General features: G+C 44.2%; 1 protein-coding gene and 1 long non-coding RNA gene across 2 annotated transcripts; both read left to right on the forward strand.

Annotated features, from left to right (window-relative positions):
• The first annotated feature begins 11,207 nt into the window (after nucleotides 1–11,207).
• Nucleotides 11,208–44,842, forward strand: LOC113567075. Its single transcript, XR_003409337.1, has 3 exons — nucleotides 11,208–11,795; nucleotides 12,260–12,335; nucleotides 44,776–44,842. It is a non-coding gene; the product is annotated as an uncharacterized LOC113567075 (long non-coding RNA).
• Nucleotides 44,843–67,552: 22,710 nt separating this feature from the next.
• On the forward strand, nucleotides 67,553–69,885 carry LOC6604280. The gene is made up of 2 exons (XM_026994259.1): nucleotides 67,553–67,576; nucleotides 67,641–69,885. Exon 2 carries the CDS (start codon nucleotides 67,666–67,668, stop codon nucleotides 69,883–69,885), a length of 2,220 nt encoding a protein of 739 aa, XP_026850060.1. The 5' UTR covers nucleotides 67,553–67,576; nucleotides 67,641–67,665.
• The last annotated feature ends 2,204 nt before the right edge of the window (nucleotides 69,886–72,089 follow it).

Genomic DNA, 72,089 nt, shown 5'->3' on the forward strand with positions numbered 1-72,089 from the left:
TAAATACCTAAATAAAATAAGCATTAAAAAAAAAACTAAATATTGAAATTAATAAAAATTAATCAAATTAAAAATTGAAATCAATAAAAATTAATAAAATTAAAAATTGAAATCAATAAAAATTAAAATTAAATATTTAAATCAATAAAAATTAAAATTAAATATTAAAATCAATATAAATGATTAACAAATTTAATATATAAAAGTAATTCAAAATTATTAAAAATTAAGAAATATTAAATGAATGTATTGTTATATTGCTGTGTCAGTGAGGTCAAAGGTCGTGGTTATATACATAGTATTAAGACTTAAAATTGTAATTAAAATAATAATAATAGTATTAATAATAAAAATATTAGTCATAATACAAATATTAGTATGCTGTCGCAAAAAATACATGCGAAAATCATGGAGATCGACGCGGGATCATCGAGGGAAGGAAGTCGTGTCCGGAGATTTCCCATTCCCATAACATACTATAAAAATACCTACCCTAAAAGGTCATGGGGATTACCCCGCAGGAAATATGGTAAAAACTGGATTCCGAGCAGTCGCCCGACCCTGCGGACATTTTGTATTCCATCGGCGCCTTGTCGCGCCTTTGCTTTTGCCTGTTTGTTGTAGGAATTTTCCTAATTTACAACTCAGTGCAGCAGCAAAGACGGAGCGTGGAAACAGACCCGAGAATCAAAGCCTTGCCCCGCGCCCACCACAGCCCCCCCAACGCCCCACCGCCCACCGACCGACCCTCGACGAAGAGCATTCTGGGGGCGAACGGGCCCAAAAAACGTTGCTTCGCTTCGCTTTGTTCTAATTGAAAACGAAAATGTAATTAGTTCTCGCCTACAAACGACAATGTCGGAGGCGCCTCAGACGCGACGCTTCAAACGAAACGAAAAACGCACGCAAATGTCGCAAAGTTTGTTTAAAAATTACCAAGGCAGCGGAAAGAAGAAGGAAAAGGGGAGGGGCTTGTGGGGCTTGAGGGGGTCGTTGGGTCTGTGGCAACAATTAGCAGCAAACAGCTCAAGGAATCGGCGATGGGAGCTTATTAGAAAGACGACTCCACTAACACCACGCCACCACCGCCCTCCGACCACTCTCAGTGTCTCTCTGCTTGGGCCTCTCTCCTTTCGGCGGGCAAAAGTATACTTTATGCATATGCTGGCAAACATTTGCCAAGGCTTGAGCCGCGAAGCCAACAAAGCCCACAGTGGGGGGGCTGACATTTGCATGTGGCAGGGATCGGAGCGGATTTGGAGCGGAAAGACAGAAGAGAAGTCGGACGAGTGCCAGGCAAAAGACTCGGGGATCATGCTTAAAGCACTTCCCGTAGTACCCACCCATTGTTGGGTGGCAACCCCGTCAAAATGGTTTGTCAACTCTGTCGCTAATGAGAGGAGGAGAGGAGGAGCAGGAGCAGGAGCAGCGTGTAAAACTGCTAATGGAAATGGCGTGTTTTTTGGTTTTAATCAAAATTAAACAAAGAAAATCACCTGAATAAACGCCTAAAATCACTTAAAACCCAAACAAGGGGTGGCTAAAAGCTTTAAAACAATTGGAAATATATTTAATAATTAAATTCAATTGTTTTCTATTTTTTTGTTTGCACAAAAAACCAAAAACTCTGGCCTTCACAATTTTAAAGATACGAGAATCGTAGAGACTGAATCAACATTATTAAAGCCGGAAGGCTAATCGTTCTCCACACACTCTTCCTCGTGCAGTGGAGGAGAGCAGCCGACTGGCATCCAACATTTTAAAGATACGAGAAAATCAAAATAGCGACATGACCATCAAAACGGATCATTATTAAAGCTGGAATGAGCACATGAAATTGCAGGCACTCAATCGTTCTCCCTCTGTCGCTCTCTCACGCACACACTCTTCCTCGTGCAGTGTGCGGCTGAGGGTGGAGGAGAGCGGGACAACGGGACAACGGGACAGCCGCCGCTTCGGTAATTGCTTTGATCTGGCATCGTCGCTTATTGCCAGGGCCATGCTCATCTCTCGCCGCATTTCCTAGAACAATTAGTACCGCTGAAGAAGCCGAAGAAGTGGTAGAAAACTTCCACCAAGGCTCGATATATCTTCAAAGTACAGTCTTTAAAAAACCCTTGAAAGGTCATAGAATGTTCTTGTTCTGAGGATGAGGCTGGGATGCACATTCCGCATCCAAAAGTGTTGCTGTATTTGGAATAAGTACGTGCATATATCCATCATTAAGCAGTGCTTAAAGCCTGCTCGAAATCCTTAGTAATGTGCCATTAAATATGTGTGTGTGTGTGTGTGGAGGCAGCGTCATTAAATTTATGATCTAGAATGGGATGGCAGGGGGGCAATGCTGAGTGGCTGGGGAGGCGGAGGCCAAGCGGCCATAATTGGTCAGTAGGCGGCAGAATCAGCCTAGCGACTTGGCGGCTTTTGTGGGGCTTGTGTCCGTGCGCGTTGCGCGTTGCACATTGAACGGACGCGTTGGCAATTAGCAGAGAATATCAATTGGCGGACGGCGAAGTCCAATTTGGTGTCTGCCTGCCATGGTGCCACTGTGAGCCCAGTGCCCCATGCCTGCCCCATGCCTGCCCCATGCTGGTGGCATAATTATGCTATAGGAATCTGAAGAGTCCGTGGAAATACAATTGCAACAAGCCGGTGGGCCGGTGCCTCTTCCCTCTCGATGGGCTATCGTTTTGCTTGGCAAATGGCGAATGGCGAATGGCGAATGGGGCGTGGCATGTCCTGGTCAACGCCACTGACCGCAGGACGCGCCGCTGCGTAAATGTTACAGCAATGAGCGGTTTTACAGTTGAGTGAATTAATCTGCGCCCGCCCCACCGCCCCCCATCGCACACACACAGACACTTACATATGCAGTGGCATGTATGCCCCCCGTTGCACAGTGGAAAAAACAGGCAAAATTCCGATTGAATTTCTCGCATTTAAAGTGTGGTTTTTTAAGCCTTTTTTGTGTAATTAATTTTCAATAGAACTAATCCATTGTGCCACTTAGTGGCACGCCCAGGCAGGGAAGGCAAGGCCAAAAAGGACACCATCTGCAGCACCAGATTGCGATGCATCACAGCCAAGATCAAAGGTTTTAGCTGGCTGAAAAGAAAAGCTCAAATGCTCATTGAAAAGCAATGCTGCAACTGCAGCTCGAAGAAAAGCCAATGGGCTAAAAAAGGTGTTCTTCCCCTGCAGAAAAGGAAGTACAGCAAGTGCCTGAAGATCCCAAAACGAGATTAAAGTGCATCGAGGGGGCATGGCAACAGCCCACAGAGAGCAGCCAAGATCATGGCCTAGATTAATGTGGGGGCCGAAGCCAGCTAAAGGCCCGGAGAAAAAGCACTGCCACTGGCAGCTGTTTGTCGGAGATTGAGGCATTTTCCCCAAGGGTTCAACACTCGGTAGTTCTCCTGAATGAAAAGCCGTAATCTTTGGCTTGATCTAGTTAAATGTACGCAATTCGAAAGCATTTAATTTATTTTAAAAGGCATTTAATGTGGGTTTCTATGGATTAATGGTTGGTTTTCTCCCCCCACAAATCACTGCCACAACTTGTTTGTCTTTTAAGAGTGTCATTGAGGGTATACTTTCATCTAGAACCACAAAAATACCAAACAAAATACCGCAAAAATTATCTTTTGGTTTTTTGAATGGGTTTTCAGATCAAAGCTAATGAAATTAAATGCCAATTGGTTTCAATCAATTTAGGAAATAATATCGGGCATAAAAAGTATATTGTATATTTTGTTGACCCCAAATGGAGGGGAAAAAAGAACTGACTGACGCCTTCGTCTGAGAGACTTACCTTTCGGCCCTGGGGACGCGCAGCAGTCGGTCCCAAGAAGGAAAACAAAATAGAAGACCAACCATTCCATCGATCTTTCGGGTGTACTTTCTCCCATTCGCCTTTCTTCTTGTGCACACATTCGGCGGCGACCAATTATCATGTTTCAATTTGCATTTGTAAGCACTGCAGTTGGATGGAGGCTCAGCTCTGGCTGGCCATCGCCATCGCCATCGCCTGCTTTTGGGGTATTTGCCATTTATTGCAAATGGCCGACGCCACTTCTCTTCTCTCCCATTCTGCCTTCTGCCTTCTCCCATCCGCTCTTCTGGACATATACACCGAAAATGGCGTCATTTCCGCACCTGACGCGCTTTACAAATCAACGCAAATTTCTCAAAAACGTTTGTGGACTGCCACCCACACACAACAAAACAAAAAAAAACTCCACAAAAAAAAAAAGGGAAACCGATTTTCCAATATTTCGACTATGGGAATACCCGGTACTTGCGTTTTTTCTCTCTAGAATGCGAGCACAAGGTTTATAAGGCAGGGATTGGGCCTACATAGGTGTTCTTGGGGCACGTTTAAAAGACTGTTTTCTATATATTTTGCTGTGATATTTAAATACATTAAAAATTAAGAAAAAGAAACCTTTTATATTAAAACTCCAATTTTTATTTTTTTTGTATTCAAAAATTGAATCTTAAATATAATAATTTTTTATTTTTTTTTATTTGATTAACACAAAAAAAAATATAACAATTTTTTATTTTTAATAAAAAAAAAATTTCCTTTAGAAAATGCATTGCATTTGTTTTTTTTTTTAATTTTTAAAGTTTTTTGGGTTTTTTAAATTTATTTTTAATTTTTTTTTTCTTTTTTAGTTTTTTGTATATATTTTTTGTTTGTATTAATTTTTTTGCTATGAATTTTCTTTATATACAGATCTAGACGATAGACGAGTACACTTATAGACTGATGTCATGACGAGCCTAGGAGCCCCTTCTTCCCCCTTCTTCCTCCTCTTTCCGCCCGTTTCCGATGCATAAACGAATGGAATACGCGTATACCCTGTTGTTTGTCTTCCATAAACAGAAGCGCCGTTGGCCTAAATCCGAATATCCATACGAATATAATATACCCCTTGTGCTGGCACTCGGGCATTGTGTGTTTTCGCTGATTTGTTGTTGCCTTTGCAACATTATTATTGTTGCTGTTGCTGTTTCGTTTAGCATTTTGGCCACGTTGTTTGCTGCCCCAGCCCCAGCCCCAGCCCCTGGCCCTGCCGTTGCTGCCGCTGCTCCTCCATGCTATTGTGGTTTGTTATTGGCCGTTGATAAAATCATCAATAAATTAAAAATGAAACTAGGCTCTCGGCAATCGGCAATCGGCGGGAGAGCCGCCCACTCCCCGTGGGCCACGCCCCCTGTCACTCACTCGGCCATAACATCCGCTGGCAGTTAAATGCCAGGACGTTGGCGGCGTCTGTGGCCGGCGCCTGTGTGTATGCAATGGCATTTTTATTTCTATTTGCCAGCAGCCAGGCATCCTTTTTGGACACGGAGTCCTGCCACTAAACGGTAGGCCTTGGCCACCAGCAGGCCTCGGCTCTGGGTGGACTCTGCTTGCGGGTTAGTCTGGCCGTTGAGGGTACTCCAATGGTCGGTTCGGCATCGAGCGGCTCGCACCGAAAATTTTCTTTGTTTGCTCACAAATTCCCCACATGCGTGCGCGTGTACCTGATGTCCCTGCTTTGTGGCAGCAGCATCGGGGGCAACAATGCACGGACGGACGGGAACAGAACACGGAAACACCACAATGGACAGTTTTGCATAACGCATTAGAGATGCATTCAAACACTGGAGAGGGACACACAGGAGCCGCATCGTGGCTGCCACTCGCCGGCTTCTGCCTTTGGCACAACATAAAAATCAAAATAGTAATGACAGCCAGACGAATTTTTTTGAATTTTGATTATTTTATAATCACCCAAAGGGGGTGGGGCGGGGCGGTGGAGGGGAAATAGTTTGGGCCCTCTTTTGGCCCTCTACGGAAAAGCTGATTTTTGTGGCAAGATGTGCATTTTTCAGGGGCTTTCTTTTGTTAAAAGGGGGAAGCCCATAATTGAATGTGCTCTGGGGTCCGGGGGGGGGGGGGGGAAATTAAAATTCGTTTCGATTCGGGCCGTCATCTGATTGATTCCACAATGAAAATGCCATACAATACGCATTCACTCGCTCTCACAAAATGGCAAACAGCTATTTTGCATCTTTTGTGTGTTCGATTGGCCGATTGGCAGGTTGTGTAATTGTAGCTAATGCCCAACAATGTCCGAATAATGCATACTGCAGACCAGTCCCCCCCCCCCCCCCCCCCCCTGCCCAGAGGAGACGATTTAATCCGACTAGAAATCGAAACAGAACAAAAGATGCCCATCCCCAAGACCCAGAAAAACAATCTCCAATGTGCCACAAAATGGGGAAACAGAAACGTTATGCCTATTAAATATGTATCCATCATTTGTGGCGATAATTTGTGCGCCTTAAAAGGAAATTAATTAGTTTTTAATTAAAGAATGGAAGGTTTATTCAATTAAATTTGTGCCATTTGACTAAGTAAATCTTTAAGTAATCGCCGGCAATTGGTGGCATTTTTCACCCTCCCCCTGTTTTGAGTGCTGGAGCTGTTGCGATAATTATGGAGACCAGCCCCTTATTTGGGCGGTGTTGGACAATGCAGGAATTGTTGGCCTAGTTTCGAGCAAGTGCCTGCTGCCATTGCGTTTCTGTTTAATCAAAACCCGAACGAAACGCAATTAAATGTGCGCATCGTCACGTCACGTCGCCTCGTCCAGTTGCCACTTGGGGAGAGGCAATCCAAGACAATGGCCAGAACCCCCCCAGAGCCCCTCCAGAGCCCCTCCTCGAAATGTAGCACTAATGAGGCACACGCCACACACACTCGTACAGCTGCAGCTGCAGCTACTGCTTACACGCCCGCTGCCTGCACAATTGTCAACAGCAAAACAATATACAAATAAATTGTATTTTATTTCACTTAAGTTGGAAAAGCAGCCACGTCGAGCCACGTCTTTTGGCAGCTACAGCAGCCAGACAGACAGACAGCCAGACAGCCAGACTGAAAGGATATATCCGATAACACAGATACCCCCTAGACAGACACTCCCTCAACCGATTCATCAGAGTGTTCATCAAGAGTTCTTGAGAGGCCAAGAAAAAATCAAAATAATTTAAAAAAAAAATATTGAGAGCACAACAAAATATTGATAAAAACATTCTAATAATAATAAATATAAACCACTAAAAATTTCAAAATTTAACATATATTACAATCAAACATGAACGTGAAAATACTAATTACAAAAATAATAAAAAAAATTATTAATAATAAAAAACAACAAAAACTAGATATATTACAATAAAACGTAAAAATAATAATAATAAATATAATAAAAAAATAAATTACAATCGATATAATACAAAAAGAAATCATAGTAAATATAATAAAAAAAAAAAAAATAACAAAAAAATATAATAAAAATACCATAAAATTAATAACAAAGAAAAAAAACTATATTACAATAAAACGTAAAAATAATAATAATATATGTATATAAAAAAAAAAATATAAAAAAATGGCAATACAATTTTTTTTGTTTTTTAAATAAATATGCCAAATTATTAAAAATTTAATTAAAATATATGAAATTATATTAAATGAATAATATTATTATTATATTTATTAATTGTAACCTTATTTTTTTTTTACAAAATTTAATAAAAATTGTAGTGAAAAATATTTTACAACAGAAGTGGAAAAACAAAAGAATGAAAAACTTTCAAACATCCAAAAATTCGTAAACGTCTTACCAAAAATACAATCAGCTCTGATTTATTGCCAGAGAGTGTGTATTTTGCTATGGGATTCTGGATAGCCGCTGAGAAGCCACGAGGCAGACGAAGTATGGATGAAAAGGGGATGCCATAGAACAGATTTTTGGTTACATCTACTTCTGCAAGTCGCATAGACTCCTGTTGGCTCGTATGAAAGCGAAACCCAAAAAAACGAAACGAAGACATTGCCAGACGCAGCGCGAGGGGGCGCCCAGGCCCAGGCCCAGGCGTCCAGGTAACCATCGCCACTGACAATGCCACGTCGTCGTCGCCCCATCGTTGTCGTTGTCGTAGTTGCATTTCGTGGCTGTTGCATTAAAACAATGGAGGCGGCCAGAACAATGCCAGAAAGACGGTGCAGCGGTGCCAGCAGCATTCACAAAAGCCAAAGAAGAACAACGACAGCACCAATGTAGCCAGTCGCTGCTCGCATCGGGCACGCACTCGAAGGTATGGATGGTGGAGAACACATTTAACAGATTTCTCTTGAAGTGTACGAGTATGCGGGACTTTAATGCTTCGCTTCGGCTCGGAGATTTGCCCCAGGCGAGTGCAAAGAACAACTGACGAATATCATCCACAGCATCCACAGTTCAAGCAATCATATCGTATTTTCATATGGGACTGTCCAGAGCATCCAATCATCCTTCAGAATAGCAAGGATTTCTCATAAAAAACAGCGATCCTCCATATCTCTTGGGGATTTTAGGAAGCTGTTAAAAATCGTTCGGTTCTCCTCCTTCCTGTGATAAAAAAAAATTTGTATAACTTTTTAAACTTTTAATTTGTATAATAACAATTTAAAAAAAAAATCATTGCTCAATTTTTAAGTTAAAAATCACAAATAAATTTTAAAAATAAAAATCAGAAATTAATTTTTAAAATAATATTCTGAAATTTATTTTTCTTTTCAATAAAAATAATAAAAAATGACTTTTTTTAATTTTAATCAAAAATAAATGTTAAAATTATTGTTTTGACATTTAATTTGTATAATAAAAATTTCAAATTAAAATCATAGTTAAATTTTTCAAATAAAATTCAGAATTTTTTTTTCTTTTCAATATTTATTAAAAAAAAAGACTTTATTTTTAATTTTAATAAAAAATAAATATTAATATTATTATATTGACGTTTAATTTTTATAATAAAAATTTTTAAAAGAAACATCATCGCTCAATTTTTAAAAGAAAATTATGAAATTTATTTTTCTTAATAAATACAACCAAAAAAAATTTTGATGTTTTTTTAAATTTTCATAAAAAATGAAAAATAAATGTAATTATTATTATTAATCATTAATCAAATTATAATCCCTAAGATCAGTGGCTTCATTCTCGTTTTCCCCCGCAAAATATCGCGCATCATGCGGCAGCGCCCATCGGTCGGCTTGCGATCCAAGCTTTAGCCAATTTTCAAGAGCTGATTTCCATGGTGCTGCAGAGCAGGAGAGCGCAGGTCTTCATTCAATGTGTTAGCTCGTCTTAATCTCACCTCAGAAATTCGTAGACAAGACCCTCCTTGCGGCCCCAGGCGATGGTGTGGCATCCACGGCCGCTGCCTGCCTCCATTTGTGATATTGTTGCACTTTTGTGTCCGCAATGCAACAGAGTTGCCACAGCTCTCTCTATATATTTTTGAGTGCAATTTTTTAATGACAACTTTGGGGGGGGGGGGGGGGGGGGGGGGGGGGGGGGGGCGGCGGTGCGGGTGTGCAGGATGGCCGAAAATCAACTTGATGCTGCTCGACGATGCGCGAAGCGAGCAGAGCGATGTGAGTGCCAAGGGCTTAGGACGAAGGAAAAGCGTTCAGGTGGAGCAGCCATAAGAGATTTTTCCAGCACCACCAAAGGAATTCGAATCATGGGCAAAAGCGCCAAAGGCAAAAGTCAGCAAAGTGCAATGCGCAGCGAAAGCAGAGAAAGTGGGAAAGAGTGGGCAACAGAGTGAGAGGGGGTGGGTAGGGGGGGTGGCGGGGTGCTGCTGCTGACACACTGGCCGAGTTCGAAGGAATGCCGAGCAGCAGCAGCACTGCGGCTGCCATCTTAATTTGCATGCATTTGCTGTCTCCGCGAGTGCGTGTCGCCTCCCCCCTTCCCCCTCCCCCTCCCCTCCCCTCCACCCCCCACTCCTCTGCCGTGTGTGAGTACGTGTCCGTGTGTAATTTATTTGTTGGCGACGCCGTCGCCGTTGCCGCGAGTCGCACCAAATTCCCTTGAACTTGTCCGGCGGCAGAGCAACGAAGACGCCACGCAGCAGCAGCATCGTGGCAGCATCGTGGCAGCATCGTCGTGCCACACGGTCGTCTGCTGCAGTTGCAACGCAGCGAGCCTGTCGGCCACGACTGTCGCTCGGAGGCGCCACTCGCGCTGCCCGAAACGAATGCGATCCACAGGCCGCAACGCCAGAGATGAGCGGATTTACGAATGAATGAAAACCGTGCAGATTATCGAATACTTGTTTTTCAGAATTAAAATTGAGGAATTCAGAAATTTTTAGTTTATTTTTTCTTTTTTTATACGATTGGATTAAATAGCCATAAACTTTGGTCTGGAATTTAAACAAAATTTTGTTTTTATTTATTTTATTTGAATAACTTATTTATTCGAATTTTTTATGAGGTATTTATTCGCTTATTATTATAATTATTAATTTAATTCTTATTAATTATTAAACATTATTATTCTTATTAGTTTTCAAAATAAAAATGTATAAATTATTAATTTAGTTCTCATTAATTATTAAATATGATTTTTTTTATTAGTTTACAGAATTTTGTCCTCTTTAAATTTTGTATTAATTTTATTTGTTTTGTTTTTCCATATTTTTTAAATAATTTTTAATGGTTTTTTTGTTTTTAGTTAATAAGTTTATTAATTTAACAATTATTATTATTAAATTTATTACAAATTTATTTTTGTATTATTTGAAAATTAACCATTAAACCATAATCTTTCCATAATACAAAAAATTAATTAATTGTAATTTAAAAAAAAAAAAAATCACTGAGTCATGAGTTACTCCATGAATACATTAACAAATAATTAGGGAATATAAAAGACCAGACCATCGAACAGTGGCTTTCCCTTGATATCCTTGCCACAGGAATGCTGTGGAAAGCTTTAGACACAAACACATCCGTGGCTGCAACCGTAATGATTTGTATTTCGCGGGCACTCATTTGCACTCATCATTCGTTCAGAAAACACTCACAAAATGAATCAGTTGCTGTCCAAACGGCCTGCTCATCTCTGGGGCAAACGGCATCCACAGATGGGATCCACAGCGGAGCCAGGTCCACGCCTGCGCAGTGTCCGGGACACCCACGATGCTTGGGGCTCGGCCAGAGCCGACGACGGCAGGGACGAGGACGAGGACCTGTGTGTGTGCTGCATGTGGAACGAAACAGCCGACACAGACAGCAGACAGCAGACGAGTCATTGGCCGAGTTTTGTGTGTGGCACGAGTCGCTTCAGTTTCGTTTAGGATATCGAACACAACGGTTTGGCCCACGGACCAGAGACCCCTCCACTTGACTCCACCCCGACACTCGTTTCGACTGGACTCGACTCTCGATTCGACTCTCGACTCGACTTCCGACTCCGACTCCGGCACGATTCGATTCGATTGGACCCTCGACCAGAGCCAACATCAGAGTGTGCCACTTATTCGGTCTTTGGCCAGCCAGCGCATCGAACACGCGTTGCATTTGGCATTTCGCATTTCGCATTCATTCGGTGTCTCCGTGCCTCACGTGCTTGCCACACGGTGCTTGCTCGGTGTCTCGGTGTCGCTGTCGTCGCGTTCCCGCGTTTGTTGCCCCTCCCCCCCCATCCCCCCCCCCCGCGTGTGTTGGGGCACCACCACCGATTGTTGCTCCGTTTTTTGTTAAGTGCCAAAACAATCAAAATACAAATATCGAAAAGTGCAAAGAAAGTGACTGCAACGACTGCAAGGACTGTGCAAAAGTGTGGCATACTATGATGGGCCTGCCCCAATAAGTGGCATAAGCGTGCGCCAGAGTGCCAGAGTGCCAGAGTGCGAGAGTGTGGCAGTGTGGCAGTGGGAGTCTCTCCATTAAAACTCTAGTAAGCAAATCATTCACACCTGCTGGGGCAGGGGCTGAGGCCAGGCGAACTTTCACTCAATTTATTCGAACTTTTGGCTCTACGGATTTAGCAAAAATCGAATCAGAAGCAGCACAAAATACACAAAAAATTGCTGGCCCAGAGAGGGGGCCGCAGGGACTACGTCTAAGCAAATTAAAAACTTTCTTCGACTGCTTTCTCCCTCTGTCTTTTCTCGTTTGCCATCTGGCGAGACCAGGGCCGTCTCCAAAGAGTTTTGTCACGTCCTTTGGGCATTTCTTTCATACATTTTTTGTCGGTCGTTGTATATTGTATATGCATAAATTCGGTTGATGCCAAAAATCCAGTCGGTCCGCAATAAAAAGTCAAGCAAGGAGGCCATAGACACTCCGCGGGGCCGGGAGCCTATCGGAGCCTCCCACTGCCACTGCCACTGCCACTACATATATTTCTCACTCTCGCAGTCGCAGGCGAAAAATTCAAAAACTCAAACCACGCCCACACGCCGCACCGAAAAAAAAAAACGGCGCTAAGTAGCAGGTAAGTGCGGCAATAAAAATAAATGGCAATCGCGGATCTGCCGCGAAACCGAAGCCAGAACCACCATTGAGACAGGCCCCCATGAAACGCTGAAGAGAACTTGTGGGGGATACCTTTTTTGCGGGTAATCCAAAGGGAACTTGTTGAACATCCCAAGGAATACAAGACCAACCTTCAGGGAACTTTTGGTAGAACCTTTGAAGACCTCAATCGAAGGCCCACAGGCACCCCCGTTCGGTGCCCCTTCCCATGGGTATCCCAAGTCAAGTCCAAGGCTCTGTGGTGCCACATGCCCCGTTACCCTGGCCATTACGCGGCCCAAATGGGTTTCGTTTCGAGTGGGTTACGGGTTACGGGTTACGGCAACACTCAAATGGCCGAATGGGTAATAACTGGGCCTATTCTCTCCTGCCGAGTCCTTGCTGGCCCCCAATGGGTAGGGTTACACGTCTGTCCCACCACCCGCCGGAGCTAAAACGGAAGGATATTCCTTGATTAATAATTTCTATTCGAAACTGATTTTCATTGCGGCCAATGGCAGATATCGCTTTCCTTTTGGCCAACAATTTCCCCACAATAATGAGCAGCAAAATAGATGCAAAACGTCAGTCGAAGAGGCCACGCCATCAAAGGAAATGGCTAAGGACCACGAAAATCCCTCAGCATCGAGGATTTGTTGGGACTTTATTTTTATTTATTTTATTTGGAGTTTGTGGCATATTTCGATTAAATTTATTTCCCACTATTTGTATATATTTTATGAATATTAAAAATGAAAAAAATCGTCATATATTTATAAAATCAAATTTCCCGAAGCTTGGTTTTTTTTTTGGTATTTCTTTAATTGGAATATATTTTATATATTTTTGAGTGCTTTTTACTTCGATGACAAATTCTTTTTCAAATACAGGCAAAATATTTTCTTGTTGGTTTAATTTTTGTTTTGTTTTGGTATTTATTTAATTGAAATATATATTTTATTTATTTTTAAGTGTTTTATATATATTTATATATATTAAAAAATCTCTTTCAAATACAGGCGAAACATTGAATAAAGAAATGAATAAATGTAAAAATGTTTTTTTTTTGTCTTAATTTAATTTTAAAATTTTTTATTTATTTTTAAGTGTTTTATATTTCCGTTTCAAATGCAGGCCAAAATTTTCAAATTACCAAAATTTAATAAATTTCTAAAACAAATTTGCTGGACATTTTTTTTCGGTTTTTTTTTTGTATTTATTTAATTGGAATATATGTAGGTTTTTTTTTTGTATTTGTTTAAAATAAATATACGTTATTTAATTTTAAGTTTTTTATATATTGATTAAAAATTCTCCTTCAAATAAAGGCGAAATATTTTCAAATGAATAAATATCATAAATGTTTTTTTTTTTGTCTTAAATTAATTTTTAAATATTTTATTTATTTGTAAGTGTTTTATATTTCGACTAAAAATTCTTTTTCAAATATTTTCGAGGGAAAAAAATAATTCGGTATTTTAGGCATTTTTGTTGGTATTTCTTAAAACAAATTTTCCACAAATTTTGGTTGTTTTTTGGTATTTATGTGATTAAATTGTATTTTCTATTGGCTTTTCGCTGAGTGTATGAGTGCATGAATATCTTGGCTGAAAAGTTGACCCACATTTTGGCCCCCCCTGGCATGTTTACTCCCCGGCTATTTATGCATCAATCTATGCTCTAAACTGGATATCAATGCGGATCCCGCGTCCTGTTTGCCCGCTCAAATTAGAAATCAGTGCTTTTTGCCCGTCTAATAGCGTCTAATAAGCGGCCATATATCACGGCATTGCCAGTAAATATTATGCTGCTTTGGACACTTTGGCTTCCCCCCCCATGGCCCCCATGCCCCCATTTAAGCATCTCATTTTGTTATGCAATGCCAGAGACCTTCTGCAGCATTTTGCTGACCGGAAACACGGTGAGAGGGGCGGAGGGGGGGGCAAAGGAATGCAGGAAAACGCAATAAACTTGTTTGTATTTGTATTGCACTTATGCGCTGATTGCTTTTCAGCGCAATTTGCTTTTAAGCGACAGGACCTTCGCCAGGACCCTACCACCACAGGCCACATTCGATGGCATTCTGTTCATGGATTTTGGTTAGTTAAGAAGGAGCTGATGGGAGCTGGTGCTCCTCCCGCTCCTCCTTCTGCTCCTCCCGCTCCTCCTGGTGCTCCTCCTTGCCTCATTACAAGACGCTGAACGCAGAGAGCGCAGAATGCAGAGTTTCGTCGAGAAGAAAAACAAACCCTAGAGTCACCTTCCACACGCCCATCCACGTGCGGATAGATCCCATATATCCTGGCCCTCGCTGGCCCTCCCAGCCCCTCCCCATCCCATGTACCAGCTCTCAAATGTCTCTGTCCATGTCCTCCATCCCCCTCTCTCTCTCTCTCTATCTCTCTGGAAACCCCACTTGGGCGCCTGCTACATGTCCTGCCCCATGTCCGTGTTCGCTTCGCTTGTTCATTTTCAATTTCGTTTACAGCATAGAAAATTTCGTAGTTTTTCTTGTGATTTTTTTTTTTGTCTTTCTGTTTCTGTTTCTGTGCTTTCCATTTTATTTCATCTTCATTTTCATTTCAACGACTCCCAACGACTCCCATCCGGCTGGCTGGCTGGCTGGCTGGCTGGCTGGCTAGTTACTTTAAAACGAATCTATCTTTCGGATACGATTTGCCCCCTGCCATTGTAATGGTTTCTGCTGCAAAACGTCACACGCGACTGTCTCTTCATTACGAAACAATTAAAAAGATTAAAAAGCGAAAGGGGGAAAGAGTGGGGCTGGGAGGGGGGGCTGGGGGGCACTTTCATTACAGGCTTTTCACATTCGAGAGCACAGCACAGCAGAGCCCCCAATTGACACACATCTTAATCGAGTGCAAAGCGACACATGGCCACAGATTTGTGTGGCAGCCCCGAGGCACACTGCCACGGTAATGCACAGGGCATGCAATTGGTTGTCTAGCTAAAGCTTTAAGAGGGAGGGCTAGAGAGCCTTCTCATTACTCCCAGAACCCCCAGAACTATCCATAAACATTAAATCCTTGAAGCTATGGAAAAAAGGAAAGATTTAAATGGTTTGGCGGTCCCAGAAACTTTTTTTTTAGTCATATAATAAATTTTGTGTTGATCTAATTTAATTTAAAACATAATAATTGATATATATACCTTCCTGAAAAGGTAATACTGCAGGCTTTATTCCAAAATTGCAATTTTCTTTTGTATTTTTTCGCGTTTGAAGTTGAGAAAAATCCATGCCATGGCTATCAAAGATGCAATCCACATGAAAAGAAATATATACCATGAGTATCTGTATCTGTATTATCTGTATCTTTTAATGAAAGGAGCCCACAGATGGCCTTTAATGCCGGGCTACGCGTCATGCGGCAGCGCCCCTCGGTCGGCCAGCCTCCTGCTGGTGTCACACGTGCCACTTGATGGTGCACTCAGTCTGCGGCTGGTAGTCCTTGTGGTCCTTGTGTATGGCAATACTGCGGCTTCGACTTCACGCTCTAGAATCGCACATTTTCTTTGGTAAATCTTTGCCACGACTCCTCCTTTGTCAATGATACTGCTATTACCCGTCCACCCGTCCACCAGGACATCAGGACATCAGGACATCAGTACATCCTACTCGTGTGTGTGTGTGCAACAATATTTGCCGTGTCTGTGGCAGAGTTTGCTCGTATAAATGTTATTTTCTTGGGCTAATCTGTTGCCCTGTCGCTCTGTCGCTCTGTTTTTCCTGTTCTTTTTTGCCGACATTGTTGCCATAATTTGAAGGGAGACGACTGCTCGAGTTTATATGGGTGGCATGCAACAGAAATTGTTGCGAATTCAATAAGGGAAAAAGCGCAAACGAAACTGGAGAATGGAGAATGTAGCCAGAAGATGAGCATTTCAGTCATTCCAAATTGACATTCTCTTCTGCCCATTTCCGCCGCCATTTCTCTGTCATTCTCATTGCCTCCGCCACCGCCACCGCCTCCGCCCCTGCCCCTGAGGCCGCCCCTGCATCTGAGGCCGCCCCTGTCCTGGTTCTCTTATCCTTTGGCCTCCTTTTCTGGCGTTTCGGTTGCATTTCAGGGTCTCTCTTCCTGTTGGGTTCCCTGGACCCTGTTTAGTACGGGGCATGCCTGCCGCCGGCTTATCCCGGCATTAACGTTGCCGCTTGTGGATGCCACACATGGCTCTGCCTCTCTGCCTCTCTGCCTGTATGAAATATGCAGGGAATGTCGATGCTGGGATTCGGTCTGGAGGATAAGCCTTGCGATCCTCATTTGGTTATTTCTTAACTGATTTTTTTGGAAAGGGAATTTCCACAATTGCCCACGGAGTAGCCTACTTTTTGGTGCCAAGAGGAACGGCCCAGAGAGAGAAACAGAGAGACGGAGAGACACTTATTCATATCCCCCCCCCCCCCACCAGCCGTGGAGCCATGCAAGGACAATTGTCCTTTTTGGCCCAGCTGGGAGTCTGGGTTAAGTGCGGCATTAACAATCAATTACAAGCATTACGAGCCGTAAAACTGACGCATTGACCAAATACCCCCCCCCAAGCCCCCCTCCCCCCCCAGCCCGCGGTGAAGAACAATTGCACGGACTGGACTGGACAGCAGGACAAAAGGGAAGGGAGACAAGGCACGGCATCACTCACACGCACACAGCCACCGGGCAGGCAGGCAGTGAAAAATGTTGCGTGCAAAGTAAAGCCCCCCCCCACCCCCCCCACGGCAAGGGAAAGGAGTGGCGGGCAACCTCAGAGTCTCAGAGCGGTGTCTGAGTTACGGTTTGTTGGCTCGCCATATAATAAGCCCGGGGATATGGCCAACAGAGAGAAAGGAATGAGGCATAAAGGAGGCCCCAGAGGGGTGGCTGAAATATGGCCAGAAGAGAGACAGAGAGAGAGAGCCACAGTGCACGGATCTTTTTCGCTTTTGGGCAGAGGAATATCGCAATGGAACGCCTTATACAGTGCCAGACATAAGTGTTGGCAAAGCTTTGCCATTCAGATTTTTAAAGCAGGAATAAACGTAAGCCATAAATGAATCAATATTAATTTTGTGGGCATTGATCTCGCTTTCTTTCTCGCTCACTCCGCCAGAGGGCGCCACGCCAATGAGGAGGATCCTTGGAATCGTGTGCTTCCATGGGGTCCGCGATTTCATTGACGGGCCAAAGGAATGCCCAGTGTCCTCTTGGTTCTCATACACTCTTTGTCCTTTGTCTCTGGCCCTCTCCCTCTCTCTAATTCGCAGCTTATTGTATATTACGGGACTTCTGCCGTTTGAAGTGCATTTGGAATTCGTTTTTGTGAGGCTCTCCCAAAAAGGACTCACTCTCTCGCTGTCTCTCTGTCTGTCTCCTGTCTCCTGTGCTTGTTTTATCATTACTTTTATTCCTCTCTTACTTTCTCGTTTCTTCGCGCTTGAGCGATGGCCGACGCGCCGGCAAGCAAAAAAAAATACAAATAAATTTTATTGTGGTCAAAGTTGTGCACGCACCAGCGACACCAACACATCACACAGAATGATACAAGGATACAGCTACAGGATGCTGTCACACACACACACAGACACACACACACACAGCTACAGTGGCAAAAAGGAGCCATCAAGCAAATGCCAGACGCATTGTGCACAGATTTATGCCGCCGCCGAAAAAAAAAAACCTGCCTCGTGCCCCCTTGTAGGCCCCCTTGTAGGCCCCCTTGTCTTGCTTACAGACTGCTGCCTGCTGCCTACTGCCTACTGCCCTTCTGTTGTCTACTCCTGTGGGCTCTCTGGCTCTCTCCTACTCCTCTCCGGCTTTCTCCTACTCCTCTTAGGCTTCTCCTGCTCCATCTCTGGCTCTTCCTGCCACATCTCTGGCTCTTCCTGCCACATCTTTGGCTCCTTCCTTCTGCGTCATCTCCGACCTCCTTGCCACATCTCTGGCTCTTCCTACTCCTCTCTGGCTCCTCCTGCCACATCTCTGGCTCCTCCTGCTCCATCTCTGGCTCTTCCTACTCCTCTCTGGCTCCTCCTGCTCCTTCTCTGGCTCTTCCTTTCACATCTCTGGCTCCTCCTGCTCCATCACTGAGCTTCTGCCGAATCTCCTGCTCCATCTCCTGCCCTATCCCCTTCTCTTCTGCCATCTTTAGGCCCTGTTGAAGCCCTCTCGAGACACTTGCCGAAATAAGTCGCGGCACACGTTTATCGACACTAAGATATGCCCCACTCAAGGCTTGCATTTCAGGACAATTATTCTTAAATTGTACAACAAAGTGTGGAATTTTTAAGGCAAAAAGTCCTGCCACATCTTGGGCCATCTCTGCCGCACAGCTGCTCCTGTTTCTACTCCTGTTTCTGCTCCTGTTTCTACTCCTGTTTCTGTTTCTGCTTCAACTGTTGGCCATAAAAAATGAGTTGATGTTGGCCGTCAGCTGTTTGTCTCCCCAGCACACACACACACACACACACACACTTTAATGGCCATTGTTATGCCCGTTATGTTGATTATAAGCTGCTTCTCATACAAGCACTCCTGCCCCTCGTGCCCCTCGTGCCACCGCCGAAAAGCTAACTGCATGGAAGCGTGTAAGCCTCTGACATTTTTTGGGTCCCCAACCATTTCTAGAAATAGAAAAACAACAACAACAACAAGTGTGGGGCTGAGGAGGAATAAAACAAATTTTTCGTGTGTGTTTTTTATTGTTTTTTGTAGTAAATTTGAATTTTCCAACTACGCCGAAAGGTGTAAAGCCTGATGAGGGTTAAGCGTTGTCCAAGCCCAACCCCCACCCCCACCCCCCACACCCCCCACCCCCCTCTCTCTCTGTGTGCGCTGTGCCAGCGGAAATGCTTTTTGCCTCCACGTTTTCGTACGCTGACAGAGCAAAAGCTAATGGAAAGCGTCCTCGTGGGTGTGTGAAGATTAAAAAAAATATATGTATGCCGTTTTTGGGGTTAAGCCTGCCCCCCATACGTCCCACCCCCCCCTTTACCGTTGTGCAATTTTATATTGAAATATTTCTGGGGCCATGCAAATTTAATTCGCGCTCGCCGAAAAGCGAAAAGCCTCTTGGCTGTCCCCCCCCCCCCCCCCCCCCCCCCCCCCCCCCCGCCCCCCCACATGTGCTAATTGGGAATGGGGCTCAGAAGTCGGTTAATTTTTTGTGGCAAAAAATGATTGACTTATGAATGGATCGAAACACTCGCCGGAGTATTTTCCAAGGAGGGAAAACTAGTTGCAGAGATTTTTGGCTAACTTTTTGTGTGTTTTTGTCCTGGGGCTAGGTCCTGCCTGTTTATTTAAGCCAGCCACGCCTCTTTGCTGCGGTCAAAGCTCCCTCTCGGCCCACAGGGCTGCCAAAAGCTTTGCGGTTTTCTTGTGGATTTTTTTTTTTTGTTGTTGGTGTGGCGGCAGGGGGACTGTCATTCGCAGGACAGGAGAAAGGCAGCTGGCCACAATAGAAGGGAATGAAGGGCAGTAGCCACAGGAGCAGAAGCAGAAGCAGAAGCAGAAGCAGACCAAAACCGGAAGTCAACGCAATGCAGCACTTCCGGCTTTGTTTGAGGTGGAACTTCTCCATTTCCATTTCCATTTCCATGGCCATGGCCAGTTCCATCTTCTTCTTTTCAATTTCCCCTTCTTCTGGCGTCTTCTGGCATCTTCTGCCTGTGAAATGTCCTTCCAACTTCATCTACACCTCTTCCTGCCAGTCTCTCCAGCTTCTACCATCTAGCATCCCTCTTGTTTTCAGTTCATTTAACATGCCATTTGTTGGGCAATGCCTAAATGGATTTATTATTGTAGTTGTTGCATAAATCATGACGCTTTTCACGCACTTTTCCAACAGCCAGTGAGAGAGAGAGAAAGCCGAAAATCCAAATCCATAAGCCGACAAAACTCTCTTTTAGATCCTTCCTTTCATTTGTGCCCCCAGAAGGGGGGCTTTGGGGCTTGGCAATGCAAGTGCCGATCGCCAAAAGGATATATGTACGACTTGCAGCCCTCATTTTGTGGCTTGTTTGGGCCTTGGCTCTGGATTTTAGTCAACTTTCAGTTGCCCTTTGGGCCTGCCATTGAGCTCTCAACTTGATTTCCTTTTTTGGGTGTTTTATGCTGAAAAATAGTGTAAGAAAATGAAATTAAAATAAAAGAAACACTTTAAAGTAAATAATAGTTTTTAAATATAAAAGTATTTCAATTCAAAATGAAATAAATTTATTTATTTTATATTTAATTTTAATTTATTTTAATTTAATTGTTATCTAAAAATATTCCAATGTAATTATGAAAAATATTTATTTGAATTCTATTTACTTAAATATTTTATTTCATTTATAATTTCATTTAATTTGTATTTATTTTTATTTAATCTCAAAATATGTTTATTAAATATGAACTAGATTTTTTTATATAGTTTATAAAATATATATTTGAAATCTATTTACTTAACATTTTATTTAATTTTTATTTAATCTAAAAATAAGGAAATGAAATATGAAATATTAGTATTTAAAATTTATTTATGTTACTATTTAATTTATTTTTTTTTTTTTTTAAACCCAAAATATTTCAATTCAATATAAAATCGATGAATTTAATTAGTTTTTATAATCTAAAAATTTGGAAATCTTTTTTAAGTTTATTTATTTAATTTTTATTTAATTTTTATTTGATCTAAAAATATATCAAATAAATATGTTACATATTTACTTGAAATGTATTTATTTAACTTTTTTTAATATTTTTTTTAATCTAAAAATACATACATTTAATATGAAATATGTATTTTTCTTTCGAATTAATCTATTTTATTTAATTGTTATTCTATTTCGTTTTGTTTTATTTAATCTAAAATTGTTTCACTTAAATATGAATTATATTTATTTAATTTGTATATATATTTTTTTAAATTTAAAATTATTTTAATTTATTTATTTAAATATCTTTTTTTAAAATTTGTATTTATTCATTTTTAGCGAATATACAAAATGAAAATTAAATATGAAATATATGTATATACTTGAGATTTATTTATTTAATATGAATGAATTTCTTTTGGTAAATAAATTTCCATGTAAATAAATCAATTTGAAGGGGCCCTTTTTCTCCGTGTGTATCTTTTATATATCCTGCGTATCGTATCGTTTTCCCTTTATCAATTTTAGTATTTCTTTAACAGGAAATCCCATTGCGCTCTCCCTCTCTCTGGCCCTCTCTCTCCCTCTGTTAGATTTCATTAGCCAGTGGCTTTCCACTTTCTCTGAGTTGAAGGGTAAACAGAAAAAGCTTTAGCATTCAATTCGCATCCGTTGAACTTTTCCGGCTACGGCTTTTAGCTCCGTCTCCGGCTCTCCGTGCCGTTCCGTTCCTTCCTTCCGACTGCAGCTTCTTCTTGGAGTGTAGCTCCTGCTGCTGGATCCTTGGATCAAAAGAGAATGCAAATTGCTTTCGAAATAATTGCAATGCCAGAATGCGGCGGCGGCGGCGAGGAGCCAGAGGATGAGGCTAGTCACCTGCCGAAGCGTTCAAATATTTGCCAGCTCTCTCGCTCTCTCTCTCTCTCTAATGTGTGTGGGGGGGGGGGGGAGAGGGGAAAGAAAAAGTTTCGTAGGAAAACCCGAAATAAAATAAAACACTAAACAAATGCGAAAGAGCGCTGCGATGAGGAGCTTAAAATTCGAAACAGATTCCAAATCTATTTAAAAGTTATGGCCGCAACTATTTGAGGCAAGCAGGCGGCGGCCAGCAGGCGGGATGCTGCCTCATCGAGTCCTGCAAGCAGGTGTGTGTGTGTGTGTGTGTGTGTGACCAGGGGCCAGGGCCCAGGGCCCAGGGCAATGCAAAGTGCGACATGCAGGACATCCACTCCATGCTCCACTCCTCCTAATGTATCTGCTGGTATGGCTATGGCTCTCCACCACCGAAAAGTGGCGCTGTTGATGATGCCGGGTGACGTTGCCAAAACTTTTTGACACTTTAAAAACTTTCTCCACACACACTCACACACGACAGAGAGAGAGAGAGGGAGAGAGAAAGACCTGGTTTTGAAAGTTACGTTAAATGGTTTTAAAGGTTTCGGTTTTAGGGTTGTGTTCTGTGTCCTGCCAGGGTTGCCGTTGCCGTTGCCTCCATGCAAAAGTTCAGCTCGGCGCACAGGAGTTCTCTCCATTGAAATTTTTCCTACTTTGCATTTTCCTAATTTGCTTATTTTTTTATTTTTTTTATTTTTTTTTGTGGGTGTGCGGGGGGGGGGGGGGGGGGCAGTGCATTTGTCAATAACTTTCGCATTGCGACAAATTTTTCTATTAGCCAAACAAATTCCTTCGCTTCATTGTTCCATCCTCTGGAATATCGGGCCATCGGTGGCTGGAATTTCCGGTCACATTTTCGGCTTACTTAATGAGTGTCCTGCAGTTGATGAATGACATTTTTCCCAGAGGGTGGCGGCTGATAAATATTTGAATATAACTTTGCTAGCAACGGAGTTGGGTTTTTTTTTGTTGTTGTTTACCTTTCGTCACATTTTCGATTGGGTTCTGAGAGGAGCAGACTATATTATCGTTTGAATATCGAATATGGAACCCCAGCAAGGATTCCGCCCTCTCAATATTATAATTAATATTATTTAATTAATTTATTAGATTAATATGAAGAATAGGTACATATTCGTATGTAAATGTTCGAAAAAGTCGATAAAAGTGATCCATGTAATTTTTGAATAAGTATTCTAGAACAGGATAAACCTTTGTTAAAACATTTAATTGAAGTACATTTTTTCGTAAATATTTTCACGAATTCTTAACATAAAAAAAAAATTACAATAAAATTGATTTTTATTTATTGCATTAAAAATTGGAAAATTATTTGTATCTTCAATTTTTTATACACAAATCGGAAATACATTTTTTAATCAAAATTTTATTAACAATTTATTTTAACTATTTCATAACTTTCAAAGCTATTATTTGAAATTTTCAACATTTTCGAATACATTTTTTTTTTTATTTTTAAATATAAAATTATTTTTTATTTATTATATAATTTTTTATCATTTTTTAATGATATTGATTGTCATTTAAAAATTAAAAATTCATTTTTGTTCGATATTTTCATTATCCCTACGATTCCTGCACTTCACGCATCATGCAGCAGTGCCTTTCGGTTCGTGTCCGTAGCCGCCTGGTACTAGTGTCTTTCTATAGTAAATTTTAACAATTAATAAACACAAAAAAAGTGTAAGTGCCAAAAAAAAAGAATAAAGAAATTTAAAAAAATTAAATCCAAAAAAGAATTTCATGGTTTTATTTTTTCTTTATTTTTTTGTGTTAAATTTAAAATATTTTTACTTTAGTTTTGTATTTATTTTTTTTTTTAAGTTAATTTTCTATGTAATATTTTATTTAATTTTGTATATAATGTTTTATTTAATATTTTTTCCTTAATTTTTTATTTAATTTTTTGATTATTTGAGCACATAAATTATTCGTTAAAGACAAATCACATTTAAATATTTTCTTTTCTCCCCTTAAAGGTGCCGCCTATTTTCCGCTTTGATTATGACTCTCCTTGAAAAAGAATACTATTTTCTGTGAAATATTCGCAGGCGCAACCCATTTCCCTGGTGTTTTTTGATATTTTAGTAACAGTTTCGTTCAAGAATCAATCCTCCCCGTTTTGTAGCTTTAAGAGCGTGCATGGAATATGCATAAATTTACGAGTATAGAGCTTATTTCCTTGTGGCTTAGCCTCTGGACTCGAGACAGCTGTTGGACCCGCCCCAGTGGACCTCCGTGGCCTCCTTGGCTTCCTCTGCAAGTCTGAAAGTCTTCTCCACCGGCTTTCCCTCGAGGACTAGGCACAGCTTATTTCAGTTGGTTTCCCTTCCGTTCGTTCTTTTGATTAATGAATCTTTTTCGCTCTTCGGTCTGGCCTTCAGCACGGGGGGAAGTCTATGGACCAGGGAGGGGCAGCGGCAGCGGCAGAGGCAGCGGCAAGCCCAGCTGCATTTTGCCTCAATTTGTCAGCGACGGGGCAGCCGATTATGGGGTCTACTCTCGTTTATGCACAAAGACTTGCCGCTCAGCACTTGGCCAGAAAAGTCTCATTAGGATTCGCACATTTTCCCGCTACCGCTACCGCCCTCTTCCCCCTCTACCCACTTCCACTCAATTTCCCCTACCACTTCGCACTGCCCCATTCCTTCCACTCGATTTTCCTTGCTTGTTTTTTTTTTTTTTGCGAACATTTTCCATTTGGTGTTGGTTTTTTTTCGCGCTCTGCCTCGCACTTTATTTTTTGGTGCCTGACAAAATTTTGTACACTTTTGACATTTTTCAGCTTAATGAAAAGCAATAACATTTTTATAATATCCTGCCACTCTGCATCCCAGTCTCACCTCCCCCCCCCCCCATTCGAGGCAGTCATTCAAATATTTTTCTCCAACGATTCGATTCGATATTCATTTTGTATTGTTTTTCTTTCGAATAAACGAATACTCGCGTGAATACTTGCTCATGAGCGGGAGGGCGAGAGCGAGTGGGAGAAGCGGGAGGGCGAGAGCGAGTGGGAGAAGCGGGAGGGCGAGAGCGAGTGGGAGAAGCGGGAGGGCGAGAGCGAGTGGGAAAAAGCGAGTGTGGGAAAAAGCGAGTGCGGGAGAGAGCGAGTGGGCGAGTGGGCGAGTGGGCGACAGCGAGTGGGAGGGTAGAAATCTGCAAATGAATCGCTCTATTATGGGGTTGTCCCCTGATGTTCTGTTCTTTTCAACTACAAACGATGCGATTTTTTATCGACTGTCATTTATTTATTATTTATTTGATATATTCGAGCTGGCAATTTTGTGTGCGTGTGTGTGTTTCTCTTCTTTTTTTTTTTTTTTTTGCACTCCCTGATTCGCTCTGCCATCGTTCATCCTTTGCTGTTTTTTGTCTGCTTCTGCTGGTGGTTTCGAATTTATGCTCAATAATTTAATAGGACATCAGTTTTATGGCTTTGACTGCGGGTTACGATACGCAACGGAATGGGTAGAGGGTAGCAGGGTAGCAGGGTAGCAGGGGAGAGAACGGGGTCACACATCAGAGGCTCCTACGCACTAGCATCAAATTTTACGAGGCTGGCGCTGGAGCTGGCGCTGGAGCTGGAGGCTGGAGTCCAATGCCAATTTGCGAGACGCAATCAAACAAATAAACAAAACAGAAAACACCAAAAAAAAAAATACACAGAGATACAGAAGAAGAAGTGCGAGATGAGAGAGATGAGAGAGATGTGACCCCTACGCAAGTTGTAAATTTGCGTAATTTACTTGATTGCCCTGGCAACTCTGGCCACCTGTCGTCCACGTCTTCCTCGTCTTCCTTCAGGCTTCAGCCTACAGCCTACAGCCACCATCATCATCGGCCTTGTTTCGACAATGGCACATAATCAACGAAATCGCGCATATTAAAATTGTGAATGAACGAGTATTACGACCCGACCCGACCCGACACACACACACACAGCCGTCTCGAATCTCTCGAGGAGGGTCAGGGACCTCCAGGTAGTGCAGCGGAGACTGCCAGGGCTTTAAATCTGCCTTGCGTTTGGGGTTACCTTTCGCTTTCGGGCCATGCATTTCGTTAAGGAAACATATTTTAAATATAAGAAGAAAAATAAGTGATTTTCAATATTTAGTCCATGGGTTTTACAAATTTTATACGATTATAGGCGCAGCGAGAGAGGGGAAATTTAAAAAAAGAAGAAATTAATAGCAAGATATAATTATTATATAAATATATAATATTTAAATATATAAATACATATATGTATACAAATAAATATTAAATATTTTAATAATTATATAAAAATATTGTATAATTAAAATACATTTGTTTCATATTTAAATTCAATATTTATATTTTCTTAATTTATTATATTAGATATAAAAATAGGAGAAGTTAATGGCTAGATCTAATTATTATATAAATATATTTCAATTTATATTTATATTTACATATTTTCTTAATTTATTAAATTATATATGTATATTATGTGATATTAAAATTAAAAGGAGCAATACAGATTTGAACAAAATTTTTTTTTGTATAAATAAAAGAAATAAAATAAAAATAAATAAATAAATACAACCCAAATTTAACTTCAATAAAAAATAAAAAAAAATTGTATTTAAATTACAAAAAAATAAAATAGCTAAAAAAAAAACAGAGTTGACGTCTGTCTATATTAGAGTTTTTATTTTTTTTAAATTTAAATTACATTTTTTTTTCTTATTTTTGATTTAAATTAAATTTGGGTTGTATTTATTTTTTAATAGGCTTTGTATTTGAATATAACAAAATAATACAATTTGTTGTTTGCTGTTACTTTTAAAGAAACTTATACAACAGTCTCAGAAAAAATTATGATGATAAAAAAAAATTCGTGCCATCAAGGTCGAAGAATTTAGAGGGGGATATTATTTGGTTAAATTGGACACACAAGTTTTCTAAGGTAAAAGTCCTCTTGGATCATCCTGTTGGGCAGGTCGTGGGTTGTATTAAAAATACTTTTTTAAATACAATAATATTTGTGATATATTGAACTCTGTCTAGTTTTATTATACTATATTTTTTATTAAAAAATTGTATTTTTGTATATAATTTTTTAAAATAAATTTCTCTGCTAATTCGAGAACTGCGTTATGCAGCAGCTCTCCTCTAATCAGAACTCGCATGGGCATGGGCGTGGGAAATTCTGTACAAGGACGAAGAGGAGGCCTGCCAGGCTCCATCGAGATCGTGCTAAAGATAAAGTAGCCCTTGGAATCGTTCCCAAAAAGTAGATCCCACACTCCGCACTCCACATTCATGGTTTTGGCAATAAACTCGCGTAAATTGGAAATGTAACACCCAAGACTCAGGCCCCCGCATGGATGGGCTTTTGTCATTGAGGCTAATATTTCGCTGGGGGTCGTTTGGCTCGCGAACCAGCGGCGGAGCAGCTCCAGTTCTCTCTCTGATTACAAACACATAAACATTTAACTCAATTTGCATTTTCATAGGTTCTAAAAGGAAACAGCAGCCCCCCCCCCACCCCACCCACGTTCGAAATGAGAGCCAAAAGTGAAACAAAAAACTCGAAAAGGAAAGAGCCGCCCCCCGAATATGAGTGTGGAAACGAAACAAACGGAAACGGAAGCGGGCGCTTGCATTAGCGGAAGTTGTCTTACAAGGCGACAGAAGGGGCGCTGGGTGGCGGGTGGTCTCACGCCCCTTTCCTCATGCGGTTGATTTGGCATCCACCGCCCCCACACGGCTGTCATATTCATAAAAACATTTAAACATGCGCGCAATTCGAAACGAAACCTTGGCCCTCAGGGGGGGGATTCGAGAGGGTTTTGCCAGGGAAAGGACCTGCAAACCTAGAAGAGAATCGTTGGGGAATCCTTCGGTTCAGAGCACTTCCTGTAAGGCATACATTTACCTCAAGAATACCCTCTATGACTCTGCGGAAAAAGCCCAGACCAGCCTCCCATTGAAGCCCAGATTTACTATATATTTACAAGATGTTTCGAGAGGCTTTCGACTCTCTATGGCTGGGCCTGGCTTCCCAAACGATCTCCACTCTATGGGCAATCCGTAAGCTTTCCTTCTTCAATATTTCTGAGCGCTTTCCCTTCCATTGCAGGGTATCCCCTGCTTGGGGCACTTGGAATCCTCTGACATGTTTTCTGAGTAAAAGTTTACTTACTTTTTGGGTGTTGCTCGACATTGTCTTCGGGGGCTCCCTTTGACACGTGCCTCCGTCTCTCGCGCCTTTATTTATGGTGTTCATTTGCAGAGCTTAGCATAACTGCCACATGGAACAGGAGAGTGCGAGTGCGAGTGAGAGAGGAGGACGGAGAGGGGGAGGGTAGCCCTGCCCATAACTCTGAGAAAAACCAAAAGGGGGGAGGCTCCCCCCGCTCTTTGTGGCATCTATGTTTGGGCGTCAGGGCAGGGCTGTCGACGTTCTGTCATCGCCTTCTAAATTATGTCACGTAATTAAGCTGCATCTCCCCCCCCCCCACACACACACACATTTTTATGGCCAGGCATTTAATTAAAATATCCTCATGTCTAATAGCCTTAGCCGCCCCCCGTGCCCCCCACCGGCCGCTCCCCCCTGGGCTTTATACCCCACTTATGTTTCCAATTCATTGGCTGTCCAAAAACATTGATCTCCAGCCAATTAAGCTGCCAATTGGGGCGCCAAAAAAGCAGCCGCGGGGCCCAAAAGAGTATCAAAGGCCAAAGCCAATTTTCTAATTCGAATTGCATTTCAGGCATGGCACCCGCTAACCCCCTCCATCCCCCCCCCCCCCCACACAGCAAACAAATAAATAAATAAACAGAGCACGGAGCGCGAAACAAAAGGCCTCTAATTCAAAATTTAAAACAATCAAAGGACACACGAAAATCCCCTCTCTCTCTCTCTCTCTCTCTCTCTCTCTCTCTCTCTCTCTCTCTCTCTCTCCCTCTCTCTCTCTGAGGCGCCAGCGTCATGCTGTTATTGTTTCCAGTGGTTGCTGCTGCTGTTGCATGTTGTTTGTAGCATATGCCAACAAAAGTGTCCACAAGTCACAAAACTGTCAGCCGCATTCTGCAGACCAGCAGACCAGCAGACCAGCAGCCGAGAGAGAGAGGCATTTGTGCGTATGTGTGATTTGGCATTGCGTATACGCCGCGTTTGCCAGAGAGAGAGAGGGATACCCTGGACTTTTAGCCATGACTAAACTATGGCCATATCCGTTTGAGTTTTTTAGGAATTATAAATTACAATTTGAGTTTTTCTTTTATTATTTACAGAAAAATATGATTTTTTTAAGGTTTTTTTTTTTATTTTAAATTTGAAAATACAAAAGTATTGCTATTTTGAATAGTAAGAAACAGAAATTTAAATTTGCGTTTTTTATTTTATATTTTATATTATTTAACAAAAATTTGGATTTATTTTTTTTGGGATTTTAATAATATAAAATAAGAACAAAAATTACAATTTTCTGTTTTTTATTATTAAACGAAAAATAGGTTTTTTTTTTTAGTTTGAAAATAAAAATTATTAAAAATACAAAATGAGAATACAATTACACTTCAATTTTATTTTAATTATTTAAAGCAGAATACGATATTTTTTAGTTCTTTTTGTTATTTTTAATTTGAAAGTAAAAATTATTTCTGTTTTTAATAATACAAAATTAAGAATGCAAACTAAAATTTTCGTTTATTTGAATTATTAAAGAAGAACAAGATTTATGTTGGCTTGTTTTTATTTTTAATATTAAAAATATAAATTATTTCACATTTTAAAAATTTAAATATACTATACAAATTGCAAATTCCTTTTTTTTATTATTTAAAGAAAAAAAATTTTGTTATTTTTTTTTTTTCGTTTTTAATTTGGAATTAAAATTTGTTAGTGATTTTAATAATAAGAATAGAAGTTAAAATTTCGGTTGTTTTTTATTATAGAAAAAAAACAAGATATTTTTTCGTTTGCTTTTAGTTTTAATTTTATAATTTTCAATCAAAATTTTTTTAGTTTATTTTATTATTTAAAGAAAAACAAGATTTATTTTAGTTTTTTTTTTATTAATAAAAAAGTCAGAAAATAATTTTTAAATTTAAATTCAAATTTATAAATTAATAAATGAATAATCTAAAATGAAACTTTCAAACTTTTCGACTAAAAAGGGTCTGCTTTCCATGGAAACATGCAGCGAATCCCTTGAGATATGTCGGATTCCCCAACAGCCTTCGAGTCATCATACCCGCCAAATACCCTCGGATGGAAGGGGGGGGTCAGTGCTGGAGTAGAGTCCATTATATAATTAGACACGTGATGGGCAGCGGCCGCAGCAACAGCAGCCGTCCGGGGCCTGCCTTCAACACTTTCGCTATTCCGACAGACAGAATTTGTTAATTTTTCCAGGAGACAGGCTGTATTTATAGGTTTCAACCCGTAAGCCGTCACCCGTAGCCCGTAACCCGGTAACACTCCCACGTAGTGCCGACAACCGCAAGCGGCAATCGACTTCTTCCGGCTGTTTTTATTCCCATTAATTATGTTCTATTTTCGCTTGACGTTTTGGTTATTTATAATGCTCGGTAAATCCTCGCATACACGCATTCAGAGAGAGACAGAGACGGAGACAGAGAGGATATTGATTTTCATAGACAGAGACGGAGACGGAGACCCCGGGGAAAAGGGATAGCCGTAAAGGAGGAATAATCTACTGTACTAGGCAGATCGACAGGCTTCCGAGGGGCCCGAAGGCCCCGAATCGAAGACAAAGGGCCGGCACAATAGATGCTTCATTAGCCACTTAGCCAACTGCCCCTCGTGCTCCTCCTGCCGCCAAACCGCCTGCCCCTCGTGCTCCTCCTGCCGCCTCACCGCCTGCCCCTCGTGCTCCTCCTGCCGCCTCACCGCCTGCCCCTACTAATTTGTGTGGCACATACAGAGTGCAGGGTACTTGTGGGCGAGTTTCAAATTAGGTTTTGGAAAACGAAAACGCAACGAGCGACACGCACATCTCCTACGCTCCTTCGGAGTGCGTTGTCCTGCTCGCTTTTTTTTTTTTTTTTTTTTTTTTCGAGATTTTCGTGAGAATTCCCCTTGAAGTACAGCTGTGTCAACAGCAGCGAAATCCCACACCTCGAAGACTGCCCGGAGACTGCTGTCATTGCGTTCGCGCTCTCTCTCTCTCTAGCCCTCTCTCTTTTTCACACGTCTCTATGCCTTATTTTCCCCTCCTTTCCCCATGTCTCTGGCCCTTTTTCGCCTCTCTTTTCTCCTCTTTTCATGTGTCTCCTGCCCTTCTTCTCTCCCCTCCTTTCCCATGTCTCTAGCCCTTCTTCTCCCCTCCTTTCACCCGTCTCTGGCCCTCCTCTATCGATGCCACTTCTGCCCCCTTTCCAGCCCGTTTCATGCAATGTCCCTTGTATTTTTTATATTTTTATATATTTTAAATTTAATATTTAAGTTTTTGCCAAGTAAAAAAAATATTTTTAATTCTATTTCTGTATTTTCTTTGTTGATTCGAAGGGAAAATTAAATGCGGTTCGGGGGGGGTGAGGGGGGGCCCAGGGCAAACATTGGACCAAAGCTCCAGCGGCAGTGGGTGGGGTGGGGGGTGGGGGTGGTGCGGGGGGGGGGGGGCAGGACGCCCTGCAGCTGTTTATTTGTCAGACTCTAAATGATTTTTAATAGCGCAATTGAAAGAGTCGCCAAGTCGAGACTCAAGACTCGAGGAGTCACTGGCCCCCGCAGGGGCTTTGGTGGGTGGGCGGTAGTGGGCGGGGGGGGGAGGATGGACGGTCTCTGTTTGCCCTTGAATATGAAATGGAAAACTCAATGGGCGCTGGCAAACAAACAGAGAAACAGAGAAGCAGAGAGCCAGAAACAGCAACAAAAACCAGTCCGTGGCAAGCAAGAGGGGGGGGGGGGGAGGGGCATGTAGCAAGCACACCTCGGGGTTGCCGTCAGGTAGCATTGTTTTGCAGAGCTCTCTCGAGCTCTCTCTCTCTCTCTCTCTCTCTCGAGTGGTTCCACAGTCCTCTATCTCGCTAACCCCCTCCTCACCCCCCTTGGCGGAGGGGGGCAGGTGGCGAGGAGACATCGTTTACCGATAAACGATGTCACGTTTAAAGCTAAACAAATGTTATTTTTTAATGCGGTAGTAGTAGATACATCATAAAAATTGAATTAAATTCATGCCAGAATAATTATGAAAAATACACATTATTTTTGTATATTTTCTTTTGTGTGTGGCATGAGGGGCATGTTTGCACATAATATAATCCGTAATGATGTGCTTTTGATTATGTTGTGAATTAAAGAGTTAAAATAAAGGCCAGGTGTTCAAAGAGCCACGTAAAGCCCTTGGCGACCGAGTGGCCTTGAGTCGATGATAGCTACTCCTATTAGGCCTCCGCCCGGGGCACTCTCTAATGAGCGATGGGAGGATGAGCATTGTGATTGCGACAGAATGAATGATGAATGAATTTCAATTGATTTTGGCCTGCATTTTGGACGGGGAACGCATCAAAGAATTAAATCTACAAAAGGTGGAGGGACGGAGGGGCTGAGGATTAAGACGCATTGCGACAATCGGCAACAGAAAATGAAAGACGCAGCTGCTTTGATGGATTGATTGATGATTGGCAGGCCTGATTGATGCCCCGCCCACAGTTGATGGGGTGTGGGGGCGTGGAATGACAAAGTCCTACACCGTCTAGACGCCCAAAAGCGAGAGAGAAGGGAGGGCAATGGCTTGTTTGAACGCCGCTAAGTGCTCCAAAGGCCCACAAATAAGTCCCAGCTAAGCAGACAACAAATAGACTTGGCCAACACTAGACAAACACACCGCACACACACACAGAGAGAGAGAGAGGGAAAGAGAGGCGGCAGGCAGGAAGGCGGGTGTCATATGTCAGTCAGTGACATGACACCCGGCGAATGTGGGGGGCGGGCGGCCTCAAGTAATGCCACTGGCAATCAGCATGCAACCGCTGTGCCGTGTGGCAGCCAGACTTGTGGCAGCCACTTAAAACTGAAATGGATATCGTGATTAAACAGATCTTGGCACGGGCCGATCGAAGACGATTAAAGTACACAAACGAGTGCCCGTTAAAGACCATTCCAGTAGTAATTGTCATTTTCCTCCAGAAGGGCCTTAAATCTATCGATTACCAGCGATGTATCGATTATTATCGATAGGTTATTCCAGTTTTTGGTTTACTACCTGGTTTTAGCAGTGGGACCTCCTCCTTTGCTGCCACTGCTAAATCAGTGTTGGTAAACGTCGTGCATATGACGGGAAGCCATGAAAATGTTGCGGACTGAAGGGCAAGACAAGACAGCCCTTCAAAGAGGTTACGGATAACCGCCAAGGGTTCGGTTTCACGTCTGCGAAAGCAGGTGCCGACACAGGGTTGCTTTGACTGTTGCAACAGCTGTTTATCAGCCTGGCTTGCTTTCCAATGAAGCGGGCCACATGCCCGACTAAATACCGCTCAAATTCAAGATCAAAGAGTGCCTTAAAACAGATCTAAACCTAAGAGATGCCTAGATTGTGGGACTGTGACAACCCTCTGCTCATGGGGTCTCCAAGGACTCTCCAGCACGTGTGATAGACAGCCAGTGAAATGCTTGTTAAAACCGAGATAATCCCCCGGTAATTGCTTGGCTTATTGTTTCTTCTGACGAGCGAGTAGCTGCGAAGAATATGGCTTGGAAATTGGAAACGAAATCCGAATCGGAATCCGGAGGCAGAGTATTTTTCGATGATGGCATGCGAGAGAGGACCTCCCTCCTCCACCCCCAAAAATAATCGTATTATACGACCATCCTTTGGATCCTGTGGCGCGGCGGATGGACTCGTTTCGGGCTGCGCCGTCGGTTGTTTGTGGCAAAGACAAACACAATCTTACATCAAATAGCGGGCAAGCCAAAAACGAGAATAAAAATGATATAAAAAAAGGGGGAAAATGGTGCGGGGGGGGGAGGGGGGGGAGGTAGAATGCAGGGAATTCAGCGAAAGGCAGCTGAGCAAACAGGAAAATGAGCGAATGCCAACGAAAGGGAATATGAGGGAAAAGCCCTTGCGGCAATTACCACATGGTCGAAAAATACCCCACCCCCCCCGCTAACCGCCGCCCTTCCCCGCACACAAAGTGGGGGCCACAAAAAAAGGAGCCGGCGAAAGGAGCGCAACAAAGCCAATCCGAAGGAATGCCAGAAAGGAAAGCAGAGCAGATGACAGGCCCTAAAGGACATGGGAGGGAGTATTAGTGGCGGAGGCCTTTCGTGAACACTTGTTAAGTCTGACGCTCGATTCGGTAGCTGCGCCTCATCACCGCCCCATTGCGTTTCAAGTGTTAATTTGACAACCCTGCGGCATAGCCCATCTCCCCGCTCCCCCCCCCTCCCAGGCCGTTGAGGGGGCTCTTAGGTGTGATATGTGCACTTCCATTGTCCATTGGCAGCCAACAACAATAGGAGAGGCACAAGTTGAGTACAAAACTCGAGAGAGCGAGTCCCTGTCCTTTTTTCGAGTGTCTCCTCGTCCTGTTTTGTGTGTGAAGTAGTTCAAAAAGCCTCAAATTCTACCCATTCGACACCCGACATCCAGTCGCTGACAAGTGCTTTGGGGGTTCTAATTAGGTAACATAATATATTGAAGATTATTGCCATAACTTCTTCTGGATTGGTCATCACATTGAGGAGACACCCTCGATGGGCAACGATGGAAGAATCTGATACCTATGACACCTTTTTGTTGAACTTCTACTCTACATATACTGGCATATTAAACGATAGTCAATATCGACCATTATCGAAACTTGGTTTACCTATTTTCCAGATAATTTACGCGGATTTTTACTCGTTTTTTTTATCGATAATTACATGAACTTATTCGTTATTCTTCATAGTTTTTATTGTTTTACATTTATTTTGAAATCTATAGATTTTATTGAATTTTATCGATAATTATAGTCATCGGCAATAGATTATATCGATTTATTAACAATATTTACATTCATTCCTTTTTCTGTATTTTTTTACCCGACAATTATTATCGGTAAAGCTATTTGCATGATAATTTTCCGTGAAAATTATCGGCAAAAATATCGATTTATCAGCGTTCAAAATGCGAATTTATTCGACTTTTTTAATGTATTTTGTTTTTTAATATTTATTTCTGAAGTCTGCAAATTTGATTGAAATTATCGATAATCTTAGTTTGTCAGATATAAAACATATCGATTTATTTTCGATACTTACATGCATTTATTCGATTCTATTTATATTTTTTGTTGTTTAATATTTATTTTGGAACTCTGTAGATTTGTATTGCATTTATTAGCTTGTCATCAATAAAAATATCGATTTCTATCGATAAATGAATACCGTTTATCGATATTTATTCAATTCTCTTTATTTATTCTTTCTTTAAATATTTATTTAGAAAATCTGTAGATTTTTATTGAATTTACCAATTAATATCGATACTCTAAGTTAATAATCAATAAAATATACCGATTTGTTATCGATAATTATATGAGTTTATCCGATTTTCTTGAAATATTTTTGTTAGATATTTATTTTATAAATCTGTGAATTTTATCGATAATTATCGATAGTCTAAGTGTATCAGCAATACGAATATCGATTTATTATTGATAATGAAACGAATTTATTCCTTATTATTATTTTCTGTATTTATTTTTGTATTCAATATTTATTTTGGATATCTGTATATTTTTTATTTAAATTTATCGATAATTATCGATACGTTTTGTTACCTTTTTTGAAATTCAATTACTTTTAAAATGTGTCGTGTTCCAGTATTTGCCTTCAGCTTCGATTACCGATTATTATCGATAAATTGCTGAAATTGTAATAAAAGGAAACTCCTTTAAACTCGGATTTATTCTCAATGGATATTCATTAGTAAATGGACTTCTTCCACGACTATCCACGCAGCTAAATGACAGTGATTGATGGCCGCGGATAGCTAATCGATTCGGCACACACACACACACACACACGAACACTAATTTATCCAATATATATTTAGCCCACATGAATGCCAGAGCGTATATTGTGTGACAGCAGCCGAACCCCCAAAAAAATCACCGAAAACCAAAAGCAAAACCAAAATAAAGGCTCAGAGCGAAATCCCCGGCAAGGCATTTCCAGGGGTTTGTGTCGGCTTTAAGTCTTCAATGACAATGCATTACCTGTTCTCATATTCCCTGTCTCTCAATGTCTCTGAGAGAGATGACTCTTTAAGCTGTCGTCGCCATGGGCATCGACATCGGGGTATCGGGGCATCGGGGCATCGGGGCATCGGTCTCATGACAAACGTTTGTCAACATTCTTTAAATTGAATTTCAATGGATTTTTCTTTCGCCTGTCAACGGGAGGCACACACAATGCCACGCACATGTCGAGAGAGGAAAAAGGTCAGAGGTTACAAGGGTTAGGCAGCTGCTACACAGTAAACACACCCTCCCCCTCCCCCTCCACCACCCCCTGAGCCGACTCTCACTCTCTCACGCACAGGAGGACCCCAAAAAACGGGTTGAACCACACCTCACAGAGGTGTACACTGCGAGAAAATCGATTATTTAATATTTTTTAACGTTACTCGCTACTCGCTACTCGCTACTCCTTGAGCGGTTCTTAGACGAGCCAGAGAATCGGGGAGATCCGCAAAGGCAAAGGGGATTCCAGCAGAGACGATTCTGTGCCTTTTTCAGCCTTTGTTAGATCTCTGGGCCGCAAGGGGGACCTTCCTTGAGAAGGTCTTAACCATTTTGTCTGCCCTCCGACGAGCCAGAGTGCCCCAAAGAGATGCTAAGCCAGTCTCCAGTTTCCGTTCTTTGGCAGATCTCTGGGCATTGTTGATTCTTTTCAGTGTGCGGCGCCTGGACACTGAGGCTCTGCTTTTGGGCCTCTCTCTCGTTGATGGTTCGGCGTTTATTGTTTTGCTTAAATGGAATACACTTTGTAGTGCATTAGCGCGTAATTGATTGAATTGAGGCTTCTGTTTTCAGTTCACACACACACACACACACGGGGCAGCCATTTTTCGGCATTATGGCTAGCGACCAAGCGACCAACGTGGAATTTAAATTATGTGAACAACACCAAAGAGGGAGAGGTTGGGAGCGAGAAGGAGGGCTAAGGGGAGGACTAGAGAGAGGGCTAGGGGGAGAGCTAGGGGGAGAGCTAGGGGGAGGACTAGAGGGAGGACTAGAGGGAGGACTAGAGGGAGGACTAGAGGGAGGACTAGAGAGAGAGCTAGAGGGAGGACTAGAGGGAGGACTAGAGAGAGGGCTAGGGGGAGTACTAGAGGGAGGACTAGAGGGAGGACTAGAGAGAGGGCTAGGGGGAGGACTAGAGGGAGGACTAGAGGGAGGACTAGAGGGAGGGCTAGAGGGAGGACTAGAGGGAGAGCTAGGGGGAGAAATGGAGGGAGATCTAGGGGGAGGGCTAAAAGGAGGGCTAGGGGGAGTACTAGAGGCAGAGGGAGAGCCGGACTCCGAGAGAGTGGTCTAAAAAGTAGACCAGTGGGGGCGTGGCAGTGGCTGGGCAGGAGAGGGCTTGCCATCGGCAACAAAGCGTTAACATTAAACGCCACTGCCACTCGCTTTCTCCCTCCCTCTTGTGGCTCTTGACGGCTTTAGTGGTCGGCTAAAATGTAAAAGGCAAAAGCCGGCAACTAAGTGAAAAAAAAGCCGCCCCCCCCCCCAACCAACGCCCAACCTGGCACAACGGCCTACTCTTTCGCCATCGGCCGCCCAGAGAAGTCTGTGATTCAGCCCAGGAGATCCTCTATTTGAGGAACTAAAAGAACTATCTTTGGCTCGATGTATCTTTAGGGCAATGCCCGTTTCGAGCCACGTTCTAGAAGCGCTTTCGAATGGGTTCCTTGGGCTGCCCGTCAAAGCCTCCACCCCGTTTACCTCCACCCACCTCCACCCCTCCCTACCGTTTATGCCACAAATTGTAGAACTTTAAAAGCTTTGCCTGACCTGGAAATTGTTTTTGGCTTTGATTTGATTTGATTTGATTTGGGTTTTTTCTCATATTTTTTGCACGGTTTGGATTTTGTATTCCCCAACAAATTGCCGCAAATTAACCGCACAAACAGACAGGGGGGGTGGACAGGGGGGGCGGACAGGTGAAATGGTGAATTGCTTAAGTAATTAAATGCTTCAGTTATGAGGCTCATACATCTCTCAGTTGCAGCAGACGCCAGAGACAGAGAGAGAGAGAGAGAGACAGAGAGAGAGAAAGAGAGAGAGCGACGGATGAAAATGAATAAATAAAATAAAGTTTCACAGAAATTTCCACTTGGCCAGAGATTGAAAATCGATCCACCGAGAGGGTGGCGAGGGGGGTGGGGGGAGGGGGGAAGGGGGAAGGGGAGCTGTCATCAAATCTGAATATTTAAAACCAGTTCATCATTTCCGCTTTAGTCGAGGGGCGGCAGGGGTGTGGCTGGGTTAGACAAAAGCTAAAAATAAATAATTAAGCTAATTTCTTGTCGCATGCATGCATCGTGCCACATGCCACATGCCACATGCCTCGTGTGCGTCTTTTAAAATTCCATCAAGCTGATTCAAGCATATCCCATAACGCAATCGAGAGATCCGCTCCACAAACAAAACTCAATTAAAAATCCATTGATAAAGATACCCCCTCCCCCCCCCCCCCCCAAGCACCACACGAAAGGATACGACAGCAAATATATTTTATAATACGAGTAAATATAACAGAGCTTATGCTGGCTTAAAGCCAGGGACTGCAGGGACTGCAGGGACTCCTCCCAGCTCCTTGGCTCATCTGGAACATATGCTGCGGGATCGGCCCCGCCATATGGCCACCAGAGCTGGGGGATAACCAACTAGAGGATAACCCTCGAACGCTCTCGATCTGCCGAATAAAGAGGCAATTCCTGGGGTCTTCTGCCCATCGAGTGCCCCTTAAAAATGATTGAATCCTCTGGCTCTGGTATCTTTGTATCTTATTTTGCAGTGAAATGTTCGCCCTTTAAGTAATGCGCCTTTGGCGACCCTTCAAATGACCTCCACCGGACAAATTGCAGTGGCATTCGAAGTGTCGCCAGATGACGGAGAGTCGGGAACAGGCGCTGGCTGCTGGCTGCTGGCGGTGGCAAGTGATGCGTGCGGTGAATGTTGCCACGTTGCCACATTGCCACGGAAGCGAAGCTTCGACTGGCTCCCTCTCTCCCTCTCTCTCTCTTGGCCACTTTTGCCGTTGCAATGTCCGTTATGCCGAGAGCCGCTGCCTCCCCCGCAGCTGCAAATCATTTTAATGCGGTTACAAGCAAGGCCTTGCCCCGTGCAACACCCCCACCCCCACCACCGCCGCCGCATCATGTAAATAAAAATTATGAAAAGTTGTCGCGGGGCAGCGCGTGGCAAAAATCCACATAAGTATGCATTTAAAAATAATTTATGGCAAATGGCAAAAAAAAGGAATAAGCGGTAGAGGGGGGCACGTCCTTGTCCTTGTCCGTGTCCGTGTCCGCCTTTAAGCGAACTGAGATCCGGCTGGAGCCCTGAATGGATGGATGGATGGATGGATGGCAGGACAAAAGTGCGCTTAATGAGGCTCAACGCAACAACATGCCGCAAAACGGTGGGCGGCAGGCCAGACCCGTCGTTGGCCCCGTCGATGTATCTCCCTTTCTCGCTCTTAAAGATCCACAAAGAGCCTTTAACATTTCCATGCGATTCGAAGTACAATTTTCTGTGCATTTTTCTACCATTTTCATGGGGTTTTTTTTTTTGGGATTAATTAATGATGGCCGCCCCCCGCCTCTGTGTCCTCTCAAGCTGTTTCGTTGCGCTATGAAAAATGCGCATAAAATATGAGCATAAAATATTTATAAATAAAAATTCCACTACTACACATGTGCAACGCCCCCGCCCACCACCCGCGCCCCCTGCCGCAAATCGGAAGCAACATTAACTGTCATTGCAGTTTGTGGGCTCTCTTTAAAGAGAGCGCGAAAAGGAGCAGGAGGAGGAGGCCAGGCTTGGCTCAAACCAGGGCATTATTAACAGGCAACTCTGCCAGAACGTCTCTCTGTGTGTGTGTGTGTGTGTGTGTGCGTTATGGCCTGGCCAACGTCCATGGCCTAAAGCTGGCGGCGTAGAAATTACATTACATTTTACAAGCGGCCAGGGCGGACAGGACCCACAGCCAGGACCATTTGGGGGGAGGCGGGGGCGGACCACGGCTGGCATATTGTTACGGCTCTCTGCCCCCTCCATACCCTCCCCTCCCCGGCATACAAAATGTAAAATATGAACATACATTTTCACAATGAGGCAGGAGAGGAGTCGAGTCGAGTCGAGTCGAATCGAATCCTGAACGTGGGCGTGCCGGCAGCGCCGCCATGTACTTTGATGCCCGTGTCCTGGCTGGTCGGCGTTAAATATTTTGTAATAAGCACAATAAACCACAGGCGAAACAAGTTTCTGCGAATTTCCCACAAACAAGGAACCGAAGCATGGCATACACTCCTCGACGATGGGGGGTCATAGGAGGGGAAATATAAAGGAAAATCGAGGAGAAGAAGAAGGAGAGAAATTGAAATAATGAGCAGAAAGAAACCCATTTTATTGGAATTTAAAATCATTTAACTAGGTCTGTGTTTCTTTTTTCCGAAACGTAAACCGTTTTCATAGACTTTTATATATTTTATTTGTATATAAAGTAAATATAATTTATTAGATAAATTATTATATAAATTATGTTTTATTTGTATATAAAATAAAAATAATTTAATATATAAATTGGTATATAATTATATTCTATTTTTATTTATTTATTTTATTTATTATATAAATTATATTTATTTTATATTCTATTTTTATTTATTTATTTTATTTATTATATAAATTATATTTATTTTATATTCTATTATATTTATTTATTTTTTTATTTATTATATTTTTTTATTTATATAATATATATTTTTTAAATTCCTTAGTGAGGTTCGAATTTACTTATAAATAATTAATAATAATAATAATTAATTTAATTAATTTTGATTTTAAAAACCCTGAAAATAAGCAAAATATTACTTCTGTGGTATTTTTTTGGGTTTTTTTTTTATAGTCATGTTTTAATTTAATTTTTTTTCCTTTAAACAAAAATTATTTTTGATAAAAGTTCCGCAAAGTCTCTCTAAAATATTGAAATATGTGATAATAATAAATAATAAATAAATCTCGGTTTGAATTTTACGAAGCCAAGAAATGTGTGGCTTAAATTTAATTCAAGATAAAAGACTACAAACGATTTTGCGTCAAATTACAAACAGCAATTATAAGAAATTCGCATGAATATACGGCCTCAGCTTTCGCTGAAATCTGAGCTTGAACTTAAAGCCACTGTTAATGGGTAACAGAGGGCAACGGCACTGTTAGCATCCCAGGCTAACCGCCTGTTAACGCCGCTGGGTAGGGCGCTCGGTTAACAGCGGAAGACCGCTCTCAGCTAGCAGCCAATTACCGCTCCAGGTAGCTGCTCTCTGTTAACAGTCTGCTGCCGCTCCAGGTAGCTGCTCTCTGTTAACAGTCTGTTACCGCTCTAGAGTAAAGCTCTCTGTTAACAGCCTGTGGCCGCGCTCTTTTAACAGACAGTTAGATCGCCCTTTGCCTCGCTCTCCAGCCTCGCTGTCGCTCTTCCGCCTCCCTCTCGCTCTTCAGCCTCCCTCTCCAGCCTCGCTCGCAGCAAAAACTCTGCTACTCTCTCCGTATCGTTACTATTTCTAAAGGCTTTAAACTTCTCCCCTCATACATCTCCAATAGGTACCCATCATAATGCTATTCTTTCACCAACAATAACTGAAGTTTGATTAAATTTTGTGCCCAAAACCTTAAAGTTTTTCCCACAAAGAACTGTTTTCTGATCCTTGGATCGCACTCCGTTCGGAGGGCTATACTGTGGACATACTCGAAGCCAAGACCCGACAGCCCGAACAGCAGTCATAACAGGCCATAACTTGAGGCCCTAACAAGCCCCGAAATTTATGCACATCGATGGGAGGACGGGAATCGGAAGGGGCAAAGGCCGGGCCGGGGGACACCAATTGAGTGTCTCACCCGCTGAGCGGGCCACGAGCCCCCAAACCCATCCGCCTGATAATGGTTCAATTATTTTTCCGCCCTATTTAACTGCATGTAAAACGGGGGACTGGGGGGTGACTGAAAGGTGACTGGGGGGGGCCGGGGAACTACCTCGAATACGTGAACCGCTCCGCTCTCTGGCTATGGCTCCGGCTATGGACAATGGGAAACCGACCTCAACGCTCCCCGGATATGTTGAACAATTTTCCGGCCATGGACAAGGAGGCAGACGTGCAACACACACACATCCTCTTCGTTGTTCGTTGTTCGTTGTTCGGCTTTTCCAACCGCAAAAATTTGTCACACGTCATATGGCCACGCCCCAGTTTTGAGGGCAACGCCCCCCCCCCCCCCCCCGCCCCGCCCGCACTCCACCATGCTCTTCGGTCACACGTTAGACATTAGAGGGGTGGAGGGGGGGACTGTGAACAAAAGCTCTTTATATGCGGGCGGGCATTGTCAGCTCGTTAAATGGTCAGAGGGGTTGGTGGGTGGTGGGGGGTGGAGGGGGAGTCCTCGTCACCCACTTCATCTAATGGGTTCTTTTTCCAGGCCTAAGGGAAAGGCTAAGGTGTGGACTCCAAACCAAGGGAATGCCTGGGACAGGAGGAAGTCCCATAATGGACGCTTCCAAAATACAAAAAAAAAAAAACAAAAACCAACCACAATGCCACGGGGAAAACCTCAAAGATAATAGATAGATATCCAGAAATACGGCCTTAACACCAGGGATCGTGCGGACTATTATTATTATTTTTTTTAAAGCCATAGGGCTTAATATTTTTTTGAGGATCATTTTTAAAAGCCAAAAGGTTTTTTTTAAAGCATTATTTTTTAAAAACCATTGGGCTATTTATTTTTTAAAGCATCATTTTTAAAAGCCATAGGGCTATTTTTTAAAGTTTAATTTTGAAAATTATTATTTTTTTAAACCCATAAGTCTTTTTTTTAAGCATAAATTTAAAAACCATAAGGCTATTTTTTTTAAGCATTATTTTTTAAACCCATAAGCCTTATTTTAAGCATAATTTTTAAAAGCCATAGAGCTATTTTTTTTAAAGCTTAATTTTTAAAAGCCATAAGACTTTTTTTAGGCATTATTTTTTAAACCCGTAAGGTTTTTTTTTTTAACATAATTTTTAAAAGCCATAAGGCTTTCTTTTAAGCATCATAATTTTTTCTGTGACTGTTTATAAGCAATAGGTAAAATGGCTTTGCCATTACTATTAAAAAAAAAAGAAAAAATTAAAAAAAAAAAATGTATGGAAATTTTATTTTGTTTTTAATCATATTTTGAGGTGTTTTTTTTTAAAGAAAATTAAGTACAATTTCTTGGAATTATTGTAGGAAGCAAAGACAATATTTTTGGGTACCCCTTAAGTGCTCCAATATCGTTTAAATATAAGACTTCTGAGGTTTGAACGTTAGAGATCTCAGGGCTAAGGTCTTTTCACAAAAAAATATTGAAGAAAATACATAAAACTCGGTTTAGGGACCGGAGATGCCAGCTTTTTATCGAATATTTGTGTGAAATCCGCAGCCAGGTTGCGGAGGGCGGGAGGCAGGATGTAAGAAGGATGCGTCTTTTTCATAACTTGAACTAATTTCTGAAAATTATTAATGATGTTGATGGCCAATTGAAGGCGTTGAATCGAGGCTGCAAAGAGACAGGAACAGGGACAGGGACAGGGACTGGTGCAGTGCCAGTGGAAAAATGATTTTGCGAACGCGTCTGGGCATTTAACATTAATTAACATTAATATAGCCATCCAGCACTTGAACGGAGCGCAGGACCTGCTCCGTGCTCCCTCCTCCGGCTCCGGCTCCCTGCTCCCTGCTTCTTCTGTGGCTCGAGCCCCAGGCTGCCCCTCGCGCTGAACTTTAATAACTCAGTTAAACAGCTTATGGGGCAATTTGCGGGGCCGCAAAGTGTTTGGCGTCCGTTCTTGGTGGCTTGGTCCTTCGAGCAGAAGTCCTTTCCGGTTGCCGTTGTCGTTTCCCGTGTGCACTTTTTGAAATTCTCCGCTCGTTCGCCGTTCGTTCGGTTTCGGCGGATACCGAAATTTAATTTCCTTTGTAGCAATTTTTATTGCTATTTATTATTATGATTATTATGTAGTGCTCGGCGGCAAGGACACGCCAAAAGGCAAGGGGGCTCTCTCCGTCTCTCCGTCCCCGTCTCTCTCTCTCTCTCTATTTCTGCTCGTTATGGTCGGGCCATAAATTTGTTTGCTCGCCTGGGCCTCGGATGGGGCACGACTATAGTATCGATGGGTCCATCGATGGTCTCTCGCTGGATATGCAAACAACAATATTTGCGCAAATTGTTTGGGACGCTCCTGGGCCCCCTTCGTGTGCTGGATTTACGATGGCCCACTGTTGCTTCGCCTGATTATCGTCTGGTATTAAATGTCCAACTGCTTGTAAAACTATAAAATTTCATGATTTATCTGCCCAGAGACTACTCGCAAATTATGATGACAGCGAGACAGAAAGAAAAGAAACGAGACGGCGACGGCGACGGCGACCGTCCCAAAGGACCACAGAAGGGACCCTTTTTTTTATGCATTTTGGGTTAAATCTGTTTTGGGGCCGAACGCCGGGGGCGCTCTAAATTAAACCACAAATAAGCAGCAGCATATGAATATTCCAGACGGCTCAGACGGGTACACTTTCGGTGGCAAATCCTTGAGCTCATAATTTCTCCATCTCATTTTCTCTCGTTTCATTTCAGGTCTTTCGAGCGAGCGACAAGCCCTGGAAAAAACTCGGAAAAAACTGCAAAAAAAAACAACTTAAAGTTCGGGTAAGTCTCTGAAGGAGCGGCTGGGCCGTGGTGCTGTGGCGCCTCCTTTTGTGGCCCGTAGCTCGATAATGAAGTTGAATGTGTTGACAAGTTTATTTGCTTAATTTTTGCCCGGCACGCCATTTTTGAGTTGCCAGCGACTGTCGCGGGGGCCGCCAGAAAGAGGCCGCCGGGAGTGGCCGCCAACGCCCCCAAGAGGGGGCATGGGGCGCGGCTCCGCTACGCGCTGACAGGACCCGTTCCATCACAATGATGAGTCGTCGTTGATAAATACGAAACGAGGTTACGCACACGATGGTCGGGGTTTGGGGTTGGTTCCCCGGCGAATGGATGGATGGGTGGTGCTTCCAGAGGCCTGCCCCACGTGGCACTCAACTTTCGACTAAAACTGCAGAAAAGGAGGCTGCTTTTTCGAAAGCCTTTTAAGGGAGACTTTTCCACAACTGTCCCCAAAATTATCAAAAACATATATTAAAGAATATCCTTAGATCCTTAGATCCTTGGCTCGACAAATGGTTCCATTACTTCCTGCCAATTCCTTCAAAGAAATTTATTCCCCCGAATTTGTTCTTAGGTTTTGAGGTTATGATTTTGGTATTTTAATATATGCTTTGATAAATCCCTGAAGATCTATCTCTAAATACTGTCTTGTCGCGGATTTTATTGGATTTTCCATCGTTTTTTAAGAAAATGCGTTCCATTGAAGGACAATCGAGGCCTACATTCATACACGATCGATCGATGATGACAGACAGCGCCACGGTTGGAACATGTTGTAACGAGACGTTTTCATGCCTGATCGATGATCGATGGTCGGCTATGAACGTCTCACGGTTGGAACATGTTGTAACGAGACGTTTTCATGCCTGATCGATGTTCGATGGTCGGCTTTGAACGTCTCACGGTTGGAACATGTTGTAACGAGACATATCTATGCCTGATCGATGATCGATGATCGTTGGCACTGATCAAACCTGTTGTAACGAGTTAAAAACTAGAAGCTGACCGAGCCATAGCCATTCCCATTTCTCTGCATTTCTATTTGGTAAACTCGACTTTCCCTGAGGTCCACACGCACCAAAGCCCCTTCCCCGCCTCAAGCCTCCTTCCATATCCTTTCGTTTCAATTTCTGCGGCCAATTAGAGCGCTTTGACGCCGCCTCGGGGTCAATTGGCGTGCCATTTGCTTATTTTGCCCCCAAATTGCGGTCATAATTTTGTAGCTCACTGTGTGCCCGGTGCCGTGTGCCCTGTGCCGTGTGCTTTGTGTGTGTGCCCTTCTTTTTGTGGTAAAATGAAAGGGCTTTTCCGACAAATTAATAATTATATGAATGGGGAAATGGAAAATGCAAAACTTTTCCATGAATAAAATGTATTCGCAGGGTATTCGGCAGGCGGCTGTCCGTCAGAGAAAGGCGAGATTCGGCTGTTTGTCAAAGTAATAAAATAATTATTAATTAGGAGAGCGAAAGCCGCAGAATTATTCAGTTGTGTGTGTGTGTGTAATATTTAATTAAGAATTTTGAGCAATGACCGTGCAATGGGCCGGCAGCAGGTACATTTATCGATTCCCGGTTTTAGGGGGATTTTCGGAAGAGCCTCAAGATAACAGAGTCATCCATTTTGAGCAGTGAACGATCACAGAGACGAGAGTGACGAGAGACGTAACAGAGAGCCGTAACAGAGAGCGGTAACAGAGAGCGGTAACAGCGAGCCGTAACAGAGAGCAGTAACAGAAAGCAGTAGCGAGATGCGTAACAGAGAGCGGTAACAGAGAGCCGTAACAGAGAGCAGTAACAGATAACTGTAACAGAGAGCAGTAACATAGAGACGTAACAGAGAGCGGTAACATAGAGACGTAACAGAGAGCGATAACAGAGAGCGGTAACAGAGAGCGGTAACGAGAGCCGTAACAGAGAGCCGTAACAAAGAGCCGTAACAGAGAGCGGTAACAGAGAGACGTAACAGAGAGCAGTAACAGAGAGCAGTAACAGAGAGCAGTAACAGAGAACTGTAAAACACAAATCCACAGGCTGTTGAGGGTTTTGTTCTTACAGCGAGGTTTTAGGGGATTTTTTTGACAAACCCTCAACATAAAAGAGTCATCCAAATGCCGCATTGTTGCTCCTTGCTGTTGCTGTCAGAACAGGATGATCAGGAGAGGCAGGCAGCTGCATATATTAGCACACTTTACCCCCGTTTTCCCCTTCATAGTTTACCTTTTACTGCCCCTCTCTCTCTCTCTCTGTTTGTCCATGTCCATGTCCGTGCCTCATCGCAAAAGTTCGCTCAACGGAAACGGAAATAATTTGTCATTTTATTTATATTTTATGATTATTTATTTTATGCCAGCATTTTGCCGGGTCTTCAGGCTCGGGATTGAGCCACGGACCCGGGCTCACACATACATTGGCATTAGTTTTTTTGGGCAACGCTAACGGACTTCCTTCCGTCGCAGGGCCGCGTCATGTGGCCGTTTCAAGTGCCACAAATTGTTGCATGCTTAGTCTGCCTTTCGGGGGTGTTTTCGTTGCACAGTGGGCCGCATCAGAGATGTGCTGAGAGGGCTCACTCGTACGAGCTGCCACAGGCACTGTGCCACAGCGAGTAGTCGGTCTGTGGCCAGTGCCTGTCGCTGTTCCGGCTCTAAGGCCCATTCCTCATCGCATATCGCTTACTGGCGCATACTTGGTGGCCAGACGCCAGTCGCCTGGTTGTACATGTCACATGCCCACTGCCCTGCCCTGCCCAGCACTCGCTCTTTTTTTTGCTGCCCCTGCTGCTAAGGGTGTTTGTGTTTGTGTGTGTGTTTTGACCACATTGCTGCCAGTCGTCGTCGTCCCCTTGTCGTTTTTCTTGTTTGTTGGCTTGTTCAACAAACTCGTGCGTAATTTTGCCGACCTCACTCCCACACCTCCACACCTCCAATCGACTTCTACTTCATAGATGTATTCATGCTTGCTATGAGAGCAATAGAGTCTGTACAGCTAACAGAGCACACAGCAGAGTGACAAGGGGAGAGAGAGAGGGAATTTAAAGGCACCTCAATGCTAGATCTATGTAGAGATCTTGGGGAAGAGCCCTGTGGATTGTTAGAGCGGTCCCAGAGCGATCTAACAGAGAGCCCCCTACAGAGAGGCCTAACAGAGAGGCCTAACAGAGAGCCATAACAGAGAACACGAACAGGGAGCCCTAACAGAGGGGCGGTAAAAGAGATCGGTAACAGCGAGCGGTTACAGAAAGCCGTAACAGAGGGCCCTAACAGAGAGAAGTAACAGAGAGCGCTCTTGGAGAGCGATAGCAGATAGAGGTAACAGTGCGCGATAGCAGAGGGCGGTACCAGACAGCCCTAACAGAGTTCGTTAACTGTGAAAGGTAACAGCGAACGCTCTCAGAGAGCCGTAGCAGTGATCTGTTACAACAGATCCGCAGGCTGTTAAGGCAGTTGCTGTTACAGCGAGCGTTAACAGACTGTAAACCCTTGAAGCTGCTAACAGACGCTGTTTCAGGCTCCTCTCTCTTCTCCTCCAGTGCTTTTTCCCTCAGTTTATTTATGGTTGCGCTTAGGCCCGGCCCGGCCCCTCCCCCCCCCCACTTCTGGCCCCTTTTCCGCATACAGGTTGCACGTCTCTCGTTTCCATTGGCCATTTGCCTGGATTCTGTACGGCTGACCACTTGATACAGTGATTTTTCATGCTATGATTAATTAACTGAATCGCTCTCTCTCTCTCTCTCTCTCCCCCTCCCCCATTCGTACAATAAATACTTGTATATTTAGGCCAGAAACAGAGCCGCCACTCCCCAACCCCCGGGGGGCAGGGGCAGGTGCAGGAGGACGGTGCTTGCGGCGTGTTTAATTTCCACTCGAGCACCTTTCCAGCGCCGTTGAAAAACGCAAAGCAAATTGAAAAATGGAAAATGGAGAGGGGGGGAAAAAAATACACAACGAATAGCAAAGCGAATTACTCTTAATGAGTTGGAAAATGCAAACAAAGCGCAGCATAAAGTTGGCCCACAGACAGGGGGGAGGGGGGTGGAGGCGGGGTGGCGGCACAGGTCGTTGGTCGCTGGTCGCTGAATAAAAAATGAACGGACCCCCGCCCCTCCTTAGGGCCAGGAAGCGCGGCCAAAGCGGCCGGATATTACAATACAAAACGAGGCCCAAAGAGAGCGAGAAAACGTGGCCAAAAAGGAATCAAATTAATGCAAACAGTTGAGTGAAAACTATGAGCCGCATTTGGGGCACACACACAGAGAGAGAGGGAGAGGGAGAGGGGGGAGACCTCTTGACCCAAGCGTTGACTTTTCCAGCACATTGTTTACATTAGATTTGAATATTATTTGGCCGGGAAAAAAGAAGTGCCTCAAAGGCGAAAAGTGAAGTGCAAAATACCCTCAAGGACAATGGCCAGCTGGGAAATTAAATCAAAGCCAAAAGCAGGGACGGGACATTCTCTCTCTCCTTTCAATTTCCAATCGAGTCAAATCAAGAGAAAGCGATACTCCACGCCGTTCCGCCTTTGTTCCCACAGCACATACGAGTCGAAAGAAATGACAGAAGGTCCTCGCACAATGCACATAAGTGCTGGGGATAACAATGCAGGTCCTCTGACTGCCGACCTGCCGACCTGCTGACTTGCTGACTTGGAGTTGAGTTGAGTTGACAAATGTTATTGCGGCCCTTTGTTAGGGTATACATAATGGATGCCTTCATTTCCGCTTCCGAATGCTGCTTCCTCCTCCGCCTTCGCTGTGTCCTGGCCTGGCGTCCAGTCATTGCCAGTGGCTCTATGAAAAACCACTGCCAGTAGTCCAGTCTGCGGGATACCTGCGAAAGATATTGCATTCTGTCCTTGAAGCATTTGCTTTTCGGAGTAATAATTATTGATGATTGACTGTGGCCTGCAGATCCTTGAATTGTCTTCGAATGCCCCATCGTTTGGCAGTCACTTAATTATGTGGCAGCACACTTCAAGGCCGTCCTGCCGCAGTCGTTTATGGTCTGCCACGCCCACCCAAACCCCACTCCGAACGCAGCATGCCACAGCTTGTGGCGTCCTGCGCGACGCATGTAAATCAAGGCAACATTTTTCGGCCGCCTTATCAGACAATGGAAATCTTCAGATTGGGTGCCAGAGGCACGACGGGGCACGGGTCTGGTCTGCCCCTCGACTACGTCAATGAAGCAATTTCTGGTGGGGCGGGGGGCATGTTGCGGCCTCGTGGCAATTAGTCCTTTGGTGGATAGAGTGCTCAGACATTTTGGGGGATTTTCCAGGGGATTTTCCCGGCGGAAGGAGACCATTTCAAACGATTTGGATGACAAACCACCCTACAGATTTCCACCAAACGATAGATAGATAGATAGATGGAATGACAAGAGATCGAGAGACCAAGCCACGGAAATTATCAAGAATTCCATCGACTCAATGATCTCCACTCCTCATCGCATAGAACGGCTGAACTGTAGAAATACCACATCAAATATACTAATAATTAATGCTATTAAAACTAGAAATAAAAAACCGATTAAAATAGAGAAAAATGTAGCAAAAATAATAATTTAACAAACCAAAAAAAAATCCTAAAAAAAAATACTAAAAATGTAATTAAATAATTAAAATAAACATAATTAAATAAATAAAATACAAGGCAAACAGATACAAAATACAAAAAAATTAACCAAAACTGAAAAATTTAATTAAAATGGAAATGAATTAAAAATTAATATACCAAAAAGAATGCTAAAAATAAATACTAATATGGATCCTTAATGGATACAAAAAAATATAACAAAATGTTAATTAATTAAATATAATTAAAATTAATAAAAAAATTAAAATTAAAATAAATACTAACACAACAATTTGATGAATTAAATAAAATTAGGGTTAATAAAAAATTAAAAATAAAATAAATACTAAAACAGGGCGAGTAGATACAAAATCGTTACACAAAAATTTACCAAAAATTTAATGAATTAATTAAAATTAAAAGGAAATTACAAATTAAAAGAAAGAAGAACGAAAACTAAAAAATTAAAATTAGAACCAAATACGAAAAAAAAACTTTAAAAATACCAAAAAACCTAAATTATAAATTAAAATTAAAGGAAAATATACCAGCAAAAGGCAAACATATTTCAAAAATAGTTTTGAACACAAAAAAAAAACATTTAAAAAAATGAACATTAAAAAAATACTGAAAAAAATACTGTCCTTTCTAGAAATTGCTTTCATGTGAAGACTCATTGGGAAATATTGGGCTATAATTTGAATGGAAATGCGTACAGGAAAATACCAAACGAAAGACATTTAAATGGAAAAATATCAAGTGAAAAGGTGGAAAAGGTGAAAGACAAAGGCATGGAATGCTTTTGTTGGTGAAATAAATGAAAACGAAGCCATATCGAAGGCTAATCCTTGATCAGCAAACCCTCAAGACTTGGGGCACGTTGAGTGCAAAAGCCTTTGAAAGAGTCGCAATCAAAGACAGCCCTGCCTGCCTCCGCCAAGAGCTGCATTGACTCCATTTTGTGGCCCCTTCGCTGGCATTACGCCGGACGGAGTCATCTTTTGGGTCCTTCTGCTGGTCCTCCTTGTGCGCCTTCTGCTCCCCTCGTCTGCTGCTCCTCCTTCTGCTCCTTCTGCTCCCCTCGTCTGCTGCTCCTCCTTCTGCTCCTTCTGCTCCCCTCTTCTGCAGAGTCAATCGGTGTCGTGCACATCCCAAAAAATTGTGAAGTGCTATGCTCTCTACGATGCGGCGCTGTTTATAAACATTTTTATTTGCACATTTGTTTTATGCGGCATTTGCTTTGCTTACTGCATGATGCACTTTCCCCACACACACACGCACACTCAGACACACACACACACACTTGAGAGCAGAGTTTTGGGGACAGGACCCGCTTTTCCTTGTTGATGTTGCAATTGCCAGAAAAAGGAAAAGCCCGACCGGCGAGGAGGAGGGGGGGGAAACAAGCTGTGCATAAAAACAAATGGCAAAGGGCGTGGCATGTGGCATGTGGCATGGCTTTCCACTATGGCTATGCCACCAGGCGGCCATCCCGATGATTGTCGAGTGCTTTATTCGATTTTTTGCCCCGTCCCCCGTGCCCCCTCCATCTCGTCTCTCTCTCTCTCTGGCATTTCCTCTACTTTCTCCACAGTGGAGATCGACAATGTGCTGCTGCTGCTGCTGCTGCTGGGTTCTGGGTTCTGCTGTTGTTTTGCTTTAATTTGGAATGGCGTGGTAAATCGTTCATCATAAATGTCAAGAGATTTTCAACGAGGATTACGATGCCATACGAATGGCCCAAAAAATGTTGCAACACTCCACTCTCCTCCTATGGGCGGGGGTGCCCCATTAAATGCAGTTGGGGGGAAAAGGAAAACAAAAGCAAAACTCTGGGAAATGGAAAATGGGGAAATGGGGAAATGGGGAAATGAGACAATGTTAGGGAATGGAATTCCTTGGACACTTTTTACTTGTTGCTGGAGACTCTCGGGGATTAGAGATTGGAGTCTCTCTCTCTCTCTCTCTCTCTCTCCACGTTTTGTCAGCCTGTTTGACAATTTTCATTTTCCGTTTGTCCACTTTCCGTTTTCCGGCTCTTGCCGACACTCTAAACATGCTTAAAACAATCCAAACAAATGGCAGGAACAGCCAAAGCCGAGCCGGGCAGCCGGTCGGCTGTCAGTTTTAATAAATCGTCAGATGCGCAGCTCTCTGGGCGTGTATCTGTGCATCTGACGGATAACGAACTCTTGACCATCGACCAAAAACGACTGGCAAAACATGCAGACAAAAGGATACTCCGAGGGAGCAGATACACGAGGATAGATGGATGGTTGGAATGGATAAATATGAGCAGAGAAGATGGATACGGATAGCTACAGATAGTGGCACGAATGGCCCCAAGGGAATGATATAAATCAGTGTTCCATCTATGGATATTGAAGGATATTTCTTGAATGTAAACACAGCAGATACTCGGAGTTCCAAATCTTACATAAACGTGTCGGAGATGCGTAAGAACACAGCGTATCTGTAGTCGTTGAACAGAAGCCAGAATGAGGATCATTCGAAGCGAAGGAACGCCGTCCGCTGTGCCTGAAAGACAGGCGCTAGAAAGATGGTCCTCGAAAGAGAGCAAATGTGGATGGCCTCAAAGGTGGGTCTTAGGTCTCTTGGATCGGGTGCATAAGGCCACAGGGGAACCCTTCGCTGGCGGTGGCGGTGGAGCTGGCATTTGGTCCAGCTGCCTGCGCAGCTTGCCGCATCGCTCCTGAAGCCTGGTGGGCAGCGTCAGCGAGTGGCGGCAGCTGGGCGACAGGCAGATGTCTAGGCGCGGCGAGAAGTCAAGGCTATCGTCGAGATCCAGAGCCAGTACGAGACCCAGAACGAGACCCAGAGCGAGAGCCAGAGCGAGAGCCAGAACGAGAGCCAGAACGAGAACCACAGCGTAAGCCAGAGCGTAAGCCAGAGCGTAAGCCAGAGCGAGAGCCAGACGGTAAGCCAGAGCGAGAGCCAGAGCGAGAGCCAGAGCGAGAGCCAGAGCGAGACCCAGAGCGAGAGCCAGAGCGTAAGCCAGAGCGTGAGGAGGAGCGTGAGCCAGAGCGAGAGCCAGAGCGAGAGCCAGAGCGAGAGCCAGAGCGAGAGCGAGAGCCAGAGCGAGAGCCAGGTGCATCCCTTGTCACAGTCCCAGCTGGTTTATTCCATTGAATAGCAACAAATAGATGTCAAACTATACGACAAACCAGTGAAAAACGTTTTCATTCGAAGCTAAGCCACTGTGTGAGAGGGAGACGGAGGACTGCAAAGAACATTTATCTAGGATTCTGCGGGAAAAACACCAGATCTAAAGGCACAAAAAAAGGGAGTAAACGTGTGAAAATATAGACAAAGAGAAATCTATGACTTCCTCTACGCTCTACAGAAACCAATGGATACAAATAAGATAGATATAGATATAGATACATATATGTTTGACCCACATAAAAAAATGGTCTGCTAACAAAAAAATGTATTCGCCTTCTACCTCTCTTCGTATCCCTGTCTCTCCCTCCCTCTCTCTCTGTGTGCGTTTTTCCATTTGACAGTCGAAACTGCTGAATTAATTGATGGAAATTGGAATTTTCCTTTGGTACAGTTGCGCTTTGAACTCTCGAACAGCAGCAGTGCGTGTGTGTGTGTGTGTGCGAGAAATACAACCAATAAATCGAAGACAAATATCAATCTTTTGGTTTTGACAGCAGCAACAAATGAAAATTCTAGACAAAATACAACAAAAAAAAAAACAACAAAAAAAAACCGACTAAAAGTTCAAATTTTAATATCTCTTTGGAATGTGCAGAGTCGAAAATTGTAGCAACCGTGGAGGGAAAACCATGACTGGGCGAATTTCCTTTAAGGAAATTATTTTCAATTTGGGTTAATCAATGCAAAGGGAAACAAAACACACAAAAAAAAATGATTGCAGCGGCAATTTTAGAAAATATTTCAAACCATATTTGGCCTCCCCAGAGGAGCGAGTCCTCCCCCTCTCCCGCTCTACTCGTAGGAGTATTGTACATACATATATTGTGGCATAGGATTGCGTGCGTGATGTTTGGGGTCTTTGGCAGCTTTGCTCTGGCGCTGTTCCTTGGGCCGTTCGCTCGTGGCGCGTTTGCTGTAATTCAACTAATAAAATATTTACGATACCCGCTGCGACCCCATCCGTGAGTAGTGGAAACAAAGGTCCTGGAACAAAAACAAAACACAACAAAACAAAAAAAAAGGGCCACACAGAAAGCCCCGTGTAACCCGTGTAACCCGTGTAACCCCGAACCACCAAAAGTTAAACAATCGACGCATTCGTGTTTATTTTTACTTTCAATTTTCTGGCTGTCCCCCGCCACCGTACATTTTTCTGTTTATTCATTTTTATACACGTAATAGCCGCTGTGGAGGGGTAATGGGGTGATACCTGCTTTAATGGTGTTCGAAATTCGGTTTGAGCAACAAATAGACTGCTTTCGATAGGGTTTCATCGTTTGTACGAGTAAATTTCAGTCTGGAGAGACAGTAGCGAGTGCCAGACAGTGCCAGCGAGAGAGATCGGAGAATAGCGAGTCCAAAACAGGTGTCTTTCTGCTTTCGACAGGGCTTCATCTTTTGTACGAGTAAATTTCAGTCTGGAGAGAGAGTAGCCAAAGACTGCCCAAGAGGAACGAGTGATGGGCAACGAGAGAGAGATTGGAGAATAACGAGTCCAAAACAGGTGTGTTTCCATCCGAAAGGACAGTCAGACTAGGCTCTACGACCTTTAATGTGCACCAAAAGTTTAAGAATGTGGAATCTACCTCTTGAGGACTTTGTTGTTGTTGCACGAACCGATTAATTTCATTCGACTGAAGCCATTCTCATGTGTCGAATGAATCAGCATCGTGCCCCTTGTCAGATTCCATATTCATTCCTCATTTTCTCAAACAAATACTCGTGTGTATTATCAAGAAATCCCCGCCTTAAGTCCACAAGAATATTCAAAGATGATGTGTAATATTTTCTACCCGGGCCTGCCGGTTGTGGGGTTTGAGGAGAGCCTCGTCATGGCTGGAGTTAATTTTTCTCTTGATGATTTTCCCTTTTGTTTGCTCTGCTGCCTGCCGTTTAATAATTATCAACGCATTAGTGGGCGTCTCTCTCTCTCTCTCTCTCTCTGCCATTCCATACCTTTCTCTGGCTTTTCTTTGCCTCCTTTCTTCACTCTCCCTCTCTCTTGCTTTTGCTGCTGGCCTTCCCTTTCTTCTTTGGCCCTGTTTTCTTTTTTCTATCAGGTGCTCATCGGGCCTTTCTTCTCTCCCCTTTTTTTCTATCAAAATCCTGCGGCATTCTGTGTGGCCTCCGCCCGACAGGTCGGTGGGTGCCTCAGGAAATGCTCTAGCCGCTTAATTATTCACGTTTTGGCTTGTAATTTCCCCGAATGAATGCGGCACGAGGACAAGAGCGGAGAGAGAAGGTGCTGCTGGCGCTGCTGCCGCTGATTCCTGGTGGTTCTATGGTTCTGGTGGTGGCCTGACACTTGTTGGCCGCTGATGCTGTGGCTAGGCGTCGATTAAAGAGGGAAGTGGGCCGGAGGCGGAGGCGGAGGCGGAGGAGGCCGCCAGCAGCCAGCATATTTAATTAAATTCTAAACTTGAAGGAAAATGCAGTCGTCGAGAGAGAAAGCGAGAGAGAGAGACACACACACAGCGGAAGCGAGAGGCGTATAAGCTTTTGTTCTTTACATTTTGCTTTCCCCCCTTTTTTTTGGAGAAGAACGAAGAAAGATATACTCTAATTTCAATGGAGTGGCGAGTGCTGTTCAGTGTTTCAGCGAGTAGCGAGTGCCAGAAAAACGAGTGATGTGCAGTGCCACAACGAGAGAAAGAGCAACGAGCAGAGCTTAGCGATAGGGCTTTAATTCTTCCAAGTAAACCCTCCAGCCTCAATCCAACCCTCAATCCCATTCCAAGCCCCCCACAAAAATGCCTTCAAATGCTAGGGTATCACAGGCTTCGTTCTCCGCAGCGTTCTACCCTTTTGTCGCTCAGGTTTTCTTTACATTTCTCCTTCTGTGTGGTCTCTTTTCGCTCTATTCTCGAAATTATGCTGCAAAATATTCAACAAACATTTTCACTTCATTTCGCGGACATCGTTAGCAGCTCCTCCAGGTCCACACTGCCACGCCTCCATTGTGTTCGACGCCTCCTCCGTGGCACCGTGGCACCGTGGCGGTGGTGGTGCAACTGATTTTAATTACATTTAATGCGAGACACTTTTTTCCTTTGTTGGGACTTGGACTTCTTTTCTGTGGTGCGGTGCTGCGATGCTGCTCTGCGGCTGTTCGCGGGAGGACGGACCACCTGCTGGCTACAAATTTTTATTAATGTTAAACGCTAGTTATGCCCCCAAGACACGCCCCCTTTCCACCAGCTGTGACTTTGTCTCTTTGCATATTCATGGCGCTGGCAAATGGTTACGGGGGGCGGAAGCTTAATGTTTGTTTGTTCATCAAGCAGAATGGCGTCGACAGCTGTAAATGGAATGTGTCTGAGAACTAGGAGGCGGAGGAGCAGACAAGACACGACAGGAACAAGTGTTGTAAAATGCCAGCGAAATGGAGGGACAAGTGCCGCCAGAAACAAACGACCCGGCGAGCGAGCTCAAACGACGAGTGATGCGAGAGCGAGAGCGAGAACGAGAGCCGCAGCAGCGAGTGCCGTGCCCCAGGAACGAGTGATGGACAGTACAGTGCCGCCAAAGTGACAGCGACACGAGCAATTGCTGTACAACAGGGACAAGTGCTGGCAGGACCCAGGCAGCCAGAAGGGGTAATTGAAAAGTAAAGTTTAAGTGAAACTTGTAAGCACCGAAAGGGACACCGCAAGGACCAGAAGAAGGAGCAGGAGCCACATTGATTGAAACAATTAAAGTAATCCCTAATCGAGCAGGAAACTTGATCCTTGGGTTGGCTGCTGCTTAAAGCGCTCACACGATACGACTACAGCTCCGTGGCCGAGAGGCAGAGGGAGAGAAATGTGCATCCCCAGTGCAGTGCGTGACTGCTGAGGCATTAATTTTGTTTTCAATCTGCGGTCGCCGTTCATTACATGGAATCCACTAGTGCACTGATTCCACCACTGACCCTCTCTCTCTCTCTCATCCTTTCAGGCCACATTACTTTTGTGCCTTTTGTGTCCATTTAATGGCATTCGTTCCATGGCTCTCTTTCACAGTCCCAGGCGGGGGAAAATGTTACACAATTTAATGCAAAATAATGATCCGTTTGCGCGATGTGGACGTCCATTCGATGCTGAATCCAATCCCAATTTGATTTGCATAAAATGCCAACCACAAAACGAGGCATCAGCTGTTTGTTAGTCGTCGATTATTGATTAGAAAAGGCAACCCGCGACTGGCTAATGGCATCGCTGTTCCTCACTCTATGGCTTCCCTAAGCCTCGTGGATTAATGATGTAACTGCTGCAAAATAAATGTGCAGCAGTCAACACTCTGGGCTCTGCGGCACACTCTCTCTTCCGGCAGGCCCCGGCCACTCGCTGCAATTAAAGCGCGTGCCAGTCTCCAACTGGCGCCGATTGCCGCCTCCCGACAAGCGTTGCAGTTGCGTGTGGGAGCGGGCGACATGCCACACACTGCCACTGCCACTCCGTGATTGCGTGATTGGAAATGAGTTCGAATTAAATCCGAGGGGGCGGCAATTAAATGAAATGAAATTTTTTTTTGTTGCCCTCTCCTCAAAAGTCACCCACAAAAGTGGGATGGGGCAGGGGTAGGGGTAGGGGCAGGGGCAGGGGCAGGCTATGATAAACTCAAATCAATGACAAAAAAAAAAAATACTACAACACTCGACTACTCGTATCTTTCCGTGCGAGAGAAGGTGTTGGTGTGCAGCCAAACGAAAGGAAGACGAAAGTAGAAGCAGAAGAAGCCGAAACAGGAGCAGATAGCAGGCAACAGGGAGCAGGGAGCAGGGAACAGGGAACAGGGAACAACTTCCAGTGCACACCAATCATCGAGTACGAGTATACCCTTTCCAGCGAGTAGAGTAACGAGTAGACAGCAGTAGGCAGCACAAAAGACGGTTTGGAAAGCGTTTGATATTTCGTTCAACTCTTAGTCGTAGTTCCCCTGTAGCATGTGCTCCCTGTAGTTGTACGTTCCCTGATTCTGCATCTTAAGACCTTTTTTTGTCATCGTCTTCTTCCGTGTCTGTAGTAGTAGCCTTTAATAAAGTCCTTGTAACTTAGATCGTCTGTGGGATCTGTAAGGTGCTGCTCTGTGGGGCGCTTCTTCAGCATGCTTTTCCGCTCCAAGGGGCTTGCATCTTTCAAAACGGATCATCACTTTCGGATGAGTTCGTGTGGGCAAGAGTATCTGCAGTTTCGGGCTGCCACAGCCGCGATATTTCTGCGTTGGTGGTGCCTTTAGTTATTGGTATCTGGTTGCCGTGTTAATCTGCTTCCTTCCGCCATATTTGCGCGGCATATTTACGCGTTGCTGCTGCTGTTGCCGTCAGCGTAGCAGCGGCAGCAGCTGCTGCTGATAAGTGCAGCAGCCGTGACAACGGCAACGTTTCGTGGCACTGCCAGTGCTCGACAAAAACGTGCTGACAACAACAAAATCAACAAACAACTACAAAAGATACGAAACGAACGGCAACGGCAGCGGCATGTCCTTTATTTTCCACCTACAGCGCCTCCTCCTCCTTCTTTTTCCCTGCTCGCTCGGTGGTTGTTTTTTCTGTGTTTCCCCCCCCCCCCCCCCCCCCCCCCCCTCCCGACCGACTGCGAAAGAGGCAACAAGGCGAGCAGCAGTCAACGTGGCAAGGACTTGCTTATCCTGCGAGTCAGCGGCAGAGCCACAGCCACAGTCAGAGCCAGAGAGCTGTTTAATTAAACATTAGGCTGGCAGCGTACACCGCCGCGTATGAGCAATGCTCGCGCTGTACTCGCAGTGCGCTGTTTTCGTATTTTATTCTCGTTCTCGAATTGAATTTGCTGGCAGATAACCAAGTGATTAAGTCACCGCTGCAGGATGGAGCGTACACCTCATGTGTGGCACTGAGGCAAAGGTGTTGAGGCACCAAATAGTTCAAGCGAAAGCAAAGCAAACGATGGAAAAATATCAAATCTTTCAAGGCCAGACAGGCATCGGGATACAAATGAATGGCCCATTGTTTGAGGCTTTCTTCGACAAGTTCCTACTTTCAGGAGGCTGGCCTTATCTACTGCTCTTCCCCCATCAAATCAAAGCCCGTTTTCATGGCCCCCTGCTAAGCGGATATTCCGGGGGACAACTGAAACCGTAACCAAATTAGTTGCAGCTCATCAATTTCCATCATTAACTTTGTGGGCCACCAGGGCCAAGGACAATGAGGCCAAGTTGATGGGATGATTGTCAAGGCCGCCTGGGGCCATGAGCAAAACGCCGAGTCACCCACAGAGAGAGAGGGAGAGAGCGATGCATAATTTATGGCACCACTTTGGGTGCCTTGCGCTTTTCACTCTCGAAGTTGTTGCTCATTTGATGGCACGCACTCGTACCTCTATTTCCGTTTCCTGCCCTTCGATCCAGTGACGTTTGGTGCATAGATGTTTTGGGCAATCCTTTGCTCTTTCACAGTGCCAATTGAATGCCTTAATTAGTGCCCTGGCCCTCCTCCTCTCCGATGGGGGATCCACGCGTCAAAATATTCTCCTTACACGTGCCGTCCTCCATTTTGGGGCTTTCTTTCTCTGTCTTTTGCTTATTTTAATGCTGTGGAATTTTCTCAAATGTTTTCCAACATACATGCGGCATATTGCCGCTTTTGCCTCGTGTTTGGGGGCTGCCACATGCTGCTGCTACACAACAAAAAGAGTCAAGGCCGTCTAAGACACACACAAGCCCAAGAGGGGGCTGCCGCTGCTCTGATGTGTGCTTAATGTTGGCGCAAAATTAAAATTGCGTTTTAATAGCAACGAGCAGACAGTTTTTTGGCCCAGGAAGGCAGGCATACACGTGTGTGTGTGTGTCAGGACTAAGGACGAAGGTCTTAGGTCCCATGGACCTGAGGCCTCAATGCAATGTTTTCTGCCAGCTACGAAAAAGGCAACTAGCAGAGGGACAGAGACAAGATAGTCCCATAATAATTCATAAAATACCCCAGCATCTAAGAAAAAACTTTGGGTTACTGCAACAAAGTGCGGCACTCTGTGGAATCGGTACAATATTACCCCATCTGTGTCTCTCCTAAGGCGGCTTAGGCTTGGACTATTTCTTTGGCGATGACAGATACTGGTGGATACTGCTATAGCCAGTCCAACATCGTCCTAGATACAGCTGGCCGAAGAGTTATTCTATGCGCAAGGCCTATTATGAGCCATGTGGATCGTGTGGATCGTGAGAGCGAACGAGGGTCTGCTCACAGATCGCTGTGAGAGAGCGGTTACAGTGCACTGTAACTGGGAGCGGCCACTGGCTGTTAACAGAGAACGGGAACAGGCTGCTAACAGAGAACGGTAAGAGGCTGTTAAAGGAGAGAGGAAGCTGCCTGCCTAACAGAGAGCGGGTACAGGCTGTTAACAGAGAGCGAATACAGGCTGTTAACAGAGAGCGGGAACAGGCTGTTAAAGAAGGTCGGTTGCTGGCTGTTAACGGAGATCGGAAAGAGTCTGTTAACGGAGATCGGAAAGAGTCTGTTAATGGAAAGCGGATACAGGCTGTTAAAGAAGAGCGGTTGATGGCTTTTAACAGAAATCGCAAAGAGGCCATTCACGGAGATCGCTAACAGGCTGTTTAGAAAATCTTTCGAAGCCGAGCCTTTTTTTCGAGAGGGCATTCCCCTGTCGGCTCTTCCAGCAAACGCTTTTCGCCTCGTTTTTCCCTTGTTTTATTCACGTTTTTTTCCAAGTTAATTTTGTCGCAGTCTCGTTTGCGTTTGGGGTCCGCTCTGCGTTGCTATTAAATTAACAAAAATGTCTCTGGCACACAAAAGCAGCTACATGGCTGAGGGGGAGGGGGGAGGCGGGGAAGGGTGGGGCCTTGGCAGGAGGGTAAGAGCCATTTTAATGGTGGCAATACTCGTCTCGTAGCAAAATGCAGTTGGCCAAGCCGACAAGGCCAAAAACTACATGCATACTAATGCAAAACTGTTGTTTGTCTGGTGGCAGCCATCGCCGGTCTCCTTCTGGTCTCCGACTAGGGCTTTGCTGGTTGCCACACCATCTGCAGTGTCCCCCCCTTCCCCAACGGCAGCTCCTTCTCTGTCTCTGCTGTGCCAATGAACGCATTAGAAGCCAAAATGTAAGCAACAACAATAACAGCGTTAACTACTTAACAGGCACACATGTAATACACACACACACACACACACACACACGCACAAGAGTTCCACTTACATTTTACATTTACATTTTTGCGGGCATTTGGTCCTTCTGTGACCACAAATCAGACGGCGAAAGTGATTAAGTTTGTCCTCCTCGGATCTGGTTCCGGAACTGGATCAGCAGCACATGCTGCCCCGACAAGCAGGCACTCATTAGCAGTCGCAGCTGTCAGGAGACGCTTAAAGAAGGGCTGGCCAATCCAGAGCGAGGGCTTAGGATCCCCAGAAATCCCAGGGGTATCACTATTTCCATATGAGACTCTTAAAGACTGCCACTAAACGAATTAAATATATCGACACGCAAATATTTTCGTTTCTGTCAAGGAGCTTTTCTTTCCGCCTTTCATGGGGCAGAATGGGGGCAGGATGGGGGCTGCGGGGGCTGCGGGGGCTGCGGTGGAGGCACCCACTTTGAGTGTATTATTTGCAGCACATTTATAACGATATCAGGCATACACGAAACACGTATAAAAAAAAAAAAGAGTGTTAAGCCAACTTAAAATATAAGCGTATCAAGGACTCACCGCCTCCTGCCGTGCTCTGTTGCTGCTCTGCTTCTCTGTTGTTTGTCAAACGATTTTGAGTAGCAGACTCTGTGTGTGTGTGTCGTTGTTGACGTTGCCACACACACACACACACACACACAGACTTGCCCAAGCGTCATGCAGATACGCCCCAAAAACTATCAAGAACAGCACAGAAGGAGCCCCTACAATGGCCGGGGAAGAGCGGGGTATACCCCGAAAATGGGACCGTATTACAGGGAAACCTTTTACATTTCGCAAAACATGAAAGGCATCTTTAAAGTGTGGAAATAATGTACAAATCCCACCACGAATTCTCGGGAATTATTGGTACGATCTGCTATTGACCGCACGTTTTGTGTCCTCTGCAGGACTCTCTGCTCCACTAAGCCCCTTTTGGCCTGGTCTCTGCTCCTCCTGCACCAGCCCTCGCTCGTGTCTTGCGGTGCTTCTTCTTCTCTGTGGCAGCAGGCACACGGGGCGCATGAGTAATCTGGGGGCAGCTTGTGCTTTGCATTTCCCTACCCCTTGTACCGAGATTCCACTACGCTTGCTGCATCCTTTTAATACCCTTTCCAAGGGGGCTATATGCGCGATTTTTGGGTCTTCGAATAGAGCTTTCCCTAAAACAAAAATGATCGGTGATAAGACGCGATAAACGATGAACAAATCGTCCGCCCTTAGATTCTACAAATAATTATCGACAATTCCATTGAAATCGTAGGAGTATCTATCTATATAGAAGCCATAAAACAATCCTGACACCCCGTTCTTTCTGAAGATGACCCTGAAACCTCGTTCTTCCCAGGAAAATCGATAACTATCAAATATAATCGATTGCACTTGTACTTGTCTCCATTTATCAGAGAAAAATTCTTTCATTGACCCAAAAAAAGCAATAATTATTCGATATTTCATTGTTGTCCACTAGCATTGAATGCCGATATCGAAACCATCGTTTGACAGCTTTATCGCTTCGATAAAAAAATCGATAGTCGATTGTAGAGGGTATCAAAAGCTTCGGTGCCTAGTTGCAGGCTTTTACGAGGTTGCACAATGTGTGTGTGTGTCGTCTGAGGGTGTCCATGTGTGTCCTGCCTTCGTGTGTGTGTTTTTTTTTGTTGGGTGTATTTTTGGTATTTATTTTTGGTATTATTATTGCATATTTTTGTGTCGCTTGCTTCCCTCTTCCACCCTCTTCTTGTTTTTTTTTTTTTCTCGCGCTTTACGTTAATGCGAAATTTATGCTTCATGCACTTTTAGTTCTGCTCCTGCCTCTGCTTCTCCTTCTGTGTCCCTCCCGCCCTCGGTTCCTCTTCTGCTTTTTTGCGTCGAAGGATTTTTGTATGCGAAAATATTTTCTCTGGCATTTTCGGATGGCGAAAAATGGGAGCACCAGCAGGTGTACGTGTGTGGGCGTGGGGCGTGGGGGCGTGGGGTCGTGGGTGTGGCACATATTGATATTGACCGAAAAGTGTCATCAATAGCACCCACACACACACCCGTAGACGGTGGGTCTCCAAAGAGAAAGAAAGATGAAGAAAAATAGATAAACAAATACATAAATAAAGAGTGCTGCCACAGGGGGAGGGGGAAGGGGGTGGTGGAGGGGTGTACAAAGTGCAACAAGGGCTGAAGAAAGGATAACAAGGAGCAGACCGAAATTTATGCGGCTAATGACGGGGCGTATGAGTAACGACCAAAAAAACACAAACATTTCCAAAGACCAAAGGAAGGGCCACAGAAAGGCCACAAATTTACCCGCTAGATTGTGCCAAAAACAACCCTGGAATTACCTAAAATTTCAATGCATATTCCAAAATATATTTCCTTGATATTTCGATTGAAAAACTTATAAAATTCCCAGTCTAACGTAATATTATATTAAAAATAATTTTCTTTGTGAGGAGGCTTGACAGGACTTTGCTTTCGCTCCCCCCTCCCTCCCTCTCTCTCTCTCTCTCCTTCTCTGTTTCTCTTGCAATTCCTTTCATCCTCTCAATAAGCGAGTATTTGCATCGCTTTCAATCGGCTTTTGGTTATAATTTTTTCGCCCATTTTTCCCCCACTTTTTAATACAAAAGTACCGTTCCGTTTGGTTCCTTTCAGAGCAGTCCCCCCCCCCCTCCCCTTGCGTCTGGGTTTTATGCCGATTCTCTCGATCAGGGCCAGATGCATGCGGCATGCCACAAGCGCTTCAAATGTGTATCAAAAAGCGGAGCTTAAGAAATATAGAAATAGAAATAGATTAAAAAATGTCCTTAAAGCCCAACAGTCGACAAACCAAGCCATATTTGTGTGTTTATTAACCCCACTGCCTTTGTCTGCCATCCTAATGCGGGGAGCAGGGGAGCAGGGGGGGGGGGGGGCAGGCTTCAGCAGCCTGTGAAATCCTTTTAATGCCATAAACGGGTTAAGCATTTTGGTGACGTGCATGTGAACACATAGCAAAAGCAGCAAATGTCCATCCTTCCTGCCTTCCGTTCTTCCGTCCGGCTTTCCTTTTGGCAGGACATGTCCGGAAGGAAATTGTCTGGGTTTTTATCAGTTTTCTGGCCGGTAAGGCTGCTGCTGTCGCTTTAAAGCTGGCATTTTCGTTTATGACTGGGACGCGCGTGACAGCCCCCCCCCCCCCACCCAAAAAACACAGAAACGGCTGGAAAACCCACCAGGCCCGCCCCCACCCCCGCCTCCATCTGCTGCACCATTTGTTTTAGTGAAAAGAAACTGCCAGACAGAGAGAGAGCGACTGTGTGGCAGACAGTTTTACCGAAGCATTTGCTTAAATTAATTTCGCCTGCCTGAACGGCTCCCACTTGAATGGCTCCAGCGTCCAGCGCGTACACTGCAAGAAAGGACCCACCGGAAGAGGGAGAGCGGGAGATCGCCAAACCACTTTGATTTCTCTCAGTGAGGCACCTCCCCCTTACTCCCGGCCACCCTCTTTCCGCTTCAGTTGAGGCCACCGTCTGCCTCCTGCACGTCCTCCACGTGGCGGGCGTTTGCTGTTTTCTGAAAAATTTGCAATTAATCAACTTAACGGCTACGCTGGCTACCCCACCCCGCTCTCCACCGCCCACTCCTTCGCAGCTGTTTCCCCTGTCTTGAATCGTTCTCATGTGTCGATCCAAAGGGGCGACAATTGTTGGGGGGGGGGAGCTTCTTCCAACTTCTAAGCCCGCCAACACACCACTGAATATTTCGTTATATTTTTCCAGAATTTTTTTCAAACCAAAAACCGATTTTGGGGGCTTTTCTTTTGTGGGGATTATTCAATTTCTGGCCAAAGAGACACACGATGACTGGACTATTAGTGTTGGACAATGATGGAAAGAGCTTCGAGAGAGCACCAAAGAGAAAGAGCACAGAGTCGAGAGCCAAGAGAAATGGAGGAAAAACGGATACCAAAAAGGACTGACGGAAAACGAAGTAACGAAAGGAACAAGATAGAAGTCCTTTGATTTAGTTGGCAATAGGAAAAATTGAAACAACTTTTTGTGACAGCCATCAACGGACTTCCTTCCAGCCGAAAACGTTGCACTTTTGGGTCGAGGGTGTGGGGGGGGGGGGGAGGTCCTGGTGGCCACTCTGATGGTCAACACAATCAGGATGCAGTCATCGCCAGTTGGCACTCCATTCCTCACCTTTTGCCCCGGTAGATCCGCTCCTCCTCTCTCTCCCGGTGGACTGACATAACTCCAAATGCACTTGCTGACAGGCATTGAAAACACACCACAAACTGTAGATTATGCCACTGCCACTGCCACTGCCAGTGTGTCCGCCCTCCGCACAAAATATGTACATAGGTAAAAAATAGAAAGGAAAATATACTCGAAGGGGGTGGAGCATCAGCCGCAAAAGGTAAAGGCAAAATTATCTAACAAAATGCTGTCCGACGAACATCGAGGAAAACATCGTCAGGCCCCCTCCCCCACCCACACACCCCCCCCCCCCCCCCCCCCCCGTCTCTTTCCAGCTTCAATGCTGAAAATATTTCAACCGAAAATACGTTCAAAAAGCTCTGCCTTCCCTTCGCCTTGGGAAACCACACAAAACGAACAACAACACAGGCAGAGAGAACGAGAAAGAACGAGAGAAAAAGAGGTCCCACACATTTATGTGCTCTGCTGCTTCGATTACTCGGGCTCGGGTCCACGAACGCATCGAAAGCGACCGATCAGCAGCCGCAGGTAGAAGCCAATGTTAATTGCAAAAACAATATTTTGCCCTGCAGCGCGCGCTCTCTCTCTCTCACTATTCGGCTTCGGTCGAAGTGAAGCAACAACAATTTCGCTTGCACATTCGTGTGTGGGTGATAACGAGGGACGATGCTTTACAGGCGTTGTTTTTGCTCTCTCTCTCTCTGTCTCTTCTACATATACCCAGCCGCCTGGCTGCTGCTGCCGAAGAAGTCGTTCGTTTCCGATCGCCTGAGAAGTCGAGGTCGGGCCCTAATTCCTGCTGCTGCCGCCGCTCTCCCTCTGGCAAGAGAAATCAAGAGTTTTTATTGGAAAATACTGTGTACTGTAGGGTTTTTACTTTTTCAGTTTTTCCTGCAGTTTCGCTCTCCCTGTCTCTCTCTGTTTAATAAAGACCGCATTGTTTTGCTGCGGCTGCTTCCGACGCCAAAAAATGCACTCTCGCTCTCATTTTCTCGGTTTTTTTCGGCCTGCCACACACACACACACAGACGGAGAAATGAGCAGCAGCCAAAATGCCGCAAGCGATAGGAATGCAGAGTCCGAAGCATTTGATACCCTCAAAAACCACTCGAAGGTCTCATTGAATTTCAAGGAAGGGACGGCCTTTTGAAAGGGTATCAAAATGTTGAGGCAGAGGCGTTGGTTCGCTCTGCATTTAAACAAATTTAACCAAACTTTTTTTTGCGGCCGGCGGCAGTCAGCTGTGAGAACAGACCAGGGCTGGTCTGGAACAGAAATGGCCCAGCCCTGCAGAAACGTTACATCGTTACACGAAAATAAATCAAAAACCAATCTTTTACCACTTAAAAATACTGTCGCGTATGGAAATAATTGCGCTGAAAGATCTCAAAATTAAAGCGACAAAGATCCAAAAAAAAAAAAAAAAAACCAAAAAATACCAAGCGACTACATCGATATCAAGATATCGATATAGAAAGATACCAAAGGCTTTGCTGTCACATCAAATGCAGCCCTGACAAGAGCGGCCATTTTATTTCAATCAGTGTCGTGACATTGTGGAATTTCAGAGCTTGCGGAAAAATCCAGAGAAATCCATTGGAAAAGCGATAAATCTTTGACAAATACAAGTGAGAAAATAAGTAAAATTCGCATTTCGATGCTTTGGTAAATGCATTTTGAATTTTTCCCCAGCAGATATTGATATTTTGTCGGGGCCATGTCGCGCAAGCGGATGAAGAAATTGGCCAAGATTTTGAGTGTCTTGGATCCAGTGAAACCCATTAAGCCCGATGATTATGATACTTGTGGCTTGGTCCAGGCCAAGATCCCTCAAAATGTTGCCTGTGGGGCAGAGAAGGGGCCTCCGAAGGTGCGTCGGAAGGTGCAGAAGCCACAGAGTTGTGCCACCGCCACCGCCACCGCCACCGCTGCCTGCCAGGCGGCACCGAAAGTGCGTGCCCCGCCGATCGCCAAAGTGCAAGTGCAACAGCAGAAGGAGTCGTGCTCCATCGGGGCTCCAAAATTGTGCACCCTCTCGATCAGAAGCAAGGTGCAGCAGAAGCAGCAGAAGCTGCAGAAGCTTCAGTCGAATGGCGGTAAGCAACACTCGTCGAGGAGCACCGATAATGAGGCGTACGTACCGCTGGATTACTATCCAGTGCCGGTTAATGCCACCGCCGATGCCGTGCCGATGAAGAAGGCCAAGAAGAAGCCGCGCAAGCGCTTTCGCGTCCGCAACAAGATGTACAGTGAGATTGCCGATAGGGCCTTGGAGGCCCTGGCCCAGATAGCCACCGACCAGCTGCATGCCCGCGGCATGCGCGTCTGGGATGCCAATTGCGAGGCCGAAATCTGCGAGGTGGTCAATCAATTGATCCTCTCCGAGAATCTGCCCTCACGCATAGCGGCCGTTATTGCCCAGACAGACGGGCGGATGAACGCAGAGGAGGCGACACTCGTCGAAAATGCTGTCGCCAATAACCTGCAGGCGACGGCACGTGCCCTCCAACAGCGGAATGCAGGAGATGCAAAAAGACGATCTGCCGCCGGAGGAGCTGCTCACGCGCCAATGTCACCCATCCAAAAGGTTTTGGCCAAGCGACGAGCTGCCGCCCAGATTGCTGAGCACTTGCCGCCGTTGAGCGTCATCACCAATAAGGTTGAAAAGATTTGTCATTTGGCCGAAGACTTCTTCGCGGAGTGGGGGGCCACCAACTCACTCGATCGAATCGAAGGATTTCATGTGGGATCATTCTTGGCCGAACTGAAGGCCATGTCCTCACCGAAGGTGGCCGAAGGGTTGCAAAACCATCATGCCGGGATCGACGAAATAATGTCTTTGCTGAAGAACTTTAATGATTTGACCAAGTTGGTTAACGAACAGGAAGAATCAGGGCCCGAAGAAGGAGCCGAAGAAGGAGCCGAAGAAGGAGCCGAAGAAGGAGCCGAAGAAGAAGCCGAAGAAGGAGCCGAAGAAGGAGCCGAAGAAGAAGCCGAAGAAGAAGCCGAAGAAGGAGCCGAAGCAGGAGCCGAAGAAGAAGCCGAAGAAGGAGCCGAAGAAGGAGCCGACGAAGGAGCCGAAGCAGAAGCCGGAGCAGGGCCAGGAGCACGCCCAAGAGGAGTAGTCGAAAAGGCCGATAAGAACGTTGGCACAGACGGAGATATACGTTTGTGGATACCCGTGTCTGTACCCAATTATTGTGCCGCCAAGAAGGCTGAACAGCTCCGTCAGTTGGCCGCAGCTGAGATGGAAAAGCGGAACGAACAGGAGCAGGCCACGGACGAATTTAATAAGCAATCCTTTTACACAGAGCTGGCTGTCCAGGAGGAAGCCAAAGCTGCGCTCAATCAAACGGTCTATATGCAGACAGATCCCCAGATGATGCCTGCTGAAGATTTGGAAGACCTTTCCGAATCGTTTGCCGGCCTCTCCGTGGGGTCCCTGGAGCCAATACAGGAGGAGGATGAATTTGGACATTGGGCCGAGCGAATGATGTCCATGGTAAGGGATCTGGATGATTTGGGTAACTTGGTAACGGATGCCATTCACGGCTATCGCGCCATACAGCAATCAGCCGCTGAGAACGCCGAAGAGATTCGTCTGTTATCCGAAGCCGACAACGCCGTGGAGCAGAACCAGCCAGAAGATATAGCAGATCCGATTCCGGAAATACAATCACCTTTCGAGGAACAGAAAGCCCGTATACTGCAGCTGGAGGAACAAGTAATTAATGGGCTCAACGCACCGATGCCGAACGCCGTGCCGGAGGATATCCCGGAGATGAATGATTTGGCAAAGAACGCCACCGATGATGGAGATGAAATGATGTTTTTCGATACCACCAACGATGACGGACAGCCGAAGGAATGGTATGAAAATGGAGAGAAGGTAACCGGCAAATACTGGCCAATGATTGTGGGCGGCACCTTTGTCTGATGGAAGCCCAAGAAAAGAGAACGAGAAGCGGAAACGGAAACGGAAGCGGAAGCGGAAATGGAACAGGAGAAAGCAAAATTTGGTTTAAAAAGGAAAGGAAGATCGGTTGAAATTTAAAAGTAAATGATATTTGGCACAAAAACATACGAAGCAAAGCAAAAAAAAGAAGCAACAAAAAAAAGAAAAAAAAAACGCAAGAAACAAGGCAAAAAACAAAGCAAGAAGCAAGGAAAAAAGAAAAAAAAAAAAGAAAAAAAAAGGAAAAAAGCAAAAAAAAATAAAAAAAAAAGAGCTAAACAAAAAAGCAAGAAGCAAAGCAAAAAAACCAAAAAGAAAGCAAGAAGCAAAGCAAAAAAATAAAAGAAAGCAAACCAAAAAAAAAACAAGAAAGCACAAAAAAAAACCAACAAAAAAAAGCAAGAAGCAAAGCAAGGAAAACAAAAAAAAAAAAAAAAAGGAAAAAAGGAAAAAAAAAAAAGAGCTAAACAAAAAAAAAAGCAAGAAGCAAAGCAAAAAAACCAAAAAGAAAGCAAGAAGCAAAGCAAAAAAAAACAAGAAAGCACAAAAAAAAACAAGAAAAACAAAAAAAAACCAAAAAAAAAAGCAAGAAGCAGAGCTAAAAACAAAGCAAGAAACAAGAGGCAAAGCAAAATAAAAAAAACGCAAGGAGCAAAGAAAGAAACGAGAAGCAAAGCAAAAAACAAAGCAAGAAGCAAAGCACAACAATGAAGACACAAGGAAACCAAAAACGAAGACACAAGGACAACAAGAATGAACACCAAAGGACAACAAAAACGAAGACACAAGGACAACAAGAATGAACACCAAAGGACAACAAAAACGAAGACACAAGGACAACAAGAAGGGAACAAGAGCATAAGAGCTTCTATGCAGAAGAGCAGAGAAGCCGGGCGAAGAGCAGAGAAGCCCGGCGAAGAGAAGCACCGAGGGACAGGGACAGCATCGACAGACAGCAGACAAAAAAGCAGAAAAGAGAGCGACCAGACGAGACCTTCGGTCGCCTTCGGTTCGGTCAATGTTTGGCGATGCGTCTTTTGTATTCAATTTTTTTTTCTTTTTATTATTTTAGCAGCAAAATTTTGGGCTCTTCTATGGATTTGATTAGTTGATTTGTATTTCCCTTTCGATAGAATGTATGTATAACGTAATAAAATAAAAATGTCCAGTTCCCTCAGTCAGATGCTCTTCTTATATATTTCCCATAGGACAGGGTCCCATGGCCCAGCTTCTTCTCCCTCCCACACTCCGGACTCCTGTCACCTTCTCTCATCCTCTCCTAGTCCATGGGCCTTCTCCTTGGTCACTTACTCTCATCCTCTCCTAGTCCATGGGCGTAATTCAGAAACGCCTCTCTGGAAACTCTAACCGACTGCCGACTGCCGCCGTTTCGTTGGCGGTGTCGGTGACGCCGCCCCGCCTAGCAACACAGCTCTGGTCTGGGCTCTCATCGATTAACGGTTCTTGGCCGGTCACGCGATCCCATGTACGCGCTGGATCGCTGCCCGGCCGCCTCGTTCTCTCTCGTGCGAGCGTTCGTTTGTCGTCGTTGCTTTGCCGACGTCGCGCGGTCGTTGCTGCCGACGTCGCAGTTGGCCGCGCTGTCGCCTTAACCCTTAGGCAGGCCTTCTGGTTTTTTGTTCTGCTTTTGCAGCCAGTTGTCGAAAATTGATTTATTCGATATTCTGCTCTGAGCAGTTAATTTTATTCTTGCTCAGAGATTGTTCGCAGAAATAATTTGAGCGCATGAAAATTCATGAAAAATTAATTAAACCCACATTTAAGGGAAAGTATTGCCCCCAACCCCCGTTTGTGGGGCACGAAACTAATCTGAGCCTCGAAAAATGTACGAAAATTAATCTGCACATAAATTAAGCATTAAAATTTAATATATTTGTTTATGGGGCTGCTGCTGCTGGAGGAGGGGCGGTGAGGCATGCCGGATGTGGCATGTAGAGCGATGTATGGCTATGTGTGTGCCGGTTCTCTCTCTCTCTCTCTCTCTCTCTCTCTCTCTTAGCGGTAATAAATAAATAGCGAAAAGGTAATAAAACAGATAACGGTGGGGAAAAAAAGGGAGAGAAACAAGGCGGAAAAAGTGCTACAAGAGGGAGAGAGAGAGTTTGTGTGGCAGGAATCTGCCTGCAGCAGCAGCACGAAAGGAATCTGCCACGCGTGTGGCAAAA

The sequence above is a fragment of the Drosophila persimilis genome, unplaced genomic scaffold (genome assembly GCF_003286085.1).
Source record: "Drosophila persimilis strain 14011-0111.01,24,50 unplaced genomic scaffold, DperRS2 tig00001632-arrow-arrow-pilon, whole genome shotgun sequence".
NCBI classification, from domain to species: domain Eukaryota; kingdom Metazoa; phylum Arthropoda; class Insecta; order Diptera; family Drosophilidae; genus Drosophila; species Drosophila persimilis.

Coding starts and splice junctions, on each gene's coding strand:
- LOC6604280 (XM_026994259.1), top strand. CDS start 67,666: ATGTCGCGCAAGCGGATGAAGAAATTGGCCAAGATTTTGAGTGTCTTG.